The sequence below is a fragment of the Rhopalosiphum maidis genome, chromosome 4 (assembly GCF_003676215.2).
Source record: "Rhopalosiphum maidis isolate BTI-1 chromosome 4, ASM367621v3, whole genome shotgun sequence".
In the NCBI taxonomy this organism is placed as follows: domain Eukaryota; kingdom Metazoa; phylum Arthropoda; class Insecta; order Hemiptera; family Aphididae; genus Rhopalosiphum; species Rhopalosiphum maidis.
Window position 1 is genome coordinate 23,566,000 of NC_040880.1, and position 72,089 is coordinate 23,638,088.

At 25.9% G+C, this 72,089-nt stretch overlaps 5 protein-coding genes across 5 annotated transcripts; 3 read left to right on the plus strand and 2 right to left on the minus strand.

The window, feature by feature from the left end:
- Positions 1-1,082: 1,082 nt before the first annotated feature.
- On the plus strand, positions 1,083-2,193 carry LOC113548521. The gene is made up of 4 exons (XM_026949455.1): positions 1,083-1,090; positions 1,174-1,343; positions 1,422-1,756; positions 1,825-2,193. Exons 1-4 carry the CDS (start codon positions 1,083-1,085, stop codon positions 2,191-2,193), a joined length of 882 nt encoding a protein of 293 aa, XP_026805256.1.
- Positions 2,194-7,200: 5,007 nt separating this feature from the next.
- Positions 7,201-10,258, minus strand: LOC113550193. The gene is made up of 3 exons (XM_026951894.1): positions 10,163-10,258; positions 8,840-9,012; positions 7,201-7,279 (listed from the first exon to the last, which is right to left on the minus strand). Exons 1-3 carry the CDS (start codon positions 10,256-10,258, stop codon positions 7,201-7,203), a joined length of 348 nt encoding a protein of 115 aa, XP_026807695.1.
- A 2,536-nt stretch (positions 10,259-12,794) lies between these two features.
- On the plus strand, positions 12,795-14,312 carry LOC113549885. The gene is made up of 3 exons (XM_026951386.1): positions 12,795-12,913; positions 13,093-13,237; positions 13,749-14,312. The coding sequence occupies exons 1-3, from the start codon at positions 12,889-12,891 to the stop codon at positions 14,137-14,139; spliced, it is 561 nt and encodes a 186-aa protein (XP_026807187.1). The 5' UTR covers positions 12,795-12,888; the 3' UTR covers positions 14,140-14,312.
- A 9,523-nt stretch (positions 14,313-23,835) lies between these two features.
- On the minus strand, positions 23,836-34,547 carry LOC113549674 (histone acetyltransferase KAT2B-like). The gene is made up of 12 exons (XM_026951081.1): positions 34,437-34,547; positions 33,909-34,008; positions 33,051-33,220; positions 31,440-31,574; positions 27,932-28,065; positions 27,653-27,850; positions 27,478-27,572; positions 27,305-27,410; positions 26,282-26,396; positions 24,819-25,003; positions 24,116-24,336; positions 23,836-24,050 (listed from the first exon to the last, which is right to left on the minus strand). Exons 1-12 carry the CDS (start codon positions 34,545-34,547, stop codon positions 23,932-23,934), a joined length of 1,689 nt encoding a protein of 562 aa, XP_026806882.1. The 3' UTR covers positions 23,836-23,931.
- Positions 34,548-50,622: 16,075 nt separating this feature from the next.
- Positions 50,623-62,243, plus strand: LOC113548527 (histone acetyltransferase KAT2A-like). The gene is made up of 7 exons (XM_026949467.1): positions 50,623-50,835; positions 51,500-51,605; positions 60,282-60,448; positions 60,510-60,656; positions 61,657-61,790; positions 61,876-62,070; positions 62,132-62,243. Exons 1-7 carry the CDS (start codon positions 50,623-50,625, stop codon positions 62,241-62,243), a joined length of 1,074 nt encoding a protein of 357 aa, XP_026805268.1.
- Positions 62,244-72,089: the final 9,846 nt, after the last annotated feature.

A 72,089-nucleotide genomic window follows, 5' to 3' on the forward strand; every position in this document is an offset into this window, starting at 1 on the left:
ATCAATACTAAAAGTTAGTATTGTTGATTATTCTCTTTTTATTTGAACTATATTTTGTTTAATTCATACTTAACTACGTCAGTTTATTATCTAACTGCATAGTTATAAATTTAACATACGATTTCTATATAAAAAAAAATACATGGTTGTAATCAAAATGAATAAAATAGGTGTACCTACGTTTAAAAAAACACTAAAATTTTATATTTTTTTAAGTTAACATTATCGTCAAATTGTAATATACAAAGTGTAACAGATATAACTGACTTTTGAAATTACTTTTGTTCCAAATAAAATTTTTTTTTTTTATTCATCACTAAGAGGCGCTACACGTATAACTTAATTTCATTTTATGTTTATATTTTAGAACTGAAATTAAAAAATTTTAAATTTGATTAAATTTTTTTGGATAAATTCAAAATAGCTAATTTGTGAATTTTATTTTAAGAACAATTTTGATGGTAAAAATATTTATCTAAGTCAAGTAGTTTATTTTTTAGAATTTTTTTAAAATATCAATATTTTTTAATTAAATTAATTTGGAACTTAATAACTTTTTTAAAAATATGATTTTTTTTTTTGTCATGTCTATCTGTTACATCCCATATACTATTCTTAATAGATCTTAGATATTTTGTTAAAATACATATCTATTAAAACCTATTTATTTTTATTGCATAGACTTATAGTAAATATTGACATATTGTGCTCTGCAACATATATTTAATGAATATAGCAAAAAAACCAATAGTGTCTTCTAAATAACAATAAAATTCAAACATTTTATTTCGCACATTTGTCCACCATTTTTTATATAAGTGCATACTGGGCTAGTATTTAGACATAAGTAAATATTTTATAAAATAGTTTGCTATTATGATTGATATAAATATAACTAAACAATTATTTTTTGAGAAAAAACTGTAAAATAAATGTCAATAATTAATCATAAGTACTATAATGTTAATATCAATAAATGTATACATAAGTAGAAAGTTTATTTAAAAAATACATAATATTTAATAATTTGTTGTAGATTAACACAATTGAGATACATTTTCTAATAACGATACTTAATGGACATGCATGAGTAAGTTAGATTATTGTTTTTGAATCAAAATAATTTTGAATCATCACAAAGGCATTATATTTAATATTTAAACAATATAATAGGTATCAAAATTACAAACTTGGAACTAAAGAAAAAGATGATTTTATCAAAAACTTATGGGATGATGAAAACAATAATTTTGGACAATTGAGTACTCCACCCGGTCAACACCAAAACATCCCTGTTTGGCCAACTGCGCTCTATCCTTATAATTATACTTCACGGTTCAAACGTAGGATTTGTATATTAGGTCCATACATTTTTCTACAGAGAAAAAAAATGAACTAATTATACATTTGTTTTCCAGTAGACCAATTAAGCAATGGTAAATGCATTCCAATTTCAAAATCTGATGGGTACACTGATATGTCCAATTTACTACAGATATTTCCAAAACAAACGATCCTTAATCAATCAATGGTCGAACCAGTAATGTTGTGGTTAAATTCTAAGAAGCTAATTGATTACAAATGGTTTTTTATGGAACTTAATTTCAATGAAATTGAAGAAATCAATGAGGATAATATAGAATATTTTATATTTAAGGTTAATAAAAGTTCTATGACAAAAGAGGCGCGAAAAAAAATCTGTTTCGAGACAAAATTATTAAGAAATCGAAAACAGAGATGTGAAAATTTGATATTGGTAACTTTTCACAATTTATTTAAAAAATTTAAAATTTAAAAAACCAATAATTTTCTCTATTATTTCAGTCTTTGAATTCAGAGGTTACTCCACATGAACTGTATGAGTATATTACTTGTATTCACAACATACTTGTTTGTCCTATACCAAATAAGAACTGTATTGTCGGTAACCAACACCAACTACAGCAAGACATAATGCTAATCATGAAAAAATCGTTACATCAACTTTACAATAAAATAAGTGCAAAAAGGAAACTTTTTATTTGTGGTCTATTGGAAATGTCAGTTAATAAATATTTGAAATGCACATCTCTAATATCTAGAAATCTAGCATTCACAAACGACCAAGTCGAAGAAACAATCATTTTTGCTGAAATGCTGAAAAATAAAGTACATGGAAACACTTGTCGCAGTACAACGCTTAAGATAATATAATTGACATTATTTTAATCACTAAAATTACATTTTTTTTTAAAGTTAGTTTCTATAATAGAAAAAATCTAATATAAATTCTATTCTAAAAAACAATTAATAGATTCATTAAATATCCTACATGTTACACAAACTTAACATCTATCAAACAACAGTTTATGAAAAAGTAGTTTTGGAAAATTATTCAACAATAAACAATTTTATAATGTTAAAAATAATGATTTGGTTTTTGTTGAACAAATTCTAATAACTTCAATCAGTGAAATTAAATTTCTTGTCATAAAATACAATAGTTTTTATCTTTTTTTGATTAATCTAATTCTTCTTCTAAAGACAAATGGAACTGAATTGAGTTGAAATTACAATTGGCTCATAAATTTTAGATCATCAATTTATAAGTACACTTTATCTTATTTAAATATCAGTGTAAAAGCCATAATAATTATCACTTAATGTCACAATTTAGATTTTAGATTTACCACAATAATATTCTCAAATTATAATAAATATTAAATTGTTTGATGTCTGATAAACTTATGATTTATATTTACTGTAATTATAAAATTATTTTTTGTGTTGATTAGAATTTAGTTAGTATATACTTATCTAATCAATAGTTTTAAGAAAATATAAATTTTTGTCTAATGTATTATTAAAAATATCTGTATCTTAATAAATAATAATTTATATGACAAACAAATTTATTAAATATTAAGTTAGTTTGTTGTAATTATATTATGTTATACATAATAAATTATTATTGTTTAATAAGTATCGTCAATTATTTTATGTTAAATGTTGTGCGAAGTTGATGTTAGTTAATTTATATTTCTAATGCATACCAGTTTATTATATATTTATTGTAAAAAAAATTGTTTTGAACTAAAATAATACACTTAGTTTATTATTAATTTCAAATTTGTTTTTATACTACAAATAAAATTATTCCTTTTCATCCAGTAAAGGTTATGAAATATATATTATTATTTTAGTAAATTCATTATTCTGAAACATTTTAAGAATACAATTGAAATGTTTTAAAAGTATCAATTTGTAACATTCATAGAATTGTTCTTGTAACAATGTAATGTACATATTATATTATGTAACATATGTTACGACTTGTAACATGTTTGGAGTGTTAATAGTAATATACTTGTAATTTTAAGATAAAACATTCTATTCATACTACAATAAATTGATATAATGTTATTTAATAGCTAATAGAAACTTAAGTTTATAACGATGTTATTGTAGTCAAAGTAAAGTAAATTTTAAATTTGCATAGTATTTTTAAGTATAATTTATCTTTTAGAAATTGACCATGCATCTACACTGTTCTGTATGTTTTATTGAATTCAATTTTGATTTTAATTTTTCAAACATGGCTTTAAATTTTAAATTAATATGTCTTGACGTCTTGTTAGAGTTTGTTGGCATAGAATATTTTTTTGGGAAATCCTTAATTGATCAAATATTTAAATATTTAAAACTTCATCAATGAGATTAAATGGTAAAGATACATTAATAATCAAATTCAAAATTATATTATCAAGTTCTTCTAAGAAAATACAATTTTTTTTATATTATGTTAATTATAAATATAACTATATAAGTATACAAAAGCTTAAATGTCATTGTTTATATACCTTGAGAAGTGTTATATTTATTAACATATATCGTATTACCTCTAATAAAATTGTTCATTTACATTTTGATTGGTAATTTTAATATTTTTCTCTTTATACAACTGTATTGATACATAATTAACGTTAATTTTTCTCTCGATTTCAACAGAACTTGGTTAAATTAATTCTTTCACAATTTTAATATTACAGTGTTGATTCTATGAATTAAAAAATAATTATATACATTTCAATATATTATAGTATAATGTACAAAAAAATTATAAAATAACTAATTGTATACTGCACATATAGATACAAACAACAAATATAATTTATCTATTTTTTCATGTTGCATTTTGATAATTGAACTTTACTTGAATTTATATACTATACAACATACGTTTATATCTCTGTTCAATAAATTATTATTTTATTAATGTTATATAATTTAGGAATTTAATACTTATATTATATATATTTATTTAAATGGTGTTGATACACAAATAGGGGTAAAAAATAATACCAAAATAAATTCACCATCATAAATTCAAAATAATTGTAAAAAAAAATGTGTTTATTGATACCTATATAAAATAATATAATTGTAATTTATAATTATTCTATATTTTAATTTATTGATAAATTACCTTCTTATTCTAGCTAATTTCTGCTTAGTCCAATATTTAAGTTAGTTTTAGTTATTTGTGTAACTGAGTATCTGAGTATTGAACAATAAACATTATTAGAAGGTGATCTGGTATTTGCAGTAAAGGTTTTACTCTTGGCATTTTTTTATATCAGGTAAACAATTAATATTAGACAATTGAGATGACGATATTAATCAAGAACAATAACTTAGTATTGTACAAATATAAGTTATGACTAAATAACTTTAAAGATATAAATATATCTTATAGATTATAATTATCTGGATAAAAAATGAATAGATGACTCAATTTAAAACTTGCATTTGTAAAATAGGTAACAATTTTGTTGTAATTGCAATAATTTACATAAATTCATGGAAAATAAGTCATAATAATTTTTTTTTTTTTACTAATTTGTATACATAATTTAAGTATGTAGGTACTAGGTATCTATTATCTATACAATACATAATTATTATCTACATAAATTGTTATACCTAATAGATAATTATATTAAGTACTAATATAGTATAACATAGATATTATTATATAAAAATACCAATTAATTTAAGAGGACATTATACCCGCATGTGTTGTCTCTGTTTAACTAACATACATCATGACAAATTAAATAACTTAAAAAACTAAATAACTTAAATACCTAACCAAAACCAACAATAATAATAATTATTTTTTGTATGTCTGTACATAGTGTACATTTAAAATTGAATAATATAATCATGCTACATGCTACATGCCACAATATTGTTTAGAACTTTTATTAAATTTAGGAAATATATTTATTAATATGACTATACATTATATATGAATTAAACCATTGAAGATATTTTCAAAACAGTTGTTATATATTATAATCTTATAACTACATAAAAATCAATAATGGTATTGACATTAGTATGATAAGTTGCTTTATATTATTAATTATTATACAAGTATTACAGTAGGTATCAAAGATTTAAAATTATAATGTCATTGAAATATAAATCTTCTTAAAAATCAGTCATCTAACTAAAATATCTATAGTTGAATACATACCGTACGTCCGTACCAATACCGATTTTCAAATCCCAAAGTGAGATGAAAAATACAAAATTATTTGTAACAATATATATATATATATATATATTTATTAATATCCGCACCTAATACATAAAATTCCAAAAATTATTGAACTGGTTGACTTACAAATTAAGTAAAAATTTCAAACAAGCATAGAGATTATTAATACATTTCCGAGAATTGTTTGTTATATAAAATTCCATTTAGTTTCAGAAATATTTCTTGTCATTTTACTAAAATATAGATTGGCTTACGGCTATAGGTACATTTTATAAAATACAACTTGATAATCTCACTGTAATACCCATATGAAAAAAATTTTACATAGTAGTATTTCCGATATTTTTTAATTAATCCAAGTAAAAATTACTTACGAAGAACAGTATTTATACCTTGTATTACATTTTTCTACACTTCTTTACGACTCAACAATAATTTGATTATACGTCACGTCGTGCATATATTATTTCTGTATCCTGGTTAGATAATATTAAAGCAAAAAAAAAATGTATAAATTGAAAACAATAAACCACACATTACTATAAAAACAATACATACATCACTGCGCAGAATCTTAGTTTTTTCTCGTGTATACACTTATATGTTTGTCAGTATTTTAGCCATATAAGAATTAACATATTTTCATTTGCATGTATTGCAGTAGGATCTTATATTAGACATTAAATTAAGTATCAAAATAATATTAATATATTTAAGAATTTAATTTAATTCATTACACCACTAAAATAATTTTTAAATTAGGTCTTATTAAAAATGTTTCAGATTCATCTTGTGCTTCCCATAGTCTTACAAAATTAAATTTAACAATTTTTCAGGTGGATAGTTTTTCTCATTATTTATTATATAGAAAAATTTATACGCAATTCTTCCATAAAATGTATAGCTTTAAAAATGTTTAAATGTCCTGCAAACGAACTTAAACGCGCTTCAATAACAACATTTAGTTTTCTCAAAAAATTATTATGACAACCAAATCATAAATAAATAATAGTTATAAATTTATAACTTAATGAGTACCTATTGTAAAAAAATAAAAATAAATATGAATATATATTTTTTTTTAATCTTACAATGTTGCACATAAAAAAATACCATAAGTACTGTCTGGCTCACGACTAATTTAAACATTAAAAATTGATTTATAATTTATTACCATATATATTCCACTGGACAATTAAACAAAAAATAACTTTACTGATTTTGTTTTAATTTAAAAAAATGTATTTGTACTTGAATCTCAGTATGAAATGAATATTGCCATAAATGTAATGAAACAATGGAAGCGTATCGCATCAAATAGGGAAAGTTATACAGTTATATTACTTAGTACTTATACTTGTGAGTTATGATACATGATATATTGCAGGCAGTTACTTTAATAAAATATATATATATGATAAACTAAACAACAGCTTAGACTTAGCTGTTGGTGACGACTGTCTATTATAAACCGATTATAATGTGTTATAGATGTATATCATTACATATAAAACTTAAATTTAAAAGTTTAAAATTAGGTAATTTAAATGTAAACAATTTAAATTCTCAGGCATTTCCCACGGTCTTACAAGATCGAATTCGAACATTACACAGCTGAATAATTTATTCTCTTTATTTTTCAGTTTACCAACCATCTAGTATTTTCCATAAAAGTAAACTTTGGGAGCTCTATTGTCTCCTATAAATTTTATATCTAATCCTGTTGATGTAAACGTGCCATGAAAATAACAAATTATAAATTAAGTTATAAGTATAACTACAGTATATATATATATATCTATTATAGTTTATGTATATTTTGCATATTTAACATTTTCGAAAAAAAATAGATTTTTTTTAACCTATGTATATTGTATTTTAAATGATATTTACGTTTTTTATTTTTTACGTTGGTATTTATTGTCATCATCGCAACTTGCGATCGAATATTAATTTGACGAAAACGGTGTAATGTGCATTTAATCTCTATCACGATAATATGCCGAAATATTATCTTTTCGTAAGTCTATCTATTGTTTATTTGTTAGTAAATTGTTTGATACTTAGTAAGATATTTTGCATTTTTTATACATATTTTATAATTTTTTTGTGAATATTTTGCCTATTTTAGCTCATGTAGTTGTTGAATCCAATTTATAACTAATATTAGTTAACAATTTATACATATATATTATATATTATAGCTTAAAATAATAACATAATATCTTAGTTTCTATTGTGTATAGGTAGGTATTATTTGTTAATTTCATTATCCAAGCAATAGATTCTTAAAATAAATTTTGAATATATAAATACAATTATTTTTAGTACTTAATTGTTAACAATTTTTTTTTTTTGCAATTCTTTGATAGAAATATACGGTTTACTAGGTAACAATTTAGTTAATCAATAAGTAGAATCATATTATTAGTTGGGATTTTGGAAGCTGCGAGTTTTATACGATATATTACAGTTACAAATAGAATAAGATTGCCTTCGTTACTTATCACCGATATTTTTTTCAACTTTTTTCATAACACTAATCCTTACCTACGTTATTTTTATACAACGTAGGAATCACATATAGACGAAACTGGAAATAATATCAAATGATCATCGTTAAATAAAAGTTCACGCCATTTATACCCGCTGTAGATTTTATTAGTTGACCGACGACCGTTCAAGGTTCAGATAGAGTGTAGCTTAATATAAAATAAATATAAAAATAATTACGGTGGAACGCGGAAAAAACTTGGCATTAATAAATTGGCTTAAACAAAAATCGTTTTTTACGTCAACGAAAAGAAGGGCATATTAAATGATTATGTATACACACAGGACATGTTAAAAGACAGTAGCCATTAAAAAATACTATCAATGCTGGGTAAGCGCAATCATATTTTAAATACAATGGAGAAGATCGAACACCAAATTTTACAAGAAAATTGTAAACGCAATGTAAATAACAATTTAGACCGTCAAAAAATTTATGAACCTTTTTCAAAACGTATGGTGAACTTTTTAAAACAGTATAAACGTATAATTATAAATTTGGCAATGTGGTATACCCATTCGTGTTGTTTTACGGGTTTCCATTGTTATACAGTAAACATACACAAACGTAATTGTGTTCTCAAAAAGGTAAATCGTACACAATCGGGTTCTACCCACAGTTACGACCATTCAAATTTATTATTTCTACCTCATTTACAATAATACAATTATCATGTTCAAAATTATCACACAAATTCAACATATTAAGCACGTCTCATATTAAATTTATGAACATTAAATATTACCGATGGTAGAGGACAGTTTTCAGATGGAATTTTAAAAGCCTTTTGAAATGAATTCCAAGCATTTCCTAGGACAAACTTCATTGTTGAACATGCTTTAGGATTTCTGTTGACATAAGAATTTGATTTCCAACCTCTAGTTATACTCCAAGAAGAAAGGTTATAGTCTATCTACAAAATAAAAATTAATTTATAAATGTATAATGTAAATAACTACATAAACATACTAAATTAAATTAAATATTTTTAGAGAATAACTTTAAATAATTTAAATATTTTTAAAAAACATTTACATATTTTTTATATATTAAATAAAAATCATTAAAATTTACCACAATTAATAATAGTTATAGTAGCTTATTATAATATTAAAAAGAAAATTAGACTAGTATTTAACAGGTCTGATGTACAGTAGGACAATAAGAGTCAAGTTAAGTACCTCGTCATTGAGTATGTTACTGTCCGTTTAAAAAAGTTCAACAAGTAGATTGACTTTGAAAAAAATCAGTTTGTCATTCATACAAATAAGCAATGGTTAATATGTAAGTAATAGGTATTGAAAGACTAATAATAAGTCACTGTAATGAACTAATAAATAGGTAGACTAATTTTTAGTTTAATGATAAATCGGTGCACCTCAATGAAAAACGATTCTAAATGGAGACGGTCTTGTCAACACTTAACCACTATTACCAAGTATATTTTATCATATATTTATACAACTATTATAATAAATGATTTAAGTATTAGTAATACAGTATAAACTATTAAGGTGCAATCGTTTAAAATTAATTTAAATATTTTTAAATCGCCATTGCGTAGATATAATAACATCTAATAATATTCGTAATATTATCAAATTCCAATGAATATTATTTAATTACTACACAATAACTAAAATCGTTATTTTTTGTTTGAATATTCGAGCTCCTCAAAATTCGAACTTAAAATGTCTAGATTTTCAGCTATTTGAGTTTCAAAATACAAAAAAAAAAAAAATGAAAAATAAAACACTTATCATTATAAAATTAAAACATTCATCAACACGTTCCACCCAAAATCTTAAATCGAATTATAATAATTAAAAATACACCGAATATTCTAGTATTTAAATATATATATATTTATACATTTGATGTTACTTTTTAGAACATACCAAACTTAACTGACATAACCCTGTCAGCTAATATTTTAGCCAAATATCTTCATTATACTAGAAAAAATTAAAAATTATATTGATTATTTTTTACATATCGTGTTTTAATTATTATATACGATTATAGATACTTACGAATCAATTATAAATTTCAAATTAACTTACTGATAACGAATCGTCAAGAGGTGCTTGCGATGTTATATTTCCTTTTATTTCTGTAATATTTCTTGCTTTTTTACTTAAATATAGATTAAATTTCATTTGTAGATACTGTGTCGTCTCACAGGGACGTATCGTTTGAAATCACAATTCGATATTCTCCCTGAAATAAAAGAAAACTTAAAAAATAGTTTATATTTAACTTATAAATGGCCAAAACTGAAAATATGTCCGGTTTTATTGTTTTAATATATCTTGGAATTAAATTATTTACCACTGGCAAGTTTGGCATATAAACATCTTTTGATTTGGACACATAACAAATTATAAGAAGAAGAATTGTTTTCAATAAAAACATTATGATATTCACAGAAAAGAGCAACAATTAATAGGTATTGAAAGTTAAAAACGCGAGAATAAAAAATATTTACGAAATACAACTAGATACTAATAGGTATCTATTATCGTTATTATTTTGACTAGTACGTAACGATTCATGCATGAGTAATGTCTTTAAATTATGAATATAGTGTTATAATCTAATATATACATAATAATATAATAGGTATAAATGTATGTAATATAAATGTTATGTAGTAATTTAATTTTAATATGTACTGGTATTATTATAAAACATTTTACAAGGCATGTAATTATGTGGACGTTCTTTGATTTGAAATTAGAAGAGTAGAACATTGAATTAGTTCAATAAGAAGAAGAATTTTAAATAAATCATAAATTTTGTTATTCATACAAATAAGTAACGACTAACGATGTGTATTAGTAGTGCACTGTACTGCGTGTATATGCATCGTTACAAGACCTTAGGAGGACGTCTCACCCGCATATGTGTCTCCGTCTTACACACGTACGACATGATAAATTTTCGTTCACCAGTTTCAATAGTGTGATTTTAGTTTTAATATAAGAGTGAATTGACCTACTATAAAGCTTTTTGGTAAGAACATTATCTGTGTTCTCTCATTGGGTTTTTACGATATTTTAATTTTTAGGTGAATTATGAGTATGAAATTATTAAATATTTAAAAATGCTCATAATTCACTTAAAAATTAAAATGTCGTAAAAAACCAACGAGAGAACACAGATAATGTTCTTACCAAATAGTTTTATAATAGGTTAATTCACTCTAATATTAAAACTAAAAGCAGACTATTGAAACAAAAATTTACTATGTCGTACGTGTGTAAGACGGAGACAACACATGCGAGTGAGACGTCCTCTTAACTCCGAATACGCGGTTTTTTTAACCTCGTAACTCCGCACATAAGTTTTTTATTTTTTTATTGTTAAAATACAATATATATTATTAAAATTAAATAAAAATAATATTAGATAGAAAATACCGGAAACATCATAATCTAAACGATGTATATCACTAACATTTATATCAATTATTTTAAGTCTATAGGTAGTTATAACTAAAAACGAATTATTTAATAAAAATAATAATAATCAACACATACAACAAAAATCGTCGTTGCCAGTATAAAATTAAATGCAATACAACTATAATGTAAATTAAAATTAGTTAATATTATTAAATTAAGCTAAACTTTTTACAAAATTATATCTATCAATTTGGTTGTCGTTGAATAATTCTATTTTTTTATTTATAATTTGCATATTAATATTTTGTTGAGTTCTAATTATATTACTGTCATTATTATTGCAGCAGAATTTGTTCGTATGTAAGAATCCGTTTGAGTAACTAAAACATTTTTAATAAAAACTGTAATACTTGGATGTACTGAAGTAAATAAATCATCAAATTTGGCATGAAAAGACTCACTCAATTAAATAGATTTGTAATAACATCAGAGAACTGATCAGTGATCGCTGTTGATTCGTTGAATCACTAAGGCATGGTAAGTTATAACCGATACACAACAATAACGATTAGATATGACTTTGCAGATATAATAGTTTAATTTTAATTTCGACTTAATTTTACACCGATGTAGGTAGCGATTTCTTAATCTTAATTTATTTTTATGGCATGTGGAAATTTGGCGTTATAAATATTTTTAGGACGCGGAGTTACGGCGCATTCATTTTTTAGACCGTGCGGAAATACGGTGCATGCGAAGCTACGGTACGGATTCACAAGATACTTTTATTCGTGTGGAACTATAGACCTACGGTACGTCCGATAATGGGTTTTAAAAATTTAAAAATGTGAGTTGGGATACCTTATCAGTAATCAGTGAAGGTGCGGTTTCCGAGGCGGGTCTACAGGTAGCGGCGACAAGTCGCCGCGACACGTCGCTAGTTTAAATTTTTACGAACATTATAATATAGGCTGGTTTGGAACGCGTGCATGCCATCTAGCGGCAACCGATCTTTTGGTAGCGGCGACCGACGAAACGACTGCATCGCGATCAGTAGGAGTGTGAATGTGTACTCTAAAGCAACAAGTTTGACCGCCTGCAACATAATACATATTATACCTTTTTAGTATCTAATTATAATTAATTTTTATTTTTAAACAATTTATAAATATAGTAGGTACATACTACATATAGTACATATAGTACTTACTTGTATATTAAAGTAGATATACTTATACTTATACATTATGCAAAATAAAACTATGCGCCAGTTCGAATTGTTGGTAAATGAAGACATTCTATCAGGAGAAAACAAAAAAAATAAAAAAAAATCTCAGCCAACATTTAGGGAATTAATTTTACAAGATCCGTCGTGGCAGGAAATGTCCATTGACGTAAATAAATCTGGTAAGTACAATATGAAATATAAAATATAAAGTAGTATGATAAGGTTAAGACTAAATATTCTAGTTTATAATTATTTATGAATTGTTATTAGATAGACCTTTAAAAAATTTAAAATGCTATTAATACAATAATATTTTTTAATAATAATAATACATTTTATAACTTATAATATTTTATAGTTAAAGATACATTGAAAACCATTGTGTCTTCGTACTCTGAAAATAAGCGAAAACTTGATACGGAATATGCAGCTCCAGATAAAAAGAAAATATTGTTGTTGGCTCCTCATCTTAGCTTTTTAGAAGAAATGCTAAACAAACGAAAGTACGTATAAAGTTTTATAATTTATTTTACTTATAATACCTATTTAAGATATATTTCAATGATAGGCAAAGTGAAAACATAACTAGTTATGTTTAATGTTATTACTTATTTGTCATAAAAAATATAATATGTGTATTTATTCACTGGGCGTCTGGGCTTATATCTCGCAAAAGGTTATTGACTTAATGGATACCTACTCATCACTTAAAAATTATAATATTACTGCCTAGTACCTCAAAAAATACATATTTGAAAGTAATTTTCGTAATCAATTATACCTCTAAAATTCGTAGTAATTAGTAATAATAATAAACAACAATATATTATAATTTATGATATACTAAATAGTTAATATTATGAAATTAAACATGGTGTACCTACTGGTTATTAAGGGTTAATAGCCTGAATAGGTTATTGCCTATTGAAACTACTGTAATTTAGCCGTAATCATCGCCCATACATGATGACTATAATTAATATTTATTATTTTATTTTATTACTTAAATTACAGAGCAACTTCAAATCTTGATCATAGAAACATCAACTCTCAAAATGAAGACACTGAAGTAATGAATATTGTTGATAACGGTGTAGAAAATAATTTACTACCCAACACATCATCTCAAACAACAATATATAAAAAAAAAAATGATCAATTACACAATAGTTTTGAAAAGAAGCCAAAGGAGCAACAAACATTTGAAACAATTACGTCACAAAACGAAAATATTTTTTTAAAACGCGATGAATGCGATGATATCGATCATTTTTTTAAAAGCCTCTCTTTATCAATAAAAAAATTACCATCAAAAGGAATTTCTGAGGCAAAATTAAAAATGCTGTCAACATTTATGGAGATTGAAGATAAGTACACGGATTATCCATCAACCTCTGCAGAGTAACACAATTCATAAGGCACACAGGATGGACAATGGTCAGTATAATTTTCTTCAACATGCATCAACTTGTAAAGTATACCCCAGTACTTCAAATTTTAACCATGACAAAGACAGTAAGATTTCAGATAATTATATAAAAAATAAATAATTATTAGTGGAATTCAAATTTATATGTAATTGACATTATTTATAAGAGCATTACTTATTTCAACAAAATATTTTAAAAACAATATATTAGATAATACTTTAATAGTCCATTAAACATAGCCACATAAGTATAATATATAAATATAATAATATGTAAGTTAACGTTAAAGTCTTTAAAAATATATTATAAATATTAAAAATTACATAAGTAGGTACGCATATACAGAAATATAAACGTATGTATCACGGATCAACAAATATACAATATAAATATTAGCTAGGTATAATATTATTATTAAGTATACCTATAGTAATACATATTAGTTATTAATTTTTTTTTAAATTATTTAATATAATGATACACTATATTATGATATAATTGTTAATTTATTTGCGGTAGACCGCATACTATATGACAGCCTCCTAAACGATATAATATGATGAAATTGATGAGGTTGTTAAGAGGATGTCATACCCGTATGTGTTATCTCGTATGTCTTATGAACTTGAAACAGCAAATTCGCATTCAGCAGAATCAATTTTATGCTATTAGCTTTAACATCAAGTGTAGCTATTAAAATATCCAAATAGTAATTAAGAGTTTCCAAACGTTTTGAGCATTCGGTTTATATATACCATATTCATAATTATATACAAATGAAACAAATCTGTTATTGTTATAAAATACTAGCTACAAATCTATTAGCTAAAACACATCGTAAGTGTAATTAAATATGTGTATACCCACAGTCAGTAGATTTTTTTCATTAGCGTGGAAAATATCCAACGTAGGTATACCTACGAGTACTGACTGAATCAGTATTGTATACCTATAGTAAAACCTACCGTACCGGAAACGGGGTCATTTTCGATACTTTTTATGGGAAAACCTCCGAATAGGTACCTGTTTTAATCTTAATTTAAAAATAATGTCAAAACAACCGAAGAAAAATATGTTTACGCTATAGAATAACAATAACAAATTTGTTTCACGACATTGAATTGTATTTATATAATATGTATGCTTTCATAATTTTTTTGTCGTATTCGTTTAATTATATGTACCCATTGATTAAATATTAAAATTATATTATATCTACTATTAAGACATTAAATAATAATATTATAATTTAATTGATTCTAGTGCATTTTTTTTCCTTTGCGCATTTATCCTTGACAAACTACAAATTCATTAGAACTGGTGAATGGTGATGTATTATGTTAGTCCAACATCATTCGATCAATAAATATGTTGGTCGGCATAATATTACATTATTATTTTCGTACAACGTACTTGTAAGCTATAGAGCAAAACATTATTATAAAGCTCATTCCTACCACTCTTCTTGTGCAACCTAACTGTGGATTTTGCCACCCACATTATTTGGGTGTAAATCAATACTGTACCGCCGAAAACTGACACGTTTCTGACCTTTAACCAGCTTCGACATCAGCTCTTACCCGGCCGGATTTTGGGTGGTAGGGAGGACGTTTGCAAGCCCGCGTAGCTGGTGTGTCAAGATAATAATATACCGTTGTCAGCACAACAGTTTTGTGTAATTTGTAATTTTTATGATGAAAGTTTATACTTTTTAAAGATAAACCAATTAGAGAAAAAATGATACAACATTAATACTACCTATATAATATTATAAAAGCGTGATAACAGTATTCCTTGTGTCTAGTACCATCTGTATCTACCAGAACGTGTTTTGGCCTTATTTTCAATAATTTTTCCCCGAAAGTAGACGAACGTCGACGACACTCGCGACGAAAACGACAACAATATTTATAATTATTATATAGGTATAAATACATAATTAAATCAGATATATTTTAATGTGTAGTGTAAATGTACAAGACAGTGTTGTCATTTAGAATTTGGATTGCGGAAAGTATTTATTTGCGTTTTTAAAATTCAATATTACGTTAATCCGGCCTACTTTTTAAATAGGTTTAGCTGAAAAATGGATAGATTCCAGACAGAATTAGTGACTTGTATTGTGTAAATATGAGTATTAAAATAATTGAAATAACGTGACTATCGTAGAAAACCAAGAGGTTGAGTTTAGACTGTAATAAATTCTATTAGAATATACAATTATTAATTATTATACACTTTTACCTTTTTTCGGTATGAAACGATATCGGCTGTGCTTGTGATTTATCAACGAGTAACAACTGTCGTTTTTAATCACTTATTTAACAACACATTATGCTCGTGTTAACTAAAAACAATAAAAATAAAATAACATTTATCATTATTGCCACCGCGAATGACGCGTGTGTCTATAAGTCCCAAAGACAGGCGATAAAAGCAGTATACTATAATAATAATATGTATACATTTATATCGTCGTTTAATTCTCGTGATTAAATCGAGCGAGTATTTTTCAGAATCACGTCAATAGTAAGTTGTAATATTATAACAACATCGTGACGGTCGTAATCGTCTTTTGATGCATCATAATATTATAATATAATATGTAAGGGTATAGCTAATTTTTTTATATTTTATTTTTTGCCGATTCTCCTTTTTCACTAACTAGTGAGACTATTGTTACAAGATATGACAAGCTTATAGGATATAACAAGCCAAGTAAATTAAAATTTAGGCATACATGTACTTTCTACGACAGCATTACATATTGACCAATATTTACTATTTAGACTTGATAATAGAAAATAGGAACACACAGTGCTCGAATTGGAAATATAAAAGAAAGGGGACTATCAGACTTGAAAAAAATTAGCGTTCCACTCAATGATTGAAACCAACCTAAATCGTGGGGGGCACATCCCCCAAATAGTATTATCGACAATAATCAAAAAAACATTACAACGATACAAAAAGTACACAACAACAATAAATAATTATTATTAATTAAAAACAAATATTTTATTTTATTTTGAAATACAAACTATAATTATTTAAATTTTTAATATATTCCATAGCTCTATATATAATATGAATGGCTCTCTTCGTTATTTTGTCGCTTAGGGCAGCAGTTAACTTAATCGCAGCACATCGTTTGTCCTTCTGTGATACAACATAATGCTCGTGTAAATAGGTTAGGTATATAAGTATATAAATATTATTAGCAGCTGTAACCCTTTATTATAATAATTATCTTATATCTTTTGATTTTTATCATTAATGAAATTTACAATTTATTACATATTTTATTCAAATTGATAATACATAATATACTATATATTATATAGTATATAAACGTTTTACAAGTTTTTCAATAATGATTTATATGAGGGCTGTTTAATTAAAAATACAAGAAGGGGTATACGCTAAAATAAATACAATTTTGAAGGGGAGCTCCCCCCCCAATTCGAGCACTGGGAACACAATATACTATTATACGAACGCTTGGCACGTGTCGTCCCGGGAATTGGGGTGCTTATTGCGGAATAGGGATCATATAAAAACGGCTTTGTTTATCCATCATTATTGATCGGCCTGTTCCTATAACAACCGCGGCCGTCGTCAAGGAGATCGCGAAGGCTGTTCAGGATTTGGCGAGTTCCCATACGAAGCATTCTAACGCACACACTACGCCGACGACAACGTACACCTCCACCCAAGACCCAACGTCAATCCAGGTAAACTTCATCTGGACAAGCCAGAAAAGGGAGAGGGTCATGGGAGCTGATGGTGATATAAACGAAACAGCATATAGCTAATATAGGGGGATTTTATGCCCCGAACGGATATAGTTTTGAATACATATGCCACAGTATTATAGTAAAACAATTTACGTTTCGGCACTTATTAGCATATTAAACGATAATTAATTAAAAAAACAATATACTAATAACTAATAATGTAAGTAGTTTATTGTTATTATAAATATTATTAAACATTACCTATGACATTATTAAATTAAATGATTTACCTTTAAAACCAACACTTTTGTAGAGGACTAGAATACTTAGACTCATCTATAGCACCTATTAAATAAGTAATTTTTTATAGCATACGATTAATTAGATTTATATTATTAAAAACAACAGCAAATTATAACAATACATATTTGTTGAGATCAATAAGCCGCAACAATGGCCCACGCACCACTTTACCTAACCATGTATCGGCGACCTATATTTTGACATTTTTTCACCGACCACACACATCCGTGTGAATATTATCTGTTGACTCTTTGTAAATTATTTTTGGTAGATTAAATTCTTATCGCGTGTCACTTATATGTAAATATCATGTGTATTATCGACTGTCGTGTACTCGTGTACCTACCTACTATAAAAGTAGTCGCAAAATGTGCTCTTTCTAGAAACAATACCAGTTTTTTAATATTATATTATATTATATTCATATATTCTGTGACGCGAATTGTCATTTATTTTCATATTGCGACTTGCGAGTAGCAAATCGTCATAATATACTATCAATTGAACAGAAATGTATTTATTTTTGATTTCCTGTAAAATTGCAAATACCTATTAAATAAATAATAATAATATAATTTTCATCATAGAAAAAATTGTACGAGGGTACGAGATTTAATTTTTTACGAAATCGCGTAAAATAACGATATATTAAATTCAAATATAGGTAATAATACAATATATCCTACTAATTATCCTAGAATGACAAATAATCTCAGTTCAGAATCATTTTTCGTATACAATGATACCCGTCATTGTATTCAAATTTAACACATCCATTATAGTGACCTACTCTCTCTCCGTCTCTATACTATACAGCGGAGCGATACCCACTTGCTCACCCTTTTTTTTTCATGTTTATTATGTTTTTTATATTTCTAGTAGTATAATAGTTAATAATAATTAATAAAAGAGTAATCGTTATATTATTACAAACCTATCTGGCTATTGGCTGTGTATATAATTATAAAGTTATTAGATTAGTAGATCATCATTATTTTTTGAATCTGTACGGAATTTTTTTTGTTAACAACTATTATTTGTGACTGTCAAGCTGTTATACCTTAATGTTGTAGCTAAATAAACAATTTTAGCTAACTTGGCCTTATACCAACTATATAATCATTAGTCAATGTGAAATGATTATTATAATGTAAACATTTAATAAAATATTTTAAACACATTTTATTTTTAGTATCTAGTCAATCATATATTATAGTTAATTATTTAAAATCTGTCAATAAATTAAAATACATTAAAAAAGAAAAATAGAGGATGCTACAGATGCATTTATTATTTCTGTGCAATACACGTACATAGCTTTACACTCTGAATTTTCAATATTTTAAGTACTTATATTTATAATCAGCTAATAAACATTTTTGAACTTTTGTATTTCATTTACTCATAACTCACTTTAAAATTAAAATACAGTGAGTTTCGCTTAATGTGATCAAATTGGTTCAAATCACTTTGATTCTATTCACCGGTTGATTCCATAAAACATTTTTTTTTTTATTGATGAGTTTATATTTATATGTATGTTTAAAATTAGATTAAAATAAAATAAAGTAAAGAAACTATCTATTTTTTATTGTACTTGAGAATCTACTAATTTAATTTTCATACTAGTCTGAAATTAAAATCCATATTCAGTTAATAAAATAATTTATACCTACATGATTTTTAATTATTTAAAAATAAATAATTAATAATGTATGTACATATTATATTTATAACTTTTGGTATTAAATTCTAATAAAAGGTTAATTTAACATTAATAAAATATGAATTGGTTTGGGATTTTCAATTTTGATTCTTATAAACAATTGATTCTATAAACCAGTGATCACATTAAGCTGAACTCACTGTATTTAAAAACCTAGAAGTAAACAAGTAGTATGATATTATTTAATTTAAATAATACCATGAAAAACTTTAATATACTTTCTAATTTAATAATTTTATTAAAAAAAAAAACAGTTCTAATAATACAATAAATACACACTTAACTCGGTATGTTATGTGTATGTAACACATAAAAAATGAATGCATGTGCTATGCTTTTTTATTTTGAATCTTTTATATGCATGAATTGTAAAACAGTCATATTAATATACTAAAGTGTAACTTTATTAATTATTTATTATAACATTCAATAGTTTCAAACATTGTAACATACAAATCTTAGTTTATGATATAAGAATTGTGACAACACATTAGTTAGAAAATAAAAAAAATGGAATAAGCTAATATAATTGTTGAAATTAAATAATATTCTACAACATTTAATATAATTAGTTATATAAGATTGCATGCTATAATTTAAGTGTTGTTATACATAATTAAAGTAAAAATGAATGCTTATATGGTTATTATGACAAATTTTAATTGCGGATGAGACAATGAATTCGGGGGAGGGCACATCTTTTTTTTGGGTAGTCAAGCTACGCTACCCATTGCCTTCATATATATGGAGATGTATATTACTTCTATTACAATTAGGTACACTCATATTATATAATATATATTATTACAGTTTATAATTATTTTATTTGAAATGTCTGTATTATTATTTAACATATTTCTTTCAACAATAATATTCATTTTTCATTACAACACTCAGTAATTTCAAACATGATTAATTAAAATTTATAATACACCATATAACTTAGCTAATAATATATAAGAATTATTATAATATAACATTATTTAGAAAATAAAAAAATTAAATTAAGCTTATATATATTTTAATATAATATTAATTATTTTTATAACACATTAACATCCACAAACATTAATAATAACATACAATATATCCAGTGGCATATTTAAAAAACCGTCTAACTATTCAAACTCAAAAAATTACACACTTTGAAAAAAAAATGTTACCACTAAAATTTGTTTGTTACAATCCATGTATCATATATGGCCACCGTCATGGCGAACAAATCCGTGACGTTACGCGCAATGTCAAAATTCACTGTAACTATAGCAAACAAATAGTCAAACAAATTTTAGTTGTATCATTGTCTTAGTTAGACTCTATTATATTTATTACAATAATAAAATAATAATTATTTTTTTGAGTTGAATGGTCCTTAAAGGGTTCAAATAAAGCCGGCAAATCCATAAGAGGGGCCTCGTACAAAATTATTAGTAACAAACTTCCCCTCATTTTTACAAAATTGCTGAAATAACCAATATTAATTTTAGTAGTAGGTATAATGTAGAATAATTTCGATTTACGTGTATAAGTTATTACTTTATTAGTTCAATCAATCTTTTCTATTTTTGAAGAATTTTTATTTATTTAAATTATTTTATTATTAAAACAATGGTAAATTATATTCAAGTTTACAAAATTCATTTTATTTTTTAGTCAATATTAAAAATTAACTTTATAATTTAAGTGGGCCTCAGTATACAATTTAAGAGGGGGCCCCGTCAGCATTTGCCAACTAAACGATCGTTAAATCCGCCACTGATATATATCTTAGCTTGTTTTAAGTATTGTAATTACACATTATTTAGAAATTAAAAAAATGGTATTAAGTTTATATATATTTAAATATAATATTAATTATTTATTAGCACACCCAATAATTTCAAACATTATAATATATAATAAAGCTTAACTTATAGTATAAATATATACTGTGATAAAACATTATTTGTGAAATAAATGGTATTAAGCTTATATATATTTTAATATAATATTAATTATTTATTAGCACACCCAATAATTTAAAACATTATAGTATATAATAAAGCTTAACTTATAATATAAATATATATTGTGATAAAACATTATTTGTGAAATAAATGGTATTAAGCTTATATATATTTTAATATAATATTAATTATTTATTAGCACACCCAATAATTTCAAACATTATAGTATATAATAAAGCTTAACTTATAATATAAATATATATTGTGATAAAACATTATTTGTGAAATAAATGGTATTAAGCTTATATATATTTTAATATAATATTAATTATTTATTAGCACACCCAATAATTTCAAACATTATAGTATATAATAAAGCTTAACTTATAATATAAATATATATTGTGATAAAACATTATTTGTGAAATAAATGGTATTAAGCTTATATATATTTTAATATAATATTGATTATTTATTAGCACACCCAATCATTTCAAACATTATAATATGCAATATATCTTAGCTTAAAATATAAATATTGTGATTACACACAATTTAGAAAATAAAAGAATTGTATTAAGTTAATATATATTTTAATATAAAATTAATTATTTATTTTAAGTTTCAACACCCAATAATTCAAATATAATATAAGCATTGTGAAAAAAAACATTATATATTATAATTATTATTATAATCATTATACATTATGTAAAATCATTGACTGTTAAAATATGATATTTGTTTTTAATCAGTTTTAAAAATTAGTTGAATTAAAATTAACCAAATTAGGATCAGTGGCGGCTTAAGTCTTCATAACTCAAAGAGCAAGTTTCTAAATAACCCACCCATCCCCCAACTACATTTACTAAGACCAATGTTAATATTTTGAGGTACTTCTTTAGTTAAATTTTTCATTAACTTTTACAATTTTTGATATAAATACACTTATTTTTTACTTGAATGATAAATTTTCTGTTATAAATTACGAATAAACCTGTTAAACTTAAAACATTTTTTCCCTCATTTTCAGAGCAGGAGCAATCGCTCTTAGTATTTTTATAACAAGCCGCCCCTGATTAGGATACTATACAAACAAATACATTTTTAAAATTTTTACTATTTTTGACAACTGATTATCAAAAATAGAATTTAAAGTCTGATTATTTTAAAAAGTTATAATTTCAATAATCTTATTATGTAGCTAGAGTATTTTTTTTTTTTAATTAAGTGATAAACCAATATCAAATTGACCTAAAAATTGAACAAGGAAAATTTTTAATTTAAAACCTTTAAATTGCCTAAATCTAAATGTAAAACTTAGCTTTAAATTGGTTATTAAATTTTTCTGAACATTATTGAAACATCAATAAAACTTCTTATACTTACAATAAAAACATTTAATTAAATTTTAATAATCTTATGTTTGATTTAACATTTATAATTGACCACAAAAAAAAAAAACATAGTTCTTTCAAATCTTTAACATACAAGCAACATCAATGTAAAACTATGATTTTGAAAGAAATCATCCAAATAAATAATACCTGATTCCACTCAACCTCAAACAATTCTAAACTTCTTGTTTGACAAAGAATTTTAAAATACTTGAATAAATAGTTTGCTATGCGCAAAATTATTTCTAAAGAAAGTAAATATTTTGATAAATCATAAATGTATTCAGTAGTATCAACTTTTAATTTTTAAATACAGCTGTTAAAATTGTTTTCAACAAAATAAATTTGATCATGTTCAATTTTTAATTTTTAAAACTGATATTAAAAATAAAAAATTTAAAAACAGAATGCTGCTTATATATTATACATAATTATCTAATTTGTATCTATAAAACCAAAAATAATATCTTTTAAATTGATAATATATTTTTTTTAACACTTATTAAAACAATTACTATTAAATCAATTATATTCAGCATAAATATATTTTTTTGGGAGAATATAAGGGGAAAGAGAGTTTGATTGGGAGAGATGTATTTTATTCATTAGAATTATTTTCCTACACCTACCTATATAATATAATAATTTAAGCTATTATTCACTTCTTCTTTAGATTGCAATACATCAACTTGGAATCTTCATAATGTGTTATATATTTATTATATTTTGTCTTTGAGATTTTCACTTCTGAACTAAACTTTTGACTTTTAAAATATTCTAAAAATAAATAAAATGTTATAATTAAATATCAATTATTAGGTATTATACTTAATAAGCCATACCAAATGTTTCTTTATCAGCATAAACCAGTAAATTCCATATTTTATGTTGAATATGATAGTCCTTTAAATAATTCATTAAACACGATTCATATCCATTAACATGTAAATCGACTTTGAACATGCATAATATTATTTCAGTAAAACCTTGAGAGTTGAATGTGCAGAAATATATACCACCAACAGGAACACCGTCTTCCAACATAGCCAATGTTTGTATTTGTCTAATTACAAACAATTACATACATAAATATTAATATAACAATAGACTAATTGACTTTGAATGAATAACGACTTTAAAAATAATTGTTTATATGTACTATTTTATCAGCCTGAAACAGGGTTCAAAACTTTTAGCGATGAAAAACATGATAATAAGCACTATTAATTGCAAAAATAAAAAGAAAAATATGCATTAAAAATTGTTTTCCTTTTTTCTTTTAAAAATAATCATTAAACTTATAATCATGATGGATAATTAATGTAAATTGAACAAATAATCAATTAACTATACAGAATATATTTAATTAAACTTAAGTTTTAATGGTTTTATTTCTCATCAGCCATCCAATTTTTAAATACTGAAAATAGATACAAGTAACTAATAATCTAGCTATCTTCTAAAAATAAAGTTAACTGGGGAATTTTTAAAGTAATAAATTTTAATAGAAAAAAAAAAATTTAATAGAAGTAACAATAAACTTACTTATCTGTTTCCAATCTTGCAATATACATATCTGGAAGCCTCGGCAACCGAGTATGGTACATATTTCTTAACTCTTTGCGGCATAACACACATTTTGTAAAATTTGACTCACAATCAAATACTATCATTTCTATTCCTAAGCCGTTTGCTTGAGTTTGATATTTATTCTGGTCTGTTATAAATCCCTAATATTAATTTAATAAAAAATTAGTAATTACACTTCAAACGTAGTAAATATTAAATAACTAAGATTTAATAACTAGTTTAGAAAAAATTGAAAAAATAAATATTGGTTGGAGATAATATAGCTTAGGTATGTATAATTTGTTTTTCTTGTTATTATAAATTTGTATGTTTTATAGTAAAGTACAATAATCATGAATAGTAAAATATATAGTAGGTATTAGCATTGAATATTGATTATTAATAGGTTACTCAACTAATGAATTAAATATACTATAATGAGCTTACCTAATGTGATCATTGGTCACATCTGGTCGTCAGTTAATAAAATCAATCATTTATTTCACTTTTATTCTTATAATCTTCAACCACCTCTTAACTATTCCACTATTCGCTCTATTCTAGACAATAGACAATCCTACCTTTGCCTCATACCCTGTTGATGTAGATTCTTAATTTATTTCTCCCTTTCTTACTTAGCAGCGTAGTTGGTGCTCTTGATCTATTACTATTAATCTTATTCTGTATCTACATACTCCATAAGATTATTACACCCCACCTTCTATATACACAATAATTATATGACTAATATGCTCTGTCGATTTAATAATTTATTTTAGTTTTCGACCACCTTACTATATTTTGCTTTAAACTTAATGTATTATGTTTTATACTTTTACAATTACATACTTATAACTTCTTCTTATATATCGTCTTGCTAATACCTATACTATACCAATACTATGTATTATAAATTATACACCTTATCAAATATCATCTGTCAAATAAATAAATATAACAGATCATCTGGAAGGTTTAATATGTTTTACTTCAATAAAATAATATATTTTATCCATGTTATTGAAACCAATTTGATCATTAGTTATTATTTTTATTTGAAATTTATTGATAATATATATCCAATTATTACAAGACTTGCATTTGTGTAGTATTACAAAATACTCTATGAATCTATGAATCAATATTTAAAAAAAAAAAAATGTCAATGAATCAGTTTCCATTCTTTGAATCCCCAACCTCATAAATATGCTGTTACTACCACTTATGAGAAAAAAAACTTTTTATGTGAACATCTTTAATATCTAATCTCAGCAATACTTCTTTGATTCAATACACTTAAAATTATTATACTATTATATAACTAGAGCAAAGAATAACCAGGTTAAATAGGCTGATTAATTGTTGGTTAGAAAGAAAAAAAATTAGTTACATATCACTTTTAGTTATATCTTAAAAATTATTTTATTAAGAATATTTACCTTTAAAGATGTGCTGGGACCAATATCAATATAAATATTTTCAAACGTATTCAAAAGGTTGTCCATTAATACACAATTGTTATTATATTTTTCATCTGATATTTGTAATACAACTCTAAAATCATTTATAAAAATATCAATTTTTATCTAAACTTATAAGTTATGTCTCAATAAATTTAAAAACAATATATTTAAGATTTAAAATATTTTCTAATGTAATACATTTATATAATTGCTAGTAATACACTCCATGTTTTAACATCTAAATACCATTTTTAAAATTTATAATTATGCAGTTTAATTTAAAACAACTTAATTTCTGAGTATAATATTTTTATATTACAAATAATTAATTATCTTAAACTTATTATCATTTGATATTATGAAAAATTCTTAATTTGTATCCATTTTATATTTTGTTACAAAATATAAATACAATATCCAAGTTTAATTAGTAAACTGGATAATCTGGACTTCTACATACTATGGATAAAACTTTCAAGACAAATTTGAATATCAATGATGTATGAAATAAAATTCCAGAAAATCAGAAAGACTTTTGTCCAGAAAAAAGCAGTAATTTCTGATTCATTGCATCCAATACCATATTCACTTGTATACAAGTATTTTTAATCACATTGTAATAATAGTACACAAATTGGAGTCTTATCTATTTGTACTTTAATAACAAAAAAAGATTAATTGTTAACAGTGGTATAATCAGTCAAACATTCTAAAGTCTAAAACTAATGAAATACTTACATTAGTTAATATAAATGTAAATATTTAGTTAAAGGTAAAAGTTGAAATTTGCAAAGGTAACAAAAAAAGTTAAAGTTTCATACATTGAGTAATAACAAACTATTTTATGTAGGTACTAAGTGTAATGTTTCAATATAGCTAAATAGCTTGTGTTATTCAATATTTTTTTTTTTTTAATTAGAATTTATACTAATAATATCAGTCCTAGCAAGTTATAAGACAGTTTGCTAGTTATAAATAAAAATTATGAATAATATTTACCCATCTATTAAGCGGTTTTTGTATATTCTTCCCTGTTTTTTGGAATTCATTATAGCTGCATTTAATTGATTTTGGATCAATTCATTTAATTTTGAGTTTAAATTATCTAAAATATAAAATGGATTAAAAGTAATAGAAGTAACTAATATGTGTAACTAAAATAAATAGCATACCTAACACTCTTTTTGGTAAAGAGGTATTCATATAATTTAGGTTCCATATTGGTGAATCGACAGTATACACTTCTTGTTCTAGTAAATCCAAAAACCTAAATCAAAAATAAAATTATGTATTACCACGGTATTATTATTTATATTAAAAAAAATATTTATTTTTAAATTTAATCACTTTGGCAAAATTTTGATGAATAAGCATTTTTTACTGAAGCTACAATTTTCAGATTCATTCAGACACCACTTGGTGAAAGATATTCTAAATACTTTTAGAGTGTATCTTAAAACATCCTGTCCAAATATCATACTGCTTGTATAACTTGGTTTCACTATTGATTGAACAGCATTAAGTGTAAGACAATTCTGTCTGTACCTTAAAAATATCATTGAATTCATTTTTAAGATTTATGTAGGAACAATATTGCAAGTAGATAATAATAAATGTATTAAATACCTCTGATAATAATAGTCATAACTGTTGTTGTATTGTAATTTATTAAAATATAGAAGCTCCTCAGGCATATACCATATCCATTGATCAAAATTTTTCAAGATAATTTTAGTGATTTTAAATGCAACTTTTAAATGCTAAAACATATTATTTATTTTTACTATAATTTAATATATTTAAAATAAAAAGCCAATACGTTTAATAAATATTTTTAATTATATATCATATTTAATCACGGAGTTGATAGGTTTTAATTTTAATACAAATTTATTTTAAAGTATAATGACAAGCTACAATTAATTTTGCATATTTTCCTAGTAATATGATAACCAAATAAAGAAACTGTGTGTCCAGTATGATATATGCTATTTCTTTAACACAAAACTTAGAATCTCAACCAAAATCCCTAATCAAATGATTTTTAAGTGATCTATAAAATATTTTTATTTACCTAATTTGAAATAATTATAAATTATAGGCATATAAAATTATATTTTACCATGGTAATTTCTTAAGTTAATCGATTTGTATTTTTTTTAAATAATTTCTTTTGAAACAGAATATTTTTATTTTTAAATACAATATACCATTATAGTATAGATAAGCGTTAGGAGTCCGCACGTATACATAAATTAAATTTAGTTTAGAAAATAAAGCAATCAATTTAGTATTAATATTTATTATTATTTTTATTAAAGAGTCCAGTAATGAAAAATTTTGGTAAACGCTGGTATAGATAGATAATATTGTCATAAGATAACAATTAAGAGTACATAGTATCCACATATGTTGTCTCTATCTTATAAATGTGTAACATTGTTATAAAAAAAAACCCATTTTTCTATAAATTTTAATATTAGAGTGAATTAAATATCAAAGTTTTGCTAATTTTAAAATGATTATAACATGCTTATTAAATTAAAATATCATAAAAATCATAAACAAATAATATTTTTAATATTAATTTTGATATTAGGTAAAATTACACTATTATTAATATAACAGAGCAAAATAGATTCTTCTGAATGTAAAATTTGCTGTTGTGTTGATTAGTCATGGTTAGATAAGTATGATATTCTCTTAATATAAAAGCACTTTATTGACATTGGTGTTTTATACAGTGACTACCAGTGGTGGATTTAACGGGAAAAAAATTTGACGCCTGGGCCCTTACCCGAAAAGGCCTCCAGACCCAATGTCCCAGTCCTCAGTCCTCACTTCTTTTCATTTCAACAAAAAGTTCAAATATAATTAGTCATTTCTTAAATTTTTGAAGTTTTAGATTGTAGCACATCAAGAAATAATTGGGATAATAATAAGAAATTATTAATAATAATACTGTGTAATATGTTCGTACTCGTACGTATATTTTATGTACAATCAAATACACACACCGGAATTATTATAACTATTTTTATGGATATTTAACGACATTATCACGGCGTTGAATCACAATAGTCTTTTTGGATTATTTCTTACACTCTCTGTTAGTACGGAAAATGCAGAATGAGTAATAAGTTTTTTAAAAAGAATCAAAGAACATCTTTGTGCCACTTTAACTGAAAATACCTTGAATGAATAAAATATACATTTTATCAAAAGATCAGTGGCAAATAAAATTAATCTAGACATAACTGTTGAAACATTTGTTGAATAGAAAGCCAGAAGACAACTTACAATTACTGAATTACATAAGTAATAAGCAAAAGAGATTTTATACTATTCATTATACCTCATACAAGATATTAAGATATAATGTTATTATTTTTAACAATATTAATTTTTTTTTATATTTATATGTTTCATTGTCTATCTAGTTTAACAATGTTGTAAGTGGGAAGGCGAGGGCAAAGTATTCACAACAATTCAAAATTATTGGGCCCTTTGGTATGGTATGCCGTCTGGGTGTTTTTCCTTAAATCCGTCACTAGTGACTACATTAAGCAATCATGGCTGAAGAACCTCTTATAGTATATTTCTATCTTTTACTACTTTAAAGCTTAATTTAGTATTCTGTTGCTATAATAATGTTTGATTTTTCATCTTTTTTATTATTATGTTTGATATAATAAAAATCAATGACATTTCAATAAATGATAATTCACTAAAATTGTGCATTATTTATAAATTATTATATTTTTATAAATTTATAGTAATAGAAGTTTAATGTTTATATTTATTTATTTAGTCCTAAGATAGCCAATAATGTTGAGTATTTATGAACATAGAAATGCTTATTAAATTAGGATTAAATGGTACCTACATTTTCACAGCACACAAGATTTTTGTAAGATAGAAACCAATCCAAAATAAACGTAAATTAACAAATTTTAGTTTTAAAAATGAATGTATGCTAGTATTTTTTCCTCTTATTGTAAAGTTTGAATTAAAATGTTGCCTTAATTAATAATTACCAATTATTATAGCATTAAAATTAATAGTTATCAAATAAAAATAAGAAAAATTATAATTAAAATAATATATTGTATAGTACAATCAAATAATAAAGGCAATTAAATTCAAATATTTTTAGATAAAATATAATCACTTAAAATAAACAATAATATACACAGAACAAATATATAAAAAAATGAATTCTACTCTTAAAATTATCTAGTATAATATTTGTTGGTAAGTAATATCATTTACAATAAAAAAACAAAAAAATCACGAAATGTCCTATGCTGCTAGTATTCTACAGTGAATTCTGACCGATTTATCTAGGCCCACTTTTATCAGATAGATCAGTGGTTCTTAACCGGTGTTCCATGGACTTGGTATAAGTGTTCCGTCAACATTTTAAAATCAGTAAGAAAAATATTAAAAAATGTATATAATTACTGTCGGCTGTGTTCCGTGAAAACCTTATAAAATATTAAGTGTTCTGTCATTCAAAAAAAGTTAAGAACCACTGAGATCAATGTCTTTACTCATGACATTAACATTATTAGAAATAACTACTAGGTTAAGAAAACATTATCTAATATACATCAAAATTCATAATTAAATCCATAGACAATAGTATATATGTTTTAGTTGACTAAAAAGAATTATGTAGCAACATAGAACACTAGGTTAAACTATAATGTATAAGTGATAGGAGACCTAAGTCAGTTGATAAAGTATGAGACTTTCAGGATAGTAAGTTCAAACCCGTATTGAATGTCACATATTGACTGCATAATAAAAATATACATACCAAAATAAATGAGATTTTTTAAAAATTATTTTGCTTTGTAGTATTTATTAATTAAATTAATTATTAATAGTTTATAATAATTTTGTAATAAAAATATATAATATTATACTACCTGTTATTATTATTTGATTATAATCAATTTACTAGAAGATTATTATTTAATTAAAAATAATCTAATATACTTATCTATTAATTTAATATTTATAGAAAACAAGTATGTATATGTTTGGTTAAATTATTTTTTTTTTAATTTTTCAGTATGACCAAAAGTATACTCTTATTTTATTTTGTATAATATTATTAAAAACTTACATAGAGATTAGGTAAGAACTTATACAAGCAAAAGTTCTTTAAAATCTCAACTATAGTTGGAGACTCGAATGGCGGTGTTTCAATTGAATCTTTGTATGAAATTAAAGAATCAGGACTAATAAAATTCTTTATTTCCTAAACCATAAACAAACACAATAAATCAAAAATTATGTAATAATAATCATTTTAAACAAATAAATAACATTTGGAATTATATAACTTAGAGCGTTTGTACATACATTGAGGAACTATAAAACAAATTTATTTTTATTCAATAAAATTCAAAATATTTTTCTTAAATTTAATATTAACTTACTTATTTCAATTGCTTACAGCATTATTTTGTCATAAAAAATGAAAAAAATGAACTTATCATTGGTATCATTATGCGGCTTTCTATCATTAGTATTGAGTCACATTTATCTCACTGTTTTTCCATTTAATTGACATAGGAAATTAAAATGAACACTAAATTATTTATTTTTATTTTCTTACAAAAAATAATTATACATTTTTTCAATATGGGAATTATTTCAAATACTTAAATAATTTAAAAAAATAAAAACAATTTTGCTACCTAAAATACACATGAAATATTATTTTCATTAATTTTTTTATTATTATTATTTTCCATAAGTTTCTATAAAAATGTTACATTATCATTCATCTTGGTTCAAGTGGTATGACATACTTTTTTAATTACTACACTAACTATACTGTATCTACATGTATGAAGTGATATACAGACGAACACCTTATAATATAGATATTAATAACTTTACAGGTTGATAAGTTATCAAAAAATATTTATAAGATTTTTTTATTCATAAAATTGAATTGGGAAGATGTCAATTAAAGATATTATAAGTCCCAGAGGAATCAAATAATATTTAAACCAATGATTTACAAAGTGCTCACTACGATACCAATAACAAGTTAATACAAGTATATCAAGTAGATTTTATTTCCATTTGAGTGAATTGTAAATTAAAGTTTTAAATTATTAGGAAATATGTGTGTTGAATATTGACTTAAAATAATTTGAATTAAATAAAAAACTACTTATATAATATTACTTGTATTTATATATATGTATATATGTATAATATTTTTACCATAAATATTATATACAAGCTAAAAACAGATTCACTACTAGATCGTCTGTTGTGCTGAGTCCAAAGTTGAGCTAGGCTCAATTGAAAATTTTACAGTAGACCTTGGTAGTGTTTAGTTATTATAACAACCAATTAAAATGCGATATGACAAACAACATAGCTGTGAATCAGTCTTAATAATATTATATGGCATTGAGTTATTACAAAAAAAAAAAAAAAAATAGAAGAAGCATTATATCATGGTAATAATACAACAAAATACACTGTTGTATTTTTTAATTCAGATAACCAAAAAATTATAATGGTTTGCGATACCCAATAATATTTATTTAACAATTTCTAATAATAATCACATTTATTTATTCATCAACTATAAATCATTATAAATAAAGTACCATAATCCATTACTTTCATTTATAATGACATATTAGAGTACAGTATTTCAAATTCTAAACCTTGACAAAACAAATTACTTATCATAATAAAATTAACTTACATGATATATGAAATCTTTACATTTCTTTAGTAAAAAATCTCTTTCATCATCAGTAGGCAACATTGATAGATATTCTATTTCGTCTCTTATGTTTTCAAAATCATTTATTAATCTTATCAAAGCATTTAACATATTCTCCGAAGCATTTACCAAATGTGAGACATGGTCATCTAAATAAAACATTAATTATACAAAAAATAATTAAAAATCCTTAGTTTATATCAAATAAAATTTGTGGGCAAAAGAAGAAATGATGCATTAAATATAATCATAAATCAAAGTGAGTAATATTATTATTATTATTATATTTAAATGCACAAAATGGCAGTAAGCGTTCATGTTAAACGTAATACAAATAAAAATATTTTTGATAATTTTGAAAAGATCATTGTATAATGATCTTTTCATGGGCTTTGGGCGATGTGCTTTTCAATGGGCTCTATTATTATATCTTTTTAAAACCTATGCGATCTGTGTAATTTCTATTGCTGTCTACTATGTCTCGTGGATATTAATTCATAAATAATTTCATTAAGAACTAGGAGTAATTTTTCCATGTTTGCTATAAGTCTTTTTACCAAAATATTTATTTGATGTTTTTTTAAATAGATTTTACTATCTTCCAAAAGATGATATATGACATAAATTATACACATTTTAACTATTTCCTGTAATTTGTGTACATAGTTACTTAATACTTTCACATTAAAAATTAATTCATCATGTTTCACTTTATTTATCCATACCTATTATATACCTATAATGTATGCAACTAAGTAACAATTAAAAAAGGGGAAAAAATTTAGCCAAATATGGTTATACATAATTATATAACGACATTACAATAATGACACTTACATAATTCATGTTTACAATCTTCATTAGCACAATGAGAATTCATCCATGCTTTTTTAGTTTTCTCATCACAAATCCATCCATGGCAGACACATCGTAACATCTATAAATTTAAATATTATGTAATAATAATAAAAATCCTAGTTGAGTAGTTCTATAACTCATCAATATGCTATATGCAATAATTTAAACAGTTATAACACATAAAAATTTTGTATAATTGTGTATAGAAAATATATTTAACTATTAAAAAGCATTTATATTGAGCTAAAAGTGTATGCTCAGTCTTTAGTGAATACCTATACAAGAATGCAGTTTCATTGTATTTAATACCTACCAATGCTAGGAATTCGTTTGGATCAAAACGTTGACTAGAAGGAATTTATACAATAACATAGGCAGTCAACGTACGATAAATTCAAAAATATTTTATTTACCTACAGGCACGTCGTGCAGACTCGAAATTGTGAATCGTTAAGCATGCGCCAAATAATAAAAATTCTATGTTATGTAGTAATATAATTATCGTACCCGACACGGCATATAGTTCGAGATCTTGGCCAGCTTCTCCATTCTGGAGTACATCACTACCACCTTTTCACGCTGTCTGAACGATTTAATCGTTTCGTTGATATCGCTCATCTTCCTGGGTACAGTCACGTAACGACCCCGCAACGATACTAATATTGTCTCAGCGCTGTTTTGATTCAAACGTTCCGTCGTCTTCCGCTGCACCCGGTCGCAACGGTTCTGCAGACGACCGCGGTTGTACGGCGGATGTAATACTATTAATAGGTTATCACACAACAATTAATAACATTATCAGACGGTATCAGTAGCGTTCGGACATCAACAACAATAATATTTATAGACAGGTACTTGCCGTTCGGTTGAAGGTGTGGAATGTAGATGTATACGGTGTTGTGATGCGACCGCGGCACCACCCGCAGGCGATGGTACTCGATAGAGACGCAACAAGCGACGTAACACGGAAGTGTTATGCGTGTACTATTTACGTCGACAGATAACGAATGTTATGATAGGGAGACCGAACGAAACGTCAACGGTAGCGACCGCGACCGTGTCAGTGTATAGACTACAGAGTTGTATTCAGGTGGAAGTGATAGAAGTAGTGATAGCAGTAATAGCAGTAGTAGTATTAGTAGTAGTACGAGTACGGCTTGTACGTGTACGAAATAGATAGTGGTGGACTGGGCGACTGACTGTCTGGCGCAGACTGACGTTTAGCTAGACTCGGCTGGGGAAGGGTTCCGCAAGTAATGCAGAGCAGCAGCCTCCGCGACGTCACCCGTCGTGTTCGTCCGAAAAACACCTGTGTAGGTGGCGCTTGGCTCCGGCGCGCATACTCAATAGACGACATTCATACTAACGCGGGTGCACGACCCCCCGCGGATCCTACAGACAAACCGCCCGGACCACCCGGCCGCGGGCGACAACCTTCCGCCCTTCATCATACCGCCGACGCGGCTGCCGTTTTCCAGTTCAAACCGTGTCCCGCGCGACAACATACACACGGAAAAGCGGTAGGGGACCCGCGAGCTGTGAGGATTCCCGAACCCCTAGATCCTTCACGCTGTACACAACAATTTCAAAAACATATTTTATTTATATTGCGCTTTATGTAAACACGAGTAAAACGAATTTACATCAACTCGACATAATTGAATATTGTCACAATATTATTTTGACACGATGGGTTTTCATTTCAATTACTGCTATGGTTCAGGACGACGTGGTCTCTTGAACACCCAAATCAATAACACTATTACAATTATTATTTGTATACAACCGAGGACCTATTAAATTGGGCTAATTCGATATCATACTCTGTTTTTATTAAGTACAGAATATAAATTATTTCGCTTAGTAATTTACTATTTGGAGAACAATATGTACGATAAAACGTCAAAATTAGCATACATTTATACCCTACAAAAATTATTGAATATGTACAGGACTACACAAAATGAGAACTGGTAAAATAGTTTCCCCGGACAGAATTTTTTTCATACTCCACCGTTGCATAGTGTAGATTTAACAAACCGGTTTCGTTGAAGTCTACGGGTTACCCCTCTACGCACTCAATTTTTAAACTATTTAGTCGCGTTACTATAATATACGTACAAGCATACCGATGCGGGAGACCTGACCATCAAAAAATTATAGAAATACCAAATTCTATGACTTTATTCATATAATGGTCCGTCTGGGTCTATGGCATGGACTAGAGTACTAGACATAATCAAATAATATTATATTATGGACTGTGGCCAGTCCCATCCCTCGCATTAGTTTATGCGGTGACAATATCGTTAAAAAACAATTGACTATACACCTGCACAGTGTATATAATATTATAGTAGTGCCAAGGCCCGTACTGGTCCACCGGGAGATTTCCCGTTGCGTCCTATTAAAACCTTAATATTATTTCCCAACCTCAAAAAAAAAAAAATGGAAATCAAGAAATTAATTTTTACTATATATAGTTTACTGTTATAAGATTAACATAATATTTTATTATTTCAACATAAGAACACAAATATTTTTTTTTCATATCCATCGTATAGTATTCTACCTAATATCTATTATCGTCGTTGCCGCATTAATCTCTGCTGCCACATGAATTTATTGCTATTTAAATAGGTACATATTTTAAATCGTGAAGTGATTGAATTAAAATTTACATGACGAATAAATGTAGTGTTATTAAAAATATTTTATGGATGGTAAATAAATTTACTTTTAAATGTCATTATAGGACGCAAGGACGCTTTAAAAAGTATAATTGTCTTAGAAGCGGTGGTCTCTTAGAAAAGTTGCTAATTTATCAAACTTTTAGATCATAGATAGGCTCTGTTATAGATAATTTTTATACCTACATACGTTAAATTAATTACCTACCTATAATTTATATTTTATGATTCAATTAATTAATTAATTAATGGCGGCACGTAAACTTTATAATAAAAACAACACTTGTAATAATTATTATGTTTCAAATATTCACTGCGGCAAAGTGTGTTTGTCTTTCCTCCAATGGTAATATTTTATATGATGTATAATAATATTTAGGTATATTTATAATACATTTTAATATATTAATATTATATTATACTTCAATTTGTTTAGAATATAGACGTTATTATAACCAGTATCAGTTGATATTTTTATTTTCATACACTTTATTCAAAATAATGATTGAAAAGACTTAAATGTTTAAAAGTTCTATTTGTTTGTGTTAGTGCTTATGATTATAAAAATATTGAAACATTTTTAATAAAACTATTTTTTTTTTTTAATAATATTTGTATGATACTACTGCTCCTTAGGACATGCTCTGGTCCAACATACAGCCCTTTTAATTTAATTGGACAATAAAATATTAAGTTTTCTTTTACTAAAACCAAAATTAATGGTCCGTCAAAGAACCTAATATAGTAATATTAATTTAAATTATTTAAATAAGACGAAATATTAGTGGACCTAAATTAGGTAAAAATATTTTTGTTGTGTAGGTTTTAAGTATTTTTAAATACTATTTATTTTTAAATAACACGAAAAGTTTTTCATGGTCTATCGCCTATTACTTGAAAAAAAAAGAAAATGAAAAATCTATGAGTGTTTCACAAAAAATAACAAATCATCATAATAACAGTCAAGTTTTAAAAAGATTATGATAGAAACACTCGGTGAAAACTAAAAACTGATGGGAAAAATAATTACCGAAATTTTAAAACAAATATATATTGGACATAATATATTATAGACAAAATTAACTAATGCTATATAATATTTTTCTTACAATTTTGTCTTCAAACTCTCTTCTCTAGTAACACTCAGTGTCTTATTATTATATGTCAATAGTATTGCTATACGCTTATATAGTCCAAGCACCTACTTATAATTGTTATTACTAATATTCTAGTATATTTTATTTATATTATTTTATGTGTATTATTTATTACCATATTATTATATTATTTTTATTTTTGATCATTTTATTTTATTTATCTTTTGTACAAGAAAAAAAGTGCGAATGGTCAATGATTTCGACGAATAGTCCGAATGCAGATTGAACGGATGAACGGTTGAATAGTTAGTAATTTATCATTTATATATGAGCTCTAGTAACAGAACCGACTTGGGGAATACTTATCGAGTATCCATCTTCACCGTAGGGGAGCATTAATGGATATTGAAGACTGTCATAGGATCGGTGCAATTCAGAAATTATTTGATGATTGTCATCATGACATCGCAGTAAAATGTCTCTTTTGTCAAATTGTGAGATAATGGATACTTCGCTCGTAGACGGAGTATTGTAACGACCACGATGTTCATCATTTGGAACTTTGTTAGAGTGAATTACCAATTTATAGTCTGGAACATTAAAAGGAACGCTTTCAATGACTGTTTTAAAATATTTTATATGTGTATTATGAGTATTTTATATACCTTTTAGGGATCTCATTAATATGCTGTCGAGAATCTCTCTTGAATTAATGTTACATCGTGTATCACGATCGAAAATAAAATAAATTTGTAAAAATTTATGATGACGCGAGCGCACAATACCTGCATTTGTTAATAGTATAAATTTATATTAAAACGAATATTGGGTATACATGTTATTGGCGTACATGCGATAAACTTTTTGGAACAATTCATATCTACACGCCGATATTAAACACAATACAATTTGACGAACAAAAAGGTAAAAAGGTCAGGTTACAGGTAGCTGTAAACTCGCGGGCCGGTGTGCCGCACAATATATAGGTACACAATTTTTCATATTTATTTTAATTAATAATAACTAATTATTTATTAACTTCATTGGATTAAATTTATGTCTAAAACTTTTTCTGTGATGCCCTCTTTAATTTTAAAAAAACTGCACGACAATCCAATAAATAGTTTAGGAGTTTATCCCCAACAAAAAAAGCGACTTAATTTTATATAGTAGTATTAAGTATTATAGATATAGATATAGACTCAACATTTATTAATTTTAGTATCTATATAATTTTAAAACTTTTGTTTTAAATAAATATATACTTACAACATAAAACTAAGTACAAACAATTAGCCAAGTTATTATTAATAATTTTTTTTAAATCCAATACAAACTACAAATTCAAATTTGGTTTTTATCCTCTTTTGTTTTTTTTTAAATACAAAATATGTAAGTTCATTCTCTTTATTTTAATGGTCTTTAAAGTTTCTTTTAAATAGTGCGGCCCAATAACCAGGTCAACTTGATATAAATATAAAATTTAATGACCCAATTATCATAGCAGGTATAACTTTTTTCAAAAAAGTATAAATTAATATGCATATTGCATACCTAATAATATATACTTTTTGGAGAAGTAGGCGATAACAATAATCTCCTACACTAGAAATATTATTTGGGTGGTGGATACTATTAATTTAATTTTCGAAACTTTTTTAAGGTCAAAGTATTTTTAAAAATTTAATTAATTAAATGGAAGACATCTCGTGTGCGTCCGCAGTTTCATCAACAAATTATATTAAAAATAATAATGTAATAATGTGTAATAATAACAACGTTTCACAAAACTCACGATACCGTTATAAAATATATTATAACCAGTCACTTTAACCAGTGATTAATTTAAGTTTTTAATTTTCAAATATTTTAGTGTTTAGTTTGTTTTGTTTATGTTGAAACTTTGTTTTAGGCGCAATTGTGCATGCCCATTCAAATCTACAACTATAATTATTTATAGGTACTTAATTTTTATAGCTATGATTGTGATTTGTGAAGCACTGGAAATGGTGAGGAAATTGCATTTCATTTTAACTTTGATAATCATTGGGTACATCTAAATGGAGTGGAATGCACTAGGCCCTAGTGACTAGGGCTATGTAAAAAATATGACTTTTTTCCATGGAACGCACTCGGGTGATAGTATGATACCTTATTCGGACGCATTCGGAACATTGAAAAATGTAATTTCGGGACGCACTCGGGAAACTCCTAGTAAATGCTTAAATGAGGAATACTAAGTTCCTACACTACAGTATCAGATTAAAGATTACGTACAGTAGTTCCTGGTGGTCCTGCAATCTATGTGCAAACTATACTAATAGTGTATTGACTTATTTTGGTTGTTGTTTATTTTTTTGAAGACATTAGCTTCAACCTGACTACATTTAATTTATAAAATAAAGCACCTACATATTTTTTTAAACTATTTATTTATAAAATGTATAATAATATATATTTTTTTGTTTTAAAATAATAGCATCTGTTTTACATTTTAAATTATAAAATATTATAATATTATATTTTATTACAAAAATAATAGTATAAATAATTTTATAATCAAATCTAAGAAATTAGTTTTTTATAATTATTAAATCATTTAACGATTTGACTATTCTTTTGTAGTAAGTATATATTTAAAATTATACGAGATTTCAGTTTGCAATGAATTGAATTTATTTTTGCATATAAACGATAACATAAGATACCTACTTTATTAAATTTATAATATTTTTCTTAGGTGTAATTGTTTAATTTTAAAAATTTAAATCTGGGTATTTAAAGTTTTGATACGAACAGTGGAGTGTTATGGGGTTACCCCGCAAAATGTTTGTTCACTACTCCGCTTGTCAAACTTTAAATATGTATAACTCATAAAGTCATAAACTACTCTACCTAAATTCGATTTTTATAAATCAAAATACTCAGGAAATTATTCTGCTTTGGGATATGAAATTAAAACTACGTTGTCATTCAAAAAAGTAAAAAACTTAAAAAAATGTAAGGACAAAAATATTTAAAATATAATTTTTTAATAAAAAAACGTTGTTTTTTAACAACTTGAAACTAAGTAAAAAAATGTTTTCAAAAACATTAATACTTTTTGAATAATGAGTGTTTTATGATAAAAGAATCACCATGTATATTTACATACAGTAAATGCAAATAACATAAATAGAATAATAATATCTATGACAAAATCATTAAATAAAAATATAAAACGGATGAAGATTAAAATCAGTATCACATTGATTTGTAAATTATACAATGTTTAAAGTTGTTTTATATTACCTACCTATTATCCATGTTGTATTGTGTTTTTAATAGTGTGAAAAAATTATATTACGGTCATGATAAAACAAAATCCTATTGTAGTGTACGCAGAATATCAAAATGATTTTATTTAAATTGTACGTGTTAGTTGGCTTCTTAACCGTCTCTAATGCAAAAACAAAATTTATGCCTAACTTGCCTTTGGTAAATCAATAAATTCCTATATTATTAAAAAAAAAAAACATATTTTGTGTTATTATAAATGTATTTAATAAGTTTTAACTGTTATATAATTTGTATTGTAATGGGGAGAATATAGATTAATTTTAACAGCAATTTATCAATGTGGAGAAACAAATGATGTACTGATCAAGGTAAATTTATATTTGAGTAAAAAGTCATCTAATATAACCGAAATCATAGGGAATTTTACAGTTGACATACCATTTGAGTTAAACATATATAAATATACAAATATAATATGTTAGAATATTTATAGTAGTAAATATAAGCGTTATAAATAATCACAACTAATACATATTATCATATTTTAATAATCACAGATGAGCGATTAGTTTGTAAGAATTAATACAATACGATACTTATACCATAATATGAGAACTCGCATGTATAATTTTTTTTACGATATAGGAAATAACATATATATTTTTACCTGTTAGCTCTCGTGTATAGGATTTTACGTTCACCTGTTAGAATGAACCAATATAAACTCGGCATAGGATAACCTGTTGTTGCAACGACTATATAATTATTATTACAGGTAGGTAATAAAAAGGTCAATTGAAATTTTTTTCTGATAACCATAAATTAATTTCTGATAATTTTTGTTGATTTATAATTATGATTAGTTAACATTCTTCATAAATGTAAGTTTAAAGTCTGATCATTTATTTCCAAACGGTGTAACTCTTTACATCTTACTCGTAGAGAAATTTTGCTCACAATGAAATAAAATATCTTATCATTTATAAAATGTTGAATCAGGAAAACACGTTTATAAAATATTATAGTTGCATCCAAAAACCGCACAATTTTGATTTTGTTCGCACAGCTTATCGGTCATTTTATAACAAATTACCGCACATTTAGAATTTTAGAATAGGTTAAAACCGCACACTATTTTTAGTGAAAATAGTGAAAAGATAACATTATAATATAAGTAGTATACAATAATCAAGTCTTTAGTTGCCACTTAAGTTGCCTATTTATTTTTAGAAGCATTTATTTTGTTTCAATTTTGGGAAGAATTTTCACGTGATGGAGATCGTATAAAGTTTTTAAATAACGTCGGCAGTCGGTTTCAACCAATCAAACTTTAAATGCTTTAAATTTTTAAAATTTTTGAATATATAAATTTTTTTTGATGAAATATGAGAATAATGAGAATAAATAATTATACATGTACATATTCGTTTTTGTTCAACGAATTTTTTGGAGTCGAAATCATAACTGTGCGGTTATTGGATGCAACAATTTTTAAAATTGTGCGGTTTTAACCTACCAAAATTGTGTGGTTTTGTCCTGTATTTTATCAGAAGTGTGCGGTTTTCGGAGTCAACGAATATTATAAAATAAATAATCATCTAAAACTATTTTTAAATAGATGATATAGATATTAGATACACATAAACATTAATATACCTAATTATTGTTTTGAAATAATAAAAAAAAAAAATGTATATTGTAAAGATTGTACAATAAATAAAACAACACCGATGTGGCGATGTCCTCTGGGTATAATATTATAAAAATTACTATTATTATATTGTTTATATTCAGAATGCGTGTACTTACTTTTAACTATAATTCAATAAATTTGGAACCAGTTAGTAAGTTTGTTATACCGTTTCATTTCGCCGCCTGCTCTTAATATCCTAATTGTTAAAGTTAATCATTTTTGTATTATTTTTTATAACAATTATTATTATGCAGTTATCGATTATCGACTTGAAAATAACGATGTAGGTATAATATAATATCACGATGTACGAGTACATGCCTATATCTATATTTTAGAATGAATGCAATTATTTGTAATGATAATAATAATAATTATTTTTATAGTTCCTGACATTATAAATAGATTTAAAACTTTATGTCTTTATCACCGAGTATTACAAGTTGAATAAAAATGTTTCAAACGTTTATTTAATATTTAAATTGTTCATATATAATTTTTTTTATGTGTTACCTATTGTGTTATATTTTTTATTTAATTATTCCATGCTGGACCGTTTTTCGTAGTTCTCTTCTTGACATAAATAGTCGGAAATGTCAAATGGTAAACTGTGTTCCAAATGATTGGCTGAATATTGAAACTAGGTAAATTGAGTTCGAAATTTGATTTGAATTTGTATGTTCTAAATATATCTACTTAATTTTGATTTTTACGTACAACATTGTAAACTAAAATAATTATTTTTAAAAAAGTACATATTTAACCACGCGTGTTAACACTAATAGTCCTAACCCTGTAAAAGTGAAAAGGAAAATAAAAATGTGCTTTTGGGAAAATCCATAAACCCTATTAAAATCTGGAACAGAATTTAATCACAAACATGCAAGGTGTTTCAGACTCAATTAATTTACCTAGCACCCAACTAGTGTGTAACCCATTACGATGTTTTATTACCCATCTACCCACAAGCTACCTGTGTTTTAATAATATTAATAATAGGTACCTATTTTTCAGAAGAAAGAGACTATAAAACAATGCGTTTATGAATTTGGCGTGTTGTTGGACTGAGAAAAGTAAAAGTCAATTTTTGAATCAAAAATGTTCGATACAGTGAAAAGTAATAATATTAAAAATACATTTCTTATCGATAAAAATGATTACGCATCACTAATTCAAAACTAATAACATCGTATACAGTTATAATAATATATACAATTTAACATGAACAAAACCAGGGATAATTCAATACTTCAGAATTTATGTATAACATTGTCTTATTTTCGATCATATAGATTGATTTTTTTAAAATTACTAATACTTAAGTGAAGCTTTAGATCAGATTCTTTATAGTCATATAGACAGTATTAAATATTACCAGGAAGTAAAGGGAGGAGATAATATATTTTGTTACGTAAAAGATAGTCGATAGATGATAATTATAATTAATATTGTCAAGGTAAAGGAAAAAATGGATTCCTATAATATAGTGGAATATTATTCAATTATGTTTGTATTAGTGTAATAGTGTACAATGTACATACATTTAATTTGAGTGACGTGAGAAAAAAAGTAAATATATTTTTAAACTGACGCAATTTGTTTCTGCTACCTTCACAAGTACATAAAACTAATGACTAGTGACAAATCCACAACTTAAACTACCTTTGTGAGGTTATCATTATAAAGCGTAAACTAAGCCACCGCACTTTTATCTTCAACTATGTTTGTGTTACGAGACACGAGAGTGCTGTCAACTGCTGTCGCATCTACACGTAATGAAATATATTTTTTCATAAAATAGTTATGCCAAATATGTTTTCTTGCAACTACGAAATTATTCAAATTCAAAGGATATACTTAAAATTATAATGAATAAATACTCCTAGTCTTTGAGATATGTCAATATATATTGCAAATGTCTCAATATGACTATACCATTTACAACGTATCAATATTGAATTTTGATAGTAATAGTCTCCAAACAAGAACGTAAAAAATATGGTTTAATAAGTACACTATTCAATTAAAAACAAATATATAACATGTATATATTCATATATCAAGTGCATTCACGTGTGGAATATGCTGATAATGTCTGGAGGCCAAATGGGACAATGCAGGAATTTTAAAAGGAAGGGGAGGGACTACAAAATAAATAATTAATATAGTAATAGTAAACAGTTATAACAGGATTGTGTTTTCTTATTTCTTACTCATATTAAGTATAAAACATACAAAAATATATGAAAAAACTAACAAAAATAATGGGTAATAAAAAACTGGTATCGGAATGTTAGGTAAATGAACGATCTTTGAATTCATGAAAACGTCAATTCAGTTATAATCATAGATGATAGTCGATAGATATCTGTGGACTATGCTTGTAAAATAAAGTAATAAATAAGTAAATACACGATTTAAGATAATATATTAAATCGTGGATAAATATAAAAATAAAAAATAATAATACGGGCAATGTATTATGTAACCTGCTTCAGTATGCCACTGAATGATAGTAACAATAAATGGAAAAAGACCTAAAGGATGACCTAGGCAGTGGTAGAAGGATACAGTCAAATCAAACCTACAAAATTGGACTATAGAGGAAAGTAAAGACAGAGAAAGGAGGTAGAAAATAGTAATGTAAATTGCTGTATACAAACACTCTTATTGATTAAATATACATTTTAAGTTGTATATATATATATACATATACATAAGTAGCTGATAAATTTCATGCATCAAAAAGCGATTACGACCACTACAATGTTGTTAAATCACGACTTACAACTACTAACGTGAACTTATGATTATGAAAAATACTCGCTCGATTTAATTACAAGAATTATATTACGTCATTGAACGCCGATATAAATTTATATCATTATGGTATAATTACTTTAATTCTACTGCTTTTATCGCATGTCTTTGGGACTTAGACACACATCATTTGCGGCGGCAATGCAAAGGTCAAAATCCTTTGGTGAAATACATTTTTAATGCAATCCTCAGTAATGATAAGTTTTTTATTTTTATTGTTTTTAATTAACATGAGCATAATGTGTTGTTAAACAGGCGATTAAAAACGACAATCGTTGATGTGTGCAGATTACAAGTACAACCGATATGGTCTTATACCAAAAAAGAGTAAAAGTATATAATAATATTGTATTCAAATATAATTTATTATAATCTAAACTTCGCCAATTGGTTTTCTACGATAGTCACGTTATTTCAATTATTTTAATACTCATAATATTTTTATTTGAGTCTGAAGCCACAAACCTTGTCTGGAATCTATACATTTTTCAAGTTAATCAATTTGTAAAGTAAGCCAAATTAACATATTATTGGATTTAAAAAACGCAAATAAATGCTTTCCGCAATCTAAAAAATGACATCCTGCCTTGTACATCTATACTACACATTAAAATAAATATGATTTAATTTTTTTTTATTTTTTAATTATATATTTATACCAATGAAAACAATATTTAATGCAGTATTGTTGTTGTTGTTCTCAATGTGAGTGTCGTCGACGTTCGTCTTCTTTCGGGGAATTAATTATTAAAAATATGGCCAAAACACGTTCTGGTATAGATGGTACCGGACACAGGTATACTGTTATCCCACTTTTATAATATAGTATCAATTTTATCATTTTTTCTCTTACTAGTTTATCTTTAAAAAATATTTACTTTCATCGTAAAAATTACAAATTACATAAAACTGTAGTGCTGACAACATTATATTATCTTGACATACCAGCTACGTGGGCTCGCAATACGTGCTCCCTACCACCCATAATCCGGCCGAGTAAGAGCTGATATCGAAGCTGGTTAAAGGTCAGACACGTGTCAGTTTTCGGCGCTACATTATTGATTTACACCCAAATAATATGGGTGGCCAAATCCACAGTTAGGTTGCACAAGAAGAGTGGTAGGGACGAGCTGTATACTGCGTATTATTCGGATACCTACATGGCTACATGTCAAAGTATCGCGCAAATATTGTCGTGGTAAAAATATCGTGTATACAAAAATATTGCAATAATATAACATATTATACTTTCATTGCAAGTTAAGTAAAATATAATAATATTGTTATTAATAAATACAGTCATATATAATTAATAATTTTATAACACATAGTTAATATTTTAATTTTTGCTAATTTATATTCGTTGGTATTGGAAACCTATTATTTTTATTTTCTACAGCTTAAAAATATGTCATATGAAAATAATAATACAATATTATACCAAATAACCTACTTGTTGATCGAATAACACGCATATTTTTTAGCTGGACTAACATATCACCTTCACCAGAGTCCAATTGTAATTGTAGTTATCTAATTTTGTAAATTTATTTTTTACTCGAGAAATTTGTGTTCATCTACGTACATTTATATTGAAATGACTGAATAGACGAATAGTGGATACTTTCGGTTATTGACATTTCCTACACTATTCAGAGTGGCGGAGAGGGGAGGAGGGTGAAATGAGGTATGATATTCATAAAGGATAAATGTGTAAAAGGAAAAATTATGCACTAAATTCAATTAAATTATAATATTATTATTTAATGTTTTAATGGTATAATAATTTTAATATTTTATCAATAGATGTACATAATTATACAAATATAAAAAGATAAAACATACATACATAAATATAATTCAATCTTGTGGAAAAAATGGATTTTTAAACAAGTTTGTTATTATTATTCTATAGTATAAGCATGGTTTTTCATCTTTTTGTCATTATTTTTAAATTAAAATGAAAACAGGTAATCCACTAATCAGAGGTTTTTCCATAAATAGTATCGAAAACGTCCTCGTTCTCGAAAAACCGCCAGTTATTGGGAGATGTCCGTTACGAGAGGTTTCACTATACAACCTTATTCTTTACATAACTAGTTAATATTTTTCACGTTTATAAAAATATCTACAGATTATAGGTATTAGGTATAGTATACATATTGTTGATTACGTTTATAATATGTTTTAGTTGATAGATTTGTAGCTGGTATACTTTTCAGCAATAGTTAAATGGATTTATTTCATTTGTATTGATTATGAGTATTGTCTATAATCAATATAATATGTACCAAGTATTCAAAACTTTTTTAATCTCTTAATTAATATAATATAGATATTTTAATACCTACACGCAGAAATAACAAAGAACACTACTGTAGGTACATTAATTATTAATGAATAATGATATAAAATATTTAACAACCTCAACTACATCATAATATCGTTTATCAGTCCCATTTAGTGTAATGACCGTTCCCAAACTTTAAAGAACATTGTATTTGATTGATTAATTTATAATTTAAACAAATATTATCATAATATTAAATTTAATTCATTAATTAATACATAATGATAACTTATAATCTTTAGTCTTTACATAACCTTGTGTCCTTGCCGAATCTGAAATGTTTGATTGCAAATATATTATACCTACTCGAGTATTGAATCACAATTAATACCAAATATTATAGTAAATTAATCATTTCGTTCATTTGATTATTCTGGTTATTTAACTAAGTTTTATATTATAATAAGTTATAATAATTTTATGAATATTCAAAATATTTTATCATATTCTCAATAAATTTAAAAAATACAACAATTTGTTTATATTCTATTCTTACAAATACTAATTATATTATTTTAAGAATATACAATTCATAACATAAGTGGCGCATTTAGGGGAGGACGAAAGGGACAAATGCTCTAAGTGGCAAAAGATTCTAACATTTGTTAATGACGTGTTCATAACTTTTTTAATTTTCATATCTTTTTCGGTATTGTTAAGTATTTTAAAAAGATATTGTTGAGCATTTAACCAGAAATTAAAAAAACAATAGGTACTATACCTAACCACCTAGGTAATAGTGAAATAACCTTATAGGTGTATTATAATAATATTATATTTATTATTCAATAAGATATAATAATATTTTAGTTCGATGTTCAAAAAGCTCGGGCACACAGAACGCGGTACGCAAACCGCCGCGGACAGCGATCCGGTTGTATTATTTTATATAGACCACACAGTCAGCCCGTATCCTATGTGCCGGAGCCTAATTAAGTAATATAACTAATAAATAGGACTAGGGATTTCTAGGAGTTTGTATTTTTTTCAAAAATCATTTAACATTATAAACATAGTAAAGTATACATTTTTTTCATAGCAATACGAGTGTATATTAAAAATTTATTGATGAATTTTTGCATAGGTATTTTACCATTTTTCATTTATAAGTGTATATTTGACAATTATTTATTTATTTATATCTTTATAAAAGTATGTTTTATAATTTTATAAAGAAAATCTTAATTTTAAATAAATTTCTGAACTTGAGATATTAGTAATGATGTTTTATTCATACAAAATAAATATTTTAAAATAAGTGTTTCCTCGCCGATCACTTGCATTGCTATTTATCGGTACATCGCAAGCGAAATTAAAATAAAATAAATCGGAAAAGAAAAATAATAATATACAATTTATAATTTTGGTAATTTTATAAATATTATCTAGATATTAAAATAAAAAGATTGTATTGAATAGGTATTGTATGATAGTATTATTATTTTTTAATGCATATATTAATAGCATATTTAGTGGCTCTTTAGGGCATTAAAACATACATATTTTAAGGTTTTTTAGAGTATGAAGTCCTACCAGCCCTATTAATAAATAAAACATTTTATCTGTTTTTGTTTGGTGGGCATAGTGTATATTATTATTAAAAAAAGGTTAGATTTACGTTAGGATATATGTTACTATCAATTTATCTAATACAATAACGCAAAACAAGTGTTTTATGATTTGTTTTATAAAATTAATTTTTTTATTGCTTAACTTATAATTTATTTTAATTTTTTTTTGGGGGGGGGGAGTAATAGTAGAGGACGAAAAAATTATTTTGCAAGATTATCCATGCCTAATTTATAATCTTTTATTAACATATTATTAGAACATAATAATAAAATATATTAATATATTATTTCTGATATTATACTCTATTACTGTATTTAGACAAAAATTATATTTTTTTAGACTATGGAGTAGCTATGTTGTTAATTTATTATTTATAATATTACTTTCTACATTTTATTTAATCGTCAGCAAATTAATTAAAAAATATTTCTTGTAAAATTATGATTATTTTTAAGGTTATATTGCAAATTCTTAACAATAGATAGATTTTTCAAACGATTCAGTTGATTTATTGTTTGTACTCTTCTTAAAGAAAAGTGAACGTTGTGCGTACAAGTATATAGGTCAATACTTGTATTCGTTTTCAGTTTTTCACCCGTTCGCCAATAAATCGCACCCCCTCGTAACTAGGCAACCAACCAAACACCGCTCCTATCGAGAGTCATAAATCAATCGAGGGTCGTGAGAAAATCCCGGAGACAGCGGTGTTACCACTGTTTACAAATCTGTGTTTTGAGTCAACATTGTTCTGGTCCGCGATGGAGACGGCCAAAGCGCGGTGGGTGTGTCATGTTTCAAGGATGCAAGCACTGTACCGCGCAGCAGCCACAGTATGATCTGTACGCACTACACATGCGTGTCGGCCATTTATTTCAAGGCACGCGACACGAGAGAAGGAGAGAGACACATAGACGGAGTGAGAGAGTAAGAGCGTGCGCGAAGGAGAGAGGTTACTGTGCGCTAGAGATAAAGTGTAGCTGTGTCGGAGATAAAGAAAGTTTGTCTGTATAATGATAATAATGCTGCAGTAGAGCAAGTAGTCCAACGTAGTACGGTCCATCGTTTTTTAACGTCGTTCTATTAGTTAATATCGGTTCATCAGCGCGTATATTAGAGTTGTCGACTAGTAGATTTGTAGGCATACTTCAATAGAATATAATACGTCATATTATTGTTCGTAGATACGACGACCATGGGTGGTGCGTTGAGTAGACCTCTTATACCTTGTTATAACCCAAGACAGGAGCATCGTAGACAACCGAAGCCGGACATTCTTTCAATAATGAACAATGAGTGGAAAGCGAACGATCTGTTGTTCGAGCAAATAAAATCGGAAAGGTCTAAATTGGAGGAAAAAAATCCCGGGAGTATAATGAGGAAAGTAGCCAAGTTTGTTCCTTGTCAGGTACGATACCATCATTTTATTGTACGATATTATTTATTTATTTATCAACGGATCAAACGATCAAATTACAATAATTTAAATTAATATAGTTCATAATTGAACGTTAATATACAATAACATACAAATAACACAGTAATAATAATAATAAAACAATCAACATATTTGAATACCAAAAATGTTTTTTTACATAATTATTAAATGATTCAATGGAATTAAAATTAAATAAACCAATTTTTAAATCATTAGCTATTAACATTATCCTATTCATAGGAGAAGCAGAAGCATAATTTGTTTTATGTGTAAAAACATAAAACATAGAGGATGATCTAGTTCTACGCTGAGCGACATAAAAATTGGTATATTATAAATTACAATATCAGTTATGGTCATTTGATACGACAGCCGAATAAAAAAACGAGTGGTTTGCTGATTAGCTAACTACTATTATAACATATTAACATATCATATTTTTCAATTTGTATTTACTGCCGTCTTGCTAACGAACATTAACTGTAATATTATTTTTTCATGATATATTTTTTTTGATTCACTACATTCTATTAATATGTAGGTATCTGATTGACAACATAATTTCTAATGATATCATGTCTTATAACATTCTTAAATTGTATTGTCTTCATTAAATACTTTACTTTAATTTCAGAGTCAACGTTGTAAGTGTAAAGGAGGAATGTTTGATGGAATTGAACGTGATAATTATGGATGGAGAAATAGTAATTGCGTCAGGCCTGGTTGTAATCATCCACTGTGTAAGTATAACGATATAACAAACAATAACTCGCCACTAAAAATTTAATATATAATGTATTAATGATTAAGAAAACACCATACCCGTATGTGTTGTCTCTGTCTTACTAACATACATAAATACATAATAACAAATTTGCGTTCAGCAAAACACATTTCATGATATTAGTTATAATATTAAAGTAAATTTACCTATGATCAAATTTAAAGGTAAGAATATTACCTAGAAAATGACATAGGTATTTATTGATTATCATTTTAAAGTGAGTTATAGCTATGTAAAGTATTATAACTTTAAAATAATAACATCAATAAAAGCATATATCATTTTCTAGGTATTATTCTTACCTTTAATTTTTATAATAGGTAAATTTCCAATATTATTAAAGCTAGTATCATAAAATGTGTTCTGCTGAACACAAATTTGTTATAATGCACGTTAGTAAGATAGAAACAACACATGCGGGTTATGAGTATTTTAGCATCCTTGTATAAACTTTTAAGTAATAAGTACACTAAAAGCATATAATTTTATGAATACAATTTTTACTAAGTTGGTATGATATATTTTTTAGATTATGGCCAAAAATCAGGAATTAATACTTTTTGAATAATATTATTTTTACAATTAATTATTTAGTACCTTTTTAAATTTGTTGTCCATATTTTAAATATCGTAACACAATATTAATCCTATAAGTAATAACTATATAATACCAAATTGTTAATATGAATATTATTATAGTTTTTGTTTATTTATAACCTAGGATTACTGTATAAATTTATTAAAAATTCGATTAATACCATTTTGAAAACATATTATAAATTTATCAATAGGTACTCATTAGTCATTAATAACGGGCGATACCCGTTTGCGTACATTTAACATATTTTGTGATTCGTTTGCATACAAATGTACAACTCAATTGCGCACACGAATTTTTACTACCTGCAATAAATGACCCAAACGTAGGACTTCGTTTGCGTGCATAAACTTTATCTAAAGTCTACTAAAACTCAAAAGAACTTACAAAAATAATGTTTACTTGCTTTGTAAGATTGTTTTCAAATATTTTCCTTCTTACTTTTACAGGCTTAGGATTATATACATGTACTATGTACATGGATATTTTATATCTATGGTACTACACGAAATAAAATGACTAAAGCACTGTCAACTGGTGTCTCGGTATCATCACACGTCTAACTAAATGATAGGCATGTAGTAATAAGATGACTTAAAACGTAACCGAAACGTTCTATGGTCGTCAATAACGCACACATTCAACCTAAATTTGCTTAATCGTTTCTAATCGTTTAGAACCGTACACTAGTTAAGCAAAAACTTTTGGGATTACGTGTATGATGTGTCTTATTGAATTTTTTTAAGATAAATCATATCCTAGGCACTTCAAGTTGCAATATAAGTCGATATTGGGAATGAGATTTTAACGAGTTGTCATTTTTCGGATCCAAATTTGTATTAGCTGGTTTTCACGTTTTTCAATGTACGCAAACGAGTTGTCAGTTTACAGGTAAAACATTTTGTACTGTGCGCAAACGAGTATCATTGTTAATATATAACATAGCAAATCTACTGAGTGTGCCAAGGCAGGTAGAACACGTCCCTTATCGGTCGTACCTTTTTTAATGACACAATTGAGAACGTTATTACCTACAAACTTTTATGCGACATTGCCATATTTATTAAAAATAATAAATAGTAATAAAATATATAGGTATCATTTATTTGTCAGTTTAAGATTTAAAAATACACAAGATTTATAATTATTTACTGAGCCCTATAACTAACCTTTGGTAAGTCACTATTTAGTAACTAGGTTCTTATAATTTTTAAAGGACGTATAGATGTATTTTCTTCAGGTTTTCGCTTAGAATTTTCTCTTAAAATTTGTCTTTCAATTTTTGATTATTATTACTTACATGATTTACATGTTCACCATTTGATGAATGAAAAGTTTTATCCATTTTCGTTAATAAACTGGCACTATAAATGTTATTTGAACATTTCCATTTCATTAACCCATCTTTACGTTGTCTTACAAATTAATATTTATCATTATTTAACACTGTAAGATCTTTTCCGCGTTCAGATGTTATAATTTTAAAGTTTTTCATCATACAAAAAGTATAAATAAAAGTAATAAAAAATTAGGTACACTATATATATACACTATATTACGTTGTTACCATGCTGTCCAACAAACAACTAAATTTGGCAATAATTTTAGAATATTTGCAAATACTTAAACCACGATATCGTATTTATTATCTTTATTATACTAAACATTAAGAGGACGTTGCACCCGCATATTATATTTACTATACTCATACTATATTTATACTTTAAATATTCATAACGGCAACGCCGCTCGAAAAATCGTTCTCAATCGTTTGATTATAAGGTACAAAATATTGTGTCTTTGATCTGTCAGCAATCGTTCTTAATCATGTTACCAAAAAGGTAAAACGTTCTCAATCGCACAACACCGGCCAAGGCACACCCTAATTATAAAGAAAAAAAGATCGGCAAGTGGGTATCGCTCTGCTGGGGGCGAATGTAAGTTCCTACACGACAGTAGCAGGTACAAAAAATATATACGTTAGTTCCTAGACGATAGAAAAAGGTACATATTATGTATATACGAATTTTTAAAAATAAATATACGATGATTAAAAAATATAATAAAAATCGCATAGCGTAATAAATATAATATAATAATATGATGATTAGCTTGTAGCTTGTCTTATTTCCTCGTAATTTCGTAAACGTTTTGCTTTAAATGAAGTATATTTGCATGTTAGCTATACCTATCAGCGTGTAAAGTTTCAATAACAAATTGAAATTATTATATATTTATATATTATATTGATAGCGTCTGTTTGTGCTGTGGCACTTCAAATCGAAGTCTTCAATGTATTTTAGTACAGAATGTCTCAATCTCAATAAATTCAAACTACGGATTTTTCTTATTATTATATTACATTTATTTGTGACAATGCGCTATGCGATTTTTATTATATTTTTTAATCATCATATATTTATTTTTGAAAATTCATACATACATATTTAATTTTTGCCGCCGTGTATAGGAACTAACATACTTACCTGGTTTTTACTGTGTAGAAACTTACATATGTCCGTGTAGGACCTAACGTATGTAATTGTTTACCTGCTACTCTCGTGTAGGAACTTACTATTCCCCCTCTGCTGTATAGTAGAAATGGAGGGAGAGTATAGGTCACTATAATGGATGTGTTATATTTGAATGCAATGACAGGTATTATTGTATACGAAAAACAATTCAGGACGGATTGATGATTAGTCAGTCTAGGGTAATTAGTAGGATATATAATATTACTACCTATATTTAAATTGTAATATATCGTTATTTTACTCGATTTCGTAAAAAAAAAGACATTTCATACGCTCATAAAATTTTTTCTATATTGACGCTGGAATTTTTTTGTACAGTAACTTGAAGGAAAACTTATGGAAAACCTTATATTGGGTTTTTTAATCTTAGGTATAAATCACAAAAAATTTATGAATTTTCAGCTACAAAATTCCCTGGAAATTTTCGTGATTTTGATATATTTCGTAAACATTTGAACTTTAAATGCTTATAAACAAAAATTGTATCTAAAGATTTTTGATTTTTTATTTTTACTACGATAAGTACAACACTTATAATAAACATAGTATTCAATTTTAAAGATTTTTTGGAAAGCCAAATTTTTTATCGACATTTCAAGAAAAAAAATTAGGAAAAATTGAAAATTTCAATTGTCTGCAAAATTGTGGGGTGGAAATCCAAAACGTACTATTGCCAAAATACTGATTTTTCAGGAGAAGCTATTTTCTATTTCTCCTTGATACCAATGTCAATTAACTGAAGCTCTATAAATGTAAAGTATAATGAGTTAAAGCGATAAAAAAAAAATCATTTTTTAAGAGGACGCTATACCCATATGTATTGTCTCTGTCTTATACACGCGTAACCTAGCTAAAACCTGTTTTGCGTGGGACAACTTTACTCCCTCAATATTTATATCAAAATTATAAATCCCATTGAGAGAACTTTACCTGTGACGAAGCGTTTTAATTTTTTTGATAGTGGTAACCAATAATTTTAAATAATTAAATGAAAAAAACCTAAAGTTCTTAAATCGATAACTTTAATTACATTCATGTTATCAAAAAAATTAAAACGCTACGTCACAGGTAAAGTTCTTCCCAATAGGATTTATAATTTTGGTTGTTTTGATTAAAATGTCGAGGGAGTAAAGTTGTCCGCGCAAAACAGTTTTTAACTATGTTGTGCGTGTATAAAACAGAGACAACACATACGGGTATATTGTCCACTTAAGTATAAACCCTATTTTTTTTGTCATATAAAAATGTACAATAATCCAAAATATATTTTTTCCATTCATTTTATGGAAATAATACATTTTGGAAAATGTGTTTTTTCCAAAATAAAAATATTATTAATTATTTTATTGGTTTTAAATTTTAACATTTTTTATGATCATTCTAAAATAATATGCTTAATATATATGACACGTAAATACTTAATTCCAATATCGTATCTTCAATTTTGATAGTTAATAACTCATATGATATTAAATTACAATAAAATAATATTGATCTTAAGTTTCTGAGTAAAAGGTAGATATTTAAATCAATGGCTATAGTTTTACTTGTTTTAGTATACATATTTAAATAGTTTTTATTTTTTTGCATCTCCTGAAAAGTATATAAAATACAGTTAATCATATTGTGATCCAGCAAATTTAATTTATTATTAATTCTTAAATAATAAATACAATAAAAATAATAAAAATTCTTATTTGATAAGAACCTTCTTCATAAATCCTGCCTTCATCATTTTCAATATTATTATTATTTACATTTTGAAAGATATCATTATACAATTCCTCTGTAACTATTAGTATCTATTTTAAAAAATTTATTTAATTAGAATATACATTTTTCTTTTTTACTAACTTAACATGGTTTTGTTTTGGCAAATCGACTTGACCGATGTTCTGAAGATTTTTAACCCTTATAATGACACCAACTCTAGTAACTTCACCTTCATAAAATAGACAAGTTATTTTGAAGACAAAGAATTTTTTTTTAATTATTTAATAATATATTATCTCTATTAAAAACGAGTCAAATTTATTAAATAATCTAGGATTATATTTTTAATTTAATTTCAAACTTAATTATTGTGATAATAACTTAGTATTATAAATTTGAAATTATATTTTAGTACGTTATGGATTAACTATTTTATTTCCTTATACCCAGGCCCCCCCACGTCATATTTTTGGCCCGGGTACACAACTAAATCTGGGCCTTTCTTAAATAACAATACATTTTTCGACATGAATATACCTTTAACCTGAAATATTAGTTTTAAGTATAAATTATAGGAGTAGGTATAATTAAAAAATAAAATATCAACAAATTTATAGGTATCTTATAAATTGAAGACATTATAATATTTACGATTTTACGAACGTATGACGTGCCTATACGATACGCGGTTATAGTAAAAACTAAAATGAAACCAATTATCAGTTATTGTATAAATATAAATATTGCTTACATTTCGGATTATAAATTTTGTTCGTACCATATTTATTTATAAATTAGTTATTATGAACACCGTAGACATAATCACTATTTTTGTGGGACAATGAAGAGTCATAGACATATTAATAAATCAATAAATGTTTTAATATTTAATATGTCTATGTGTAGAATTGCATGTTTACACAAAATAAATAAACGACAATAATATAACATAACGATATAATATATAAATATATACTAACATTTATATCTAGAAAAATATTATTCAATTAATATGACGCAACTAAATTATTACGAACAAAAATACCACGTATATACATTTATAAATTAACCAATTTTGGTTACTAGTTAAGGAAAGAGAAGGAAAAATTTCATAGGCCATCAATTGTTTTCAAGTTATTAATAGTGGTGTGATATCACAATATTTAGAATATGAACATAAGCTATAGATTTCGCATATGATTTTCGAGTTAATTAAAAAAATCCTAAAATAATTTATACTTGAATCTTGAAAAAAATTTAAATATTTAAAACATTTTTCTAATATATTTTGAAGTAATTATTATTAGCCCGGCACGGATGCCGGGCCCCAGTACCATGGGTCCTCCTGACCCCCCCCCCTTGTGGGGGCCCTGCCTATACCTACAACATTGGTAATAGTACGTTTTGACATACAATAAATAAAAAAGCACGTTTTGGAATAATTTATGTAAATAGTTCGTTTTAGTATAGTTAATGATTGGTGCCTATTCTTTTAACATGGGCAATAGTACGTTTAGGCATAAAACTGGAAAAATTACTTAATTATTTAATCTAAATATAATTTTTATGCATGAAAAAGGTTTGTTTTGGATTAAGCAGTCATTTTTAACAGCCAATTTGATTGAAAAATATAACTTTCTGGTCTATTTTGACAACACCAATCGATTTGTCGACGTTTTTTTTATAAGAATCAATATCTAACTCGTTTTTGTCAATTTTGGCAATAGTACGTTTTGGATTTCCACCCCTCATTAATAGCTTAAAAAAAGTCAAAATATTTTGAATTTAATCGTAAATAAGTAACGCTAATATAAACATTTGGTGAAAATTTCAAGTATTTAAAACGATTCGTTTTTGAGTTACAGTAAAATAAAAAATCGATTTTGTCAAAAATTTGTTTTATGCGTAAATATTCCCGTTTTTCTGCTACTTTCTTAGGGTTTTTCCTGACACATTTGACTACTGAAAATTTTTTGCTTTTGAGCCCCCCAAAGTACCAACTAGATGAATTTTCCTTTTCAAAGAGGGGCTGAAGATAAAAATTAAAGCACTTTTAATACTTTAAAACGTGATAACAGACACAATAATAAAAAAAATAAATAAATAACACACATCATTGTAAAATCAATATCACTCCGTTCAAAATCTAAAAATTAAATAATAACAATTGATAATATACATTCACACTAATTAAATTTAATTTTTTTTACGTATGTTGCGCCAGCCCGGCCTATTTCGAAATATTGGAAAATTTTTGCACTAATATTTAGCATGTAATTAGCATGAATTTGCACGACTGTCGCCAGAATTCGCACGACAATTTTTTATAGTTAAAAAACCATTTACATGTTTTTACCGTTGCGCCAGCCCGGCTCATCAAATTTTGGATTTACCCGTTAAGCCAATATAATGCAAATTCTAATTTTAGTCATGCAAATTCATGCTAATTACATGCTAAATATTGGAGCAAAAATTTTCCAATATTTCGAAATGGGCCGGGCTGGCGCAACCTACGTGTTTTTTTTAAGAGGACGTCACATCCGCATGTGCTGTATCTGTCTAACACACATACGACATAGACAAAACTCGTTTACGCAGTTTGAGTATAACTCACTTAATTTTGGTTCTAGAGTAAATAATATACCTGTTATAAAATTAAAAGATAATAATATTTTGGAGAGCAAGATGCTGATTTTTTTTCATTATTCACAATACAACATTCATTATAATCGTTTAGAATTGGCGAAAATTTCAAAATTTTAATTTTTATAGAAAATCCTCCAAAATATTATTATCTTTTAATTTTATAATAGGTATATTTACTCTAGAACCAAAATTGAGCGAGTTATACTCAGACTAAGTAAACGAGTTTTGTTTATGTCATATGTGTGTAAGACAAATACAACACATGCGGATGCGACGTCCTCTTAAGTAAAAAACTGCAAGTGTTCAGAATAAGTCCGAAATAATAATTACATGTATTTTTAAAGCAATCGTTATTTTACATTATTATTTATTAACGAAACCTAGATGTTTAAAATTAAAATCACTACATGGTTTAGCCGGTTTAGGTACATACTACATGTACTTGTTTATCGTTATTGTTAAATTATGTTTAATGTTATTGTCGTCAACGCGAAAACGTTGGTCTAATAGTGGTTTAATATTGGTGGTAACAATTTTTAGCGAAAAACATTATCTTTTCTCTAAAACTGACGCCATGCAATGATCAACAAAATAATACTTTTAGTATTTTTGATTTCATTTAACGTGATGTCATAATTCAAACAACTCACGAGACACTAGGTAGCCATAAAACATTATTGTTAACTTTGTGTACAACGACGGATGTTTAAATATTAATATAAATTAATATATTATAAAATTAAACAATACATTATTTTAATCAATACTTACTTATTACATAGTACATATCAATATAGTATATTGTATATAGACAATATAGTCAATATAGTCATATGGTAAATATTATATAATTGGTTATACTATTTATTAGTAAACAAGTGCACACTCAAATGTAAAACTCTGGGACCGTCTATGATTAATAGTAATTAAACCCAGAATTAATCATTTTACGAGTATGGATATTTATAATCAATTTCAAATATATAACCAAAATACAAAATTAAGAATTAATTATACATAAAATATGTAATATACATATTAGGTATCTTAATTATTACTTTATGAACTGTTGCATATATATATTATACATGTATTTATTATTTATTTAATGAAGTTTATTTGTGATTTATATTTTGTTTAGCTAATCATATACAACATTTAGTATCTGCTTCGAAGAAAGAGTTTGCCATATTAATAAAACAAATATTTGATATCATTAATATAAAAGGAACAATACAAAGTGTATCTAAAAATCCCAAGATAGAGAGAATTATTGTATTAGAAGAAGTTTTTGAATCAATTTATACTGTAAGTTTTCATAATAAATACGCTTTAACTTAATAACTAATTTTATGAATTTATGTTCTAGGTATTATGTAAAAATGTCCGCCGTGATCCATTTATCGCACCTAATATTAATACAATTTATGGGAATCCACCATTTGAAAATACTAACATAAATCAAATTTTGATTAACTTTTGTATGCATATGTTTAGTAGTAAAGATAGTATTTTGGTAAGTTTGGTATTAAATAAATTAAATTATAGTAAGTAAGAACAAATATTGTAAACTTTTATACAAGAATTTATAATTCAAAATACTTACTAATAAAACAAATTACTTACTTCAAAATATGAAGAAATATAGCAATATTATTTATAAATCATATCATGTACCTAACTTTATGTATTTGAAAAAAATTGCCCGTGTTACTAACTATACGCTTTGTTTTTATTTATTTAAATATTTTATAAATATTTATTTATACTTATTGAATATCATTGGTATAATTAATAATTAATAAGAATTACAAAACCTTAAGAGAAAACACGAATACCATCAGCATTAAGCAATACCATTAGTTTTTTACTTATCGGTACCTAACATATATCGGAATATTGGATATCGGTAAAATGTAGTATCGGCCCATCCCTAAAAATTTTCAAGAGCTGGCTTATCAGGATAATCATGGTTGTAATGGTCTTATTAATTTCACAAAATATGCTGTAAAAAGAAAAACAATAACTCAATCAAACATAACCGAAGTAGATATAAATTTTCTTAAAATATGTGATATGTTACTCATAACACACATAACTCAGAAGCAATTGAAATCTGAGTGAATCTTGATTTATACTGAAATGGCTTCTTGCCTAAATTTATATTTTAATCAAAAATAATTAAAAGTTTGAACAGTTTTCTTTCAATTGAATTTATATTCCATTTATATCCAAAAAAAATTATTAAAATAATAGCTAAAAATAAAAAGTAAAATAAATAGCTTCATTCCTCCACTCAAAACACAAAAATATAAAATAATTTAAAAGTATAAAATTAGATGATAAGTTTATAAATTTTAAAATGTATAACATATACAATTATCTACAGCTAGGACTAATCTTAGCTTTTATAATGTTAAAAACAACACAATACCGGTTTATAAAATGAATATTTTAAAATTATAAAGAAACTAATAACATATTAGTTAATAATATTACTTTGTATCGTGTTTTAGGAATTGAAAGATGCACTTATAATCACCAAATTTGTACTCAGATATTTTGATACATGGATGTGGTTTCTTCCTAACCGATTACCGTATACTAATCCTCATGAATACTCAAATAGTTATGTATACTATTATCGTAGGTATGTATGCATACTACACAGTGAATTGTCTGTATGTAATAATATCAAATGCGCAGATGAATAATATGTAATGTTTTATTTATAGATATATGATGTATTGTTGTGTGCCCAGATTAGTCCATTCAGTTTCCCCACGATACAAACCTAGTAAGATTTTTGGTCGCGATGTCTTGAAATATACTCTGAAATCATTCAAAATTCAATTTCAAGTTTGGTGTTACAAACAAAACATAATGTGGACAGATCATACAAAATTATTTTGCTTGGACTATTTGCCCAAGTAATTTAGTTTGAACATTAAAAGTTGAATAACAATATTTAATATAATTTTATTACCTTAGATACATGGATTTATTGCATAATGAAGTTTTAAATAATAAGTCACCAATATGGAGCATGAATTATAAGAAATCAGATGTAAAAAGAAAGGTCATTGAATTGGATGATTCCTAAATAAGAACTAAGAAGTATAATATTATCTAGTGTTGCTTGATTATAATATACATGTAGTATCAATAGAATGTAGATTTAAAGTAAAAAAATTAAGAAGAACTCTAAAAATAAAAAAAATAATGATAGACGTCATAATAAATATACAACTGTATACTCACCTTTTAGGTCTTCTCTTTCATTTATTCTGAAACAAACATTTATAATTTAATAACATTAATAATTGTGTTACCACTGTAACCATACATTTAATTAAATGTATTAACATTCTTAACCAGATCAAAAATATTATTTTAAATTTTAACAATTAAATATTTTAAAATGTTGACTGATTTACATTAAAAAAATCACAGTTTGTGTCTATCTACCTCATGTACCCACAATACTCAATTATTTTATGTTAAATTAGCTAAATTTAATATTTTATATAATATATAATTATGTATACATAAGGCTTACTTGTTTATTAATTATTAATTTATTTATTATACTTATTACAATTACAATTATATTGTATATTAGTGTTTAAGTTGATTCATAGTATATTAACCTATAAAAAATCAGTGGTGTATTTACAACAACAAATGACTTAGATAAATCTGTCATTTTTTTTTTCATCCCATTATTATTGGGTTTATAATTATTGGCTGCTTTCAAATAAGAATAGAATTTCATTATATGATGATACATTCTAAACCTTGCAAGAAATTGTCAATACACCACTGCCGTACATATTTTATTGCTTGTTATACATAAAATATAATTTGTTATTCTTTAAATGTTTAAGTATATAATTACTGTACCTGATGATTGTCACAGTAGTGCTTATTTAAAGGACTGGAGCAAAATAAATATTTAGCTAAACTTATCTCCTTTAACTGTATTAATTATATACTTTTATAACATATTCATATTTTAATTATGTTAACAAATTTGAATTCTTCATGAAATTAACATGTTCAATCTTTCATAATTTAAATAAATGTATTTTGTTTCTAAGAAATTAAATACAATAATATGTAAAAAATAATCAATTTATATGATTCCGTCCGCTTATATATATCAAAATTAAATTTTATATACCTGTAAGTTATAAATCATAATCAAATAATTAAATTTGAATCTACCTTTACCTAATCTATCCTTTTATAAAGTTTTAACTAAATTATTTTATATGCCCATAATAAATACAAATTTATTTCCTAGACCAGCAAAAAATTTGTACCTATTACAGTAATGATCAATAGTTATGAATAAAGCGATAAAAAATTTCATATATTAGATTTACATCTCACATATTAATATCACCAAAATAATTGTTTCATAATATAAAAATTTCAGATTTTGCTCCTTGAAATGTTATATGCTCCAGTCCCCTATCAGTTCACAATCTCACACATTAAACTTATTAAGTTTTAAATTCATTATGTACTTCAATTAAATTAAGTTGTTTTTTTTTTTATTTTAACAGTAACCATTTAACTTTGGGAGGAATGACAGCATTTATACTTCATACCTATGAATAAAAAACACTAACATGTTCCATCATTTTCCAAAGATTTTACTAACATTTTTATTTTTTATTTTTATTATTATAAACTGGGAAACAAACTATATAGTAGGATTTTAAAGTACATTTATGATTTTTTTTTGTTTTTATCTATTGGTCATTAAATTTAATTAGTGTTTATACATATTACATTGTGTCATCTATAATCTAAGTTGATGATTTATATCTACATATAAATAAGACACAAATACTTTAATATTTAATACAAACTATGTTTAAAACCTAAAACTAATAGATTGCAAAATCTTCCCTTTTATAAATACCCACTGTCATTCTTCTTAATTTTTAAAATGGTTTTATTTAGTTGTGTCCATAGATAATAAAATCAATTTGAATAATATAATACATTTATTATCTATTAAATATTGTTAATTGTTGATTAATCGTTTATAATTTATAATATATTTATAAATTATATATTATATATTACTGTAAGTCTGTAAAAAATATTTCAAAAGAAATTATTGCTACAATCTATATACTTACATTATACAATATTCAAATATGTTACATCCATTCAGTATATTGTTCTGTTCTGTTTCTATATTTATTAATACTTAATGCCAAATGATCATTTGAATAAAAATAAATAACAATATATTAATAAGTAAACAATAATTAATTTAATTTAAATCATATTTTGTATGTTATTAATAAGGCTGTGAATTTGTAAGAAAGTGCATTTCTTTTTGGTAATTGTTAAACGTAGCTTTGTTAGTACCTACATAATTTGAATAATGTAATAACAAATCCATTTATGAAACTTATTTTGCAATTTTTTTTACATTTTTTGCATTTTTTTGATGTTTTTAATTTTTTGATTCATTTTTCAAAAAATGTTTCAATCGTTTCAAGCAAAAAAGCATTATTAGAAATCGATCAACTTCAAAATCAAAATTCAAATAAGTAAAATCAACTTTTTATAAATTTTTTTTTTGTTAAATAAATACATTTTTATGCATATAATATACTAATATCAGTATAAATGTTAAATTAAAAACCATTTTATACCATAATTTTTAGCATTTTAAATGTATTTTTTGCAATTTAAGTGCATATTTTATTGCATTTTTTTGACCTTTTAAATGCATTTTTTAAGGTTTTTTAGTGCTTTAAATTCACAGCCCTAATAACTATAGTTACTAAGTATTCAGTTTTAGACCTTTTATCATTCTAAAAGAATAATGAATAGGTTTACTGCTTACAATAAAGGCAAACAATTTAATAATGTTAAAACACTATACTTTTTATAAAAATAAATCCTCAAATTATGTAAAGTAAACAAAATCGATCATTAGTCTTGTATTTAAAACAATTTATTAAAAAATGGATGTGACATTTATAATTTATTTTTAAATTTAAGAAGATAAAATTACATATAACACATATATACAATTTTAAAGTATTATTGTACTAATATATAATACTAGTTAATGATTTATATTAAGTATAAATTTACTAAATTTAAAATACCTAACTTACAATTGTATATTGTGTGCAAATAATATGTAATAACCAAAAACATTTATTTTATAATCAAAGGTATTTACACAATTTTATGAAAATTATCTGATATACTGTGTATCACATTCAAAAGTAATTTTTTATGTAAAATTGTCATATCTCTGATACATTGATACACCGTATATATTCATATTGACCGGTTTATCTTTTGTATGTTTTTAAATGTACCTATTACCTATCTTTTATTTTATTCAATGGTTTGCTTATTAAATGTATCATTATATAATATTATACTTTATTCATCATTTTAAAATATATTATATGTTATAACTCATACCTATGTTTATTATGTAATTTATTGTAATACTAATCGTCCTTTTTGGTGTGTTAACAATTTAACATTACGAGCCACACTATTTTTCATATAATTTTATTATAATCTTTAGACTTTAACTATAATACAACCTATAGTATAGTATATACCTATGGATATGTACGTATACGGGATGTCCCACGAAGGTCTGACAAATTAAATAACTTTTGTTCTAATCAATATTTTAAAAAAAAATTCTTTTAAATATAATTCATAGACACTTACGCTACATTTTTAGTATACAATTTTATTTTTATTTTTTAATACTGAAAATAAAAAACTAAAAAATTGATAAAAAAAATTAGATAGTAAAAACATTTATTTAAGTCGAGTAGTTGATTTTTTACAATCTTTTTAAATATCAATATTCTTGTTAGGTAAATTACGATCTAGTTTATGTAAAACAATAAAAAAATAGTTAGATTATAACATGCACCTATTTAAAAATCTTCCTATAAAATATTTTTTGAAATTATAATATTTCTAACATAACTAGTTTAAAATTGTAAAAAACCAGCCACTTGACTAAAATAAATGATTTTACCATCTAAATTTTTTTTTAAATTAGGTTTACAAGTTGGTTATTTTGAATATTTTGGAAATTTTTGTAATCAAATTTTAAGTTTTTTATTTTCGGCATTAAAAAATAAAAAAATGTTTTCTAAAAATGTAATGCAAGTGCCTATGAATTATATTTAAAAGAAATTTTATAAAAATATTGATCAGAACAAAAGTGATTATTCATTATTTCATTTGACAGATCTCCGTGGGACACTGTATATTACGGTCCAAGTAGATAAATCAGTCATTGTAATACAATGCCCTGACATTGTATACAATGTCCAAGATGCTTGGGAAAAATAAATAATACATATGTAAATCCCATATAGACTAGTCACTGTATACAATGTTGTACTGTTGTAGTAAACAATGGTAATACTGAGTAATACTGGCGTGGGTAATGTGAATATAGTTATCTTATGTGTTATATTCTATAACTATGATAGTATGATCATTAACCACATTCAGAGAAAAATTTAATTTAATTAATGAAAAACGCATGTTAAATCAATAAAAACTTGTATGATTTTGATCCAATGAAGTCAACTCATCATATTCTAATTATTGATTTCATTAAATTAATAAAGCTAACAATTCTTCAAAAATAGTAAATTTTCCATTAAATTAATTATGACTTTTTACAATTTATTAAAGAAATTATTTTTTAGTAATTATCAGAGACGGGCAAGGTAGGGCCCTGGCTCTACATAAAAATTCCTGGCCCTACTACTAATCTAACTTTAGACATCATAATATGTTCATTTTTAATTTTTTGTGGTCCTACCTTATAATTGTTAGCCTCACATTGGCCCTACTTAGTGAAAAATCTTAACGCCGCTACTGACTATGACCGCTGTAGGTACTTATAATCAAAAATTTGAAACAAGAATATGCAAATATAAAGCTACAGTAATTTTATGCAACTTTAAATGCCACAATGGCAATACTTGTAAAAATAAATAGTTTCAATATTCAATAAAAATTAATATAAATAAAATATTCTTCTTCTACTAATCAAATCAAATAAAATTATATACGTCAATAATGTATGTATTTTATATAATATGTACTTACCACTTTCAGTACTGGCCATTGTGTACAATGACTAGTCTATATGGAACTTACATATGTATTATTTACTTAGCCCAAACATCTTAGACATTGTATTCAATGTCCGGGAATTATATTACAAAGACCATTTTTCCACTTGAACCGTAACATATATATGAGGGGAGTTATAAGGGGTTCTCTTCTCTAGCTCTCAATTGTCTTCTTGTATAGTTTATTTTAAAGATGTTTGCTCGTTTGGATTAGTTCATATAAAAAAGACAAGAAAATATTATATAGTCTAACAATATCATACCTATAAATGTTTATTATTTCTTATTTTTTTAAGACTAAATAGTATTTATAATTTCTATTTATATGTCTTATAATTCATACACTATAATTTAATATATTATACTTCGTTTGGCGATAGAACGTAAATCGGCACAAATCACGTCACAGTTTGAGCACCCCCTCCTCCCCGTAATACGACATAGGATACTCTTGCGTGGTGGCGGCAAACCGCAGAACATTATCATTTGGATGCGCGAACGACTTGCGTACTTTCACAGAACGGAGCATAGTAGATTATTGCTTTATTATAAAAGTGCATATTCTGTGAGTAAATTTATTGCACACTTGTCCCGACTGTTTACCGAGAAGACGATCAAAACGATATAGTTTTATATTATGATTAAATACCTACCGAACTGTCCAAGCCCGTATTTAGGGGTAGGCATGGGTAGGTACATGCCCGGGAGGGGCACGTCTCAGGGGTGGCAAAATATTTTAGCGAAATTAATTTTAAAAATGTAATGGAAAAAAAATCGCATTTTATTGAATTATTGGAAAAAAATATATTAAAAAAAAAAAGAAATGTGTATGTTTTATTATGTTATAATTTGTTAATTAAAAAAAGATAGAAATTTTTTTAACTATTAAACGATTCTCACATTCATTAATTGATAAGTGAAATTTAAAATTAAAGAATCCTGATAATGGATGTATGCCCAGGGGCGCCAAATGTTTAAATACGACCCTGTAACTGTCTGATCTACAGTGGCGGATCCAGAGGGGGACGATCGTCCCGACCGAAAATATTTTTTTTTGTTCTGTACGAGACTGTGGAAGTAACATATGTATATACCTAAATAAATACTTTATCAAAATTAATGTGTGTCCTTTAAAAATCGCCCCCCCCCCTGTTATCTTGGTCCTGATCCGTCCCTGCTGATCTATATTCAGATGAAAAAGTGTATGCGCCTACTCTTCGCGTCACCTTAACACACCCCACCATAGTTTTTGGCGGAGTGTCGATTAGGGATACGCAGTATAACCGATTACCTGTGACAGGTTCTCCAAACACAGTATAGATCGATGAATGTTGTAAGTGTTTTAAATTTTCTAATAGAAACACCGAATAAATAGTTAAAATACAATAGTACCTATCATCGGCCATTCTGAGTACTTAATCACATGAAATCAATTATTATATTTCAACAGATATGTGATCCACTAGACATCAGTGATTTCTTACCCCTTTTGGATTCTTTTTAGGCGATTTCTTGACACGAAGGCGTCTTTCCGTCCATGCTCAAATTCGTATCATTGTATCAATATTACGACCACTCTGAAGTCTGGTATACAATTAGTAATTACCATATTTTGCACAAGCGCAGAACACAGAAGTGTAGAACTGCTACTTTTTTTCCGCCTAATAAAACCTTTTATAGGGCACAAAGGATACACGTCATTTGGTCGATTCGTCACAATCATTTGGGCGCACGACAATTGGACGCGTACGACATTTCGCCGAATGTCATTTTGACGCATACTACATTTAGTCGCGCGTCGATTCGTCGCTTATTGATTTTGACGATAATTATTTGGCTATATAGCCCATATAGATGTATAAGGTTAAGTAATGTATTAAACATTTTATATGAAATTCAATATTTAATAATTAGTAATAATTAGTTTTTTTTAACATTGAAATTATTTTAATTTAATATACATATAATGAATACCTAAATTGTTTCCAATTGAAGTCTGAAACTGTTTTGATCGTATTAAAGTAGTTACCTAGAACAAATAACAAAATAGAGGGCTGGTGCAATAAATTTTCAGAAATGTAAGTTCTACGAGATCAATCATCTGGAAATGTATAGATTGTCTGCAAAAATTAGAGAGTTTGAATATAATTAAATCAGAACAATTACCTACTTGGTGAATATGCCCCCCCTCAAAAAAAAAAAAAAAAGAATAAAGATTTATCAAATAGATGACTCTTGGAAGTATGTTCAAATGTTGATAATCATCCAATAAATTAAATTTTACTAGGTATTTTACCAAGTAATTAATTTTTTTAAATACTAGGTTTCGTTAATTTTTATAAATAATTAATGTTTTAGCTGTAACATGTAGGTACTCATTATATGTATATTAAATTATAACAATTATTTCAATATTAAAAATTCCAATTATTACTAGTTATTAAATATTGAACTTTATATTAAATTATTAATACATTACCTAACCTTATACAACTATATATAGGATATAGCCAAATAATTATCGCCAACATCGATAAGCGACGAATTGACGCGCGACCAAATGACGGTACACCGGCACAAATACCCGTACAATATTTCGGTTTGCGATAAGTACAAGGCTGACGGTATATATTTATAAATCTACACAAAATCTCATTATGATTTATGGTATTATTTGAATATAATAAGACTGTAGGTCCATTTCCTGTCAAAATTTGAACTTAGAATATATATATGTATAAAATAAATATGCCTATTTAAATTAATTGTACATTTGTATTTCATATTTTTAAACAAATTTATGTATGTACTATGTATCATTTATCAATTTATCAATACATTATAATTCAGAACAATACTAATAATTACAATTATAAAGTATGTACCGTATTTGGCGTACTTCGTCTTTATGAATTGATTTTTATTGTGAAATAATGCGAATTTTCAGCGTAAAATCTAGCGGTATTGTCACAATATTATATTACCTAATTATTAAACGAAAAAAAGTGATTCTCATTTTAGTAACACAATATTCTGACCGCTCGGTTGGCTGACGTACGGTCTTAGATTACTGGGTGTGGTCCACAGATATATGTTTATATGCTTGTGGTGTGATCACTTGTCCCGGGACGTAAAGCTCTTATAATCGGGTCACGCTCACGGTGACGCTTTCTAGCGGTTAAACACTGACCTGTTAATTTCACCGCGGTGTAAATGGCAAACCAAAAAATCGTGTACGAATTCGTTGTATTGTCTACCAGTGACCACCAGATAGCAGATGAGTATACATTTTATAGTTCATTCATATTATATTTATTCCACAAGCATTTACGAATGAATTTTACTCAGTTTTCCATAACGTCTCCGAGAGGTAGCGCTACGTATAATACATTTCTAAGCATATTATTATAGTATGTACAAGTAATATTTATTGCTATAATGCTATTATATTATTTTTTTCATTCGGAGTATTGTATCAAGTTTTATTTCACTAAAAGACAGAATCAAAAACTATATGTCAATCTTTAAAAACAAAATCAAGGCAATTTACAATGAAAATTATTATTTCTAATAGTTTATCGAGTATCTTTCAAAATGAAAGTGATAGAATGATAGAAAGTTTTGATATGCATTGTTTAAGCTTAAGTATACGTTTTTCTAATATTTCAATAAGAATCATTAATTTAATAGATTATGATATAAATATATAAAAGTATATGGCGGCAAGTTACTACTGAGTTAATGTAGAAAAAATTGATAGATTTAATGACAAATTAAAACTTATATGAGTTATCGAGAGGAAAAATTAAACTTCAGAGGTACAAATTAATAGTTATTAGTTACTCATTTAGATAACTAATAAATAATAACTTCATACTATCATTCTATGAAAGTAGTTATATTTTTAAAAATCACTGATCAAAAAGGTCTTTCGGTGGTTTTTAATCAGTCTCAAGTCTTGGTTATAATATAATATAATCAGTGTTCAGAACGTTCACTAAAAAAATGAATTCGTTCATGTTCACATTCAGTTCTTGAAAAAGGAACTCGTTCACGTTCTCTGGAAATATGAATGCGTTCATCAGGTCCTTCATTTATTTTTTTTTGTGAATTATTTACCTGCAGCCATTACACAAATTCGTTGACATATGACTCGTCCCAAAAATAAACACAATTTAGACTTTAGAGCATATATATTTTATAAAGTATAAGCCTACTATAGCTCATACGACATATTATACGAAACACGATACACCACTATAGTTTGTACCAAATTTCTATTTCTGTGTAGGCTAAATTGATATCAGCAACCTGTGGGGGCTTTGCCTCTACACCACTATAAGAGGTATAGTATATAGTATTGATTATTAACACTAACATATAAAACTGGGTGGGTTACAGACAAAATTGGGTAGACTAAGTCAATCCAAGCCCCTCCCTAGTTACGCCTATAAAGATCGCACCGGGCGGCGCACGAAAACTTGTATTCACGGCGACTTCGTCGGCGGCGGCCCATCGTCGACGGCGGCTAACACAGCAAACTTACAGCAACCAATGACAGAGCGAATAGACCGGGCCAGGGGGTCCGTACGTCGCTTCGCGATTCATTTGGATGCGCCAAAACGGTGCGCTCTTATTTGGTGCAGACTATATATGGGTAGCATAGGCGTAACAAGGGAGGGGGGCTTGAGTGGGCTTCAGCCCTCCCAGAATGTTTGGGTAAATGTATGTGCATATAAACATATAGTATGTGTAGTAACTTCATTTTTACCTACGATATA

Bases quoted from the DNA above. Each gene is read 5' to 3' on its own strand.
- LOC113550193 (XM_026951894.1), bottom strand. From the start codon at position 10,258: ATGAAATTTAATCTATATTTAAGTAAAAAAGCAAGAAATATTACAGAA. The intron at 9,013-10,162 runs GTAAGTTAATTT...TTTATTTTGTAG, and splicing joins CTCTTGACGATTCGTTATCA to ATAGACTATAACCTTTCTTC. The intron at 7,280-8,839 runs ATTTAATGTTCA...TTTTCATGGCAC, and splicing joins TGTCCTCTACCATCGGTAAT to GTTTACATCAACAGGATTAG.
- LOC113549885 (XM_026951386.1), top strand. From the start codon at position 12,889: ATGTCCATTGACGTAAATAAATCTG. The intron at 12,914-13,092 runs GTAAGTACAATA...AATATTTTATAG, and splicing joins CATTGACGTAAATAAATCTG to TTAAAGATACATTGAAAACC. The intron at 13,238-13,748 runs GTACGTATAAAG...CTTAAATTACAG, and splicing joins GAAATGCTAAACAAACGAAA to AGCAACTTCAAATCTTGATC.
- LOC113548521 (XM_026949455.1), top strand. The intron at 1,344-1,421 runs GTAGGATTTGTA...GTTTTCCAGTAG, and splicing joins TTATACTTCACGGTTCAAAC to ACCAATTAAGCAATGGTAAA. The intron at 1,757-1,824 runs GTAACTTTTCAC...CTATTATTTCAG, and splicing joins GATGTGAAAATTTGATATTG to TCTTTGAATTCAGAGGTTAC.
- LOC113548527 (XM_026949467.1), top strand. From the start codon at position 50,623: ATGGGTGGTGCGTTGAGTAGACCTCTTATACCTTGTTATAACCCAAGA. The intron at 60,657-61,656 runs GTAAGTTTGGTA...ATCGTGTTTTAG, and splicing joins GTAGTAAAGATAGTATTTTG to GAATTGAAAGATGCACTTAT. The intron at 61,791-61,875 runs GTATGTATGCAT...TTTTATTTATAG, and splicing joins TATGTATACTATTATCGTAG to ATATATGATGTATTGTTGTG.
- LOC113549674 (XM_026951081.1), bottom strand. From the start codon at position 34,547: ATGAGCGATATCAACGAAACGATTAAATCGTTCAGACAGCGTGAAAAG. The intron at 27,411-27,477 runs GTATGCTATTTA...TTTATATTTTAG, and splicing joins TTTACCAAAAAGAGTGTTAG to ATAATTTAAACTCAAAATTA. The intron at 24,337-24,818 runs GTAAGTTTATTG...GTTTGTAATTAG, and splicing joins GCAAGATTGGAAACAGATAA to ACAAATACAAACATTGGCTA.